The 70,392-nt window shown below is 46.5% G+C and overlaps 4 protein-coding genes and 1 pseudogene across 4 annotated transcripts; 3 read left to right on the plus strand and 2 right to left on the minus strand.

The window, feature by feature from the left end:
• The first annotated feature begins 26,180 nt into the window (after positions 1-26,180).
• Positions 26,181-28,359, plus strand: LOC133068422 (mast cell protease 1A-like). The gene is made up of 5 exons (XM_061159657.1): positions 26,181-26,374; positions 26,579-26,726; positions 27,193-27,328; positions 27,510-27,767; positions 28,087-28,359. The coding sequence occupies exons 1-5, from the start codon at positions 26,320-26,322 to the stop codon at positions 28,246-28,248; spliced, it is 759 nt and encodes a 252-aa protein (XP_061015640.1). The 5' UTR covers positions 26,181-26,319; the 3' UTR covers positions 28,249-28,359.
• Positions 28,360-30,318: 1,959 nt separating this feature from the next.
• On the plus strand, positions 30,319-34,876 carry LOC133068026 (granzyme H-like; annotated as a pseudogene).
• A 2,672-nt stretch (positions 34,877-37,548) lies between these two features.
• LOC133068027 (cathepsin G-like) lies at positions 37,549-53,138 on the plus strand. Its single transcript, XM_061159111.1, has 7 exons — positions 37,549-37,627; positions 49,424-49,434; positions 50,129-50,288; positions 50,721-50,860; positions 51,019-51,273; positions 51,715-51,754; positions 53,128-53,138. Exons 1-7 carry the CDS (start codon positions 37,549-37,551, stop codon positions 53,136-53,138), a joined length of 696 nt encoding a protein of 231 aa, XP_061015094.1.
• Positions 53,139-56,981: 3,843 nt separating this feature from the next.
• On the minus strand, positions 56,982-59,047 carry LOC133067950 (mast cell protease 1A-like). Its single transcript, XM_061159034.1, has 5 exons — positions 58,959-59,047; positions 58,597-58,744; positions 58,027-58,162; positions 57,581-57,838; positions 56,982-57,245 (listed from the first exon to the last, which is right to left on the minus strand). Exons 1-5 carry the CDS (start codon positions 59,011-59,013, stop codon positions 57,084-57,086), a joined length of 759 nt encoding a protein of 252 aa, XP_061015017.1. The 5' UTR covers positions 59,014-59,047; the 3' UTR covers positions 56,982-57,083.
• A 7,388-nt stretch (positions 59,048-66,435) lies between these two features.
• LOC133067954 (mast cell protease 1A-like) lies at positions 66,436-68,562 on the minus strand. Its single transcript, XM_061159040.1, has 5 exons — positions 68,460-68,562; positions 68,118-68,265; positions 67,492-67,627; positions 67,044-67,301; positions 66,436-66,708 (listed from the first exon to the last, which is right to left on the minus strand). Exons 1-5 carry the CDS (start codon positions 68,512-68,514, stop codon positions 66,547-66,549), a joined length of 759 nt encoding a protein of 252 aa, XP_061015023.1. The 5' UTR covers positions 68,515-68,562; the 3' UTR covers positions 66,436-66,546.
• Positions 68,563-70,392: the final 1,830 nt, after the last annotated feature.

Raw genomic sequence — 70,392 nt, forward strand, 5'->3', positions numbered from 1 at the left:
GGGCATCCTCAGTGTTGTCCACAGGCTGTGTTGGGAGGACCACCTGTGGGAGAATTTTAAGGATGCTCTGAAGCCAGTGACTGTGACTCCACAGCATTTCGGCAGCCTGCTCTGCCCATCTCTGCTTCCTTCACCCTACAGGTGAGGGGCACTCCTCACTCAAACCCCTACATGCAAAACTTTATTGCCACGTCTGCTTCCCAGGCATATTCATTTCCTCTAGCTGCTGAAACAGATCAGCACAAACTGGCTTCAAACACCCATTTATTCTCTTACAGCTCGGGAGGCCAGAAGTCCAGATTCAGCCTCTCTGAGCTACAGTGAAGGTGCAGGCAGGCTGGTCTCTCCTGGAGGCTCCAGGGGAGAGTTTGATTCCTGTCTTCTCTTCCTCCTGGAGGCCGCCAGAACTCCTTGGCTGGTGGCCCCTTTCTCTCATCACTCCAATCTCTGCTTCCTACTTCCTCCTTGGACTTTCTTACCTCCCTTTCATAAAGACCCTTGGGATGACAATTGAAGTCCATTTGATAATCCAGCATAATCTCTCCCTCTCAAGAACCCTAATTTAATCACATCTGCAAAGTCCCTTTTGCCATGTAAGGCAACATCCCGGTTATGGGGATTGGGATGTTGATATCTTTAGGTGGGGGCTTCCCAAGTGGCTCAGAGGGTAATGAATCTGCCTGCAATGCAGGAGATGCATGTTCAATCCCTGGGTCGGAAAGATCCCCTGGAGAAGGCATGGCAACCCACAACATAATTCTTGCCTGGAGAATCCATGAACAGAGGAGTCTGGTGGGCTCGCTCACTCGTGTCTGACTCTTTGCAACCCCACGGACTGACTATAACCTACCAGGCTCCTCCGTCCATGGGATTTTCCAGGCAAGACTACTGGAGGGGGTTGCCATTTCCTTTTCCAAGAGATCTTCCTGACCCAGGGATTGAACCCGGGTCTCCTGCATTGTGGGCAGATGCTTTACCATCTGCGCCATCAGGGAAGTCAGTTGCAAAGAGTAGGATATAACTGAAGCGAGTGAGCACACAGCACACCCATCTTCGGGTGGGAGCTGCTATTCAGCCTTCACACCAGGAAACTGAACCTAAAAAAGCAGCCTCTTCCTTTAAGCTGGGGGCCCAGTGCGACAAGCTTTAACTTCTCCCAACATCCTGTGTCAATCCCCAGCAAAGGCAGTCTGATCCATTGAAGGATGGTGACTGGGGTCTGGCTACGAAAGGATGGCCTCTGTAGGCAGTGGGTCCCTAATCTGAAGGTATGTGATACTCAGTTACCAGGAAGGGGAAACAGGCTAGAAGTCTTTGAGGTCCAGGAATGCCTGACCCCTCTTTCCTCTACGTCTAAATATCCCTCATCACTCAAGGCTTGGCTGCCCCAGCCCAGGCAGAGCAGCCATCTCCTCTCTGACTTACACGCTCCCTGACACCTCCGTTAGTACCTGCCCCAGTCCACTGCTTATATCTGTCATTGCACAGATGTGACTTTCCCAGACTAGCGGACAGGAAGGTCCTTCTCCTTTCCTCTCCCCCTTGATGCCTAATGTGGGGTCTGCTCCCCCTGGAGAGGACAGGCCTGTCTGCTTCCCATCAATCTAATAAATGCTCGCAGAACCAGTCATGCTGAGCCAATCCGTGACACCCAGGGAGAAATATGGAAGTGAAAGTTGCCAGCTAGTTCCCGGGCCAAGTCTGGAGGACTCAATCTGAGTCTGCAGGACTCGGTGGAGGCCCCATGCAGACTTCCATCAGCCCAGGTCTGGCAGCAGGTAGAGTGGCCAGGCCACTTGCTTGCTCCCCCAGGGCTCTGAGCAGCTCCACTGTCCACGTGCAGCTCACCTTTGCCCCAGCCCCACAGGCCTTGGAACAGTTCCCCCATTATCTGTGCTTTTTGGAGTAGTCTGTGTCCTCTGTACCAACTCTCATTCTCCCCGTATGTCAGCCCTCTCTGGCTGCTGCCCCTTTATCCCTCTGAAATACCCTCCCCAGGGTCACTAACAACCATGCTGCCTCCCGACGCAGAGGCAGCCGTCCAAAGGCTCTGGCCAGAACAGTCTTCTCTGCTGCTCCTGGCCTGGGACCCAGACCCGCAGCATCTTGTCTCTTCATAAGGGCATTGTCTGACCCTGGGGTGAACTCGGCCCCCACGTGGGTCAGACTGGAAGGCTGGGGCGTTGACACCCCAAGAGAAATCTTCCACCAACAAGGGATGAGTCACAGCAGATTAATACCCCTGCTTTTCACACTCCATTAGACAATTCTGGGCATGTTCACAGGGACCCCACACGGCTGGGGTCCCGATTGCTCACAGCAGTAGCCTGCTCATTAACGCACGCTTTCTCCACTTATCTCCATCCTGTCTACTTCCCTACCCCTCACCTGCTTCCTGGGATCACCTGAAAAACAAATGACTTCACCCAAATCCTTGTGTAAAGGTCTGGAAACCAAACTAAGACAACAGATCACCTGACTCTCCTCACTGCCTTCCGGGAAAGCCCGGGTTCTTTCACTCAGTCTTCAGAGTCCTCAGGACCCTCACCCACGTCTGCCTCTCCTGCACCACTTCTCCCCTCCAGCCTCAAACGTCATGCTCTGGCCACACTGAACTGCTCGTGATCACCAATACCACCCAGAGCAGCCATGTCCCTGCCCCCTACACACACATACACTAACATACACACACAGACAGACACACACACAGACACACACACACAGTCAGACAGAACACATACATACACTAACATACACACACACACACACACACACACACACACAGACGCACAGAGACAGACAGACAGAACACACACACATACACACACAGACATACACACATACACATACACCCACCCGCACACACACACATAAACACACACATAAACATACACACACAGACACACACACACCTACACACACACATAAACACACACACACAGACACACACACATACGCACACACACATAAACATACACAGACACACACACAGACAGACACACACATACACACACACAGACACACACTGACACACACACAGACACACATACATAAACACACACACACACACATAAACACACACAGACACACACACACACAGTCTGGCTCACGCCCTCTGGCCGTAATGCCATTCCGTACGCCCTTGTCCCTCTGCCTGAAGCTCAGTGCAGGCATTTCACCTGGAAGCTTTCCTTGGTGACTGTGAAGGTCAGTCCTCGGGCGCCCTGCCCCATCCTAAGGTGAGCGGACTGTGAAGCCAGCTTCAAGGAAGCAGTGGCCTGGGTGGAGTCAGCTGTCAGCCCAGAGCAGAGACCGTCAGGCCCCATGAGCCCTCGCCCTGGAAAGGTTGCGGGGGGCTGCTCTGCGGTCAGCCCTGTGAGCAGCCCCCCGCCAGGTCCTGTCGAATCTCCTTCCACCCCATCGCCTGCTGGTATGCTGAAATCAGCTCACACTGGCTCAGAGGAACCAACGTGTGCATCTCTTCCAATGCATCATCATTGCATCGGTAGCTTGGAACCAGCCACGATGAGAGTATTTACACCAAGGAAATCGGAAATGCTACCAAGCAAGGATTTCATCTTCTTCAGAGAGCCTCCACTGCATGTGCCCCATCCCCACCCCAGCCATCTGCGGCTCCCAGGTGTAATGAAATCTTGAGTGTGTGGAGGGGTTCATTGCACAGGTTCTGGCTCTGATCTTCCCTCAAGAGGCAGGCAGATCAGCCAGTAGGAGGGAGGTCAATCAGGCCTCAGAGTGCCAGGGTGGATGTGGACAGGACCAGCATGCAGCTGGAGAACCAAAAGGAGGAGGAACTGGGGCTCGAAGACAGGGCCAGGTGTGTGTGTGTGTGTGTCTGTGTGTGTGTGTGTGTGTATGCGTGTGTGTGTGTGTGTAAGAGAGAGAGGCCAAGGAAAACAGACAGCAGAGACCAGAAGGGAAGAGACATTGATGTATAAAGCAAACACAAATAGAAAGCACAAAGAAGTGAGGAAGACAGAGGGGGGTAAGGTGAGTGGAGACAGAGACAGATATGAGGAGAGGACAGCCCAGAATGGAGAAAGTCAGGGGCAGAAATGGGAGAATCTAGGGACAGAGGTGAAAACTGGGGAATCAGGAGCACAGACAGCAGCACCAGAGGGCTGCGGAAATCGCAGGCTCAGCCCTAGCTGACCATGAAACCTGCTCCAGGCATTGGGCTCCAGGGGAGTGAAGGCAGCTCAGTAGAGAACCAGGTCCCCCTGCCCCTACCCCAGCCAAGTGTGAATCAGCGACTCAATTTAAAGATGCAAACGTTTGATTGCTTCTTCAGTTTAGGCATTGCTGCTGCTGCTTAGTCATGCACTCAGTCGTGTCTGAGAATTCAGCAAGAATACTAGAGTGGGTTACTGTGCCCTTCTCCAGGGGATCTTCATGACCCAGGGATGGAACCCAGTTCTCCTGCATTGCAGGCAGGTTCATTACCACTGAGCCACCAGGAAAGCCCCCAATTTAGGGACTAAATCCCTCTAATTCAATAACATGTGGTCCAATTACTTCTAGGATGAGCAATTGTTAAATTAGGTAAAAAATATTTAGGCGATTAAATTGCCTAGTGGTCCGATTGTTTTGGAAAGAGATTCACTCTCAAACGCACTCTTGAGCTTTTATTCTCCCTTGTTAAATCACCTGTGGGGGGGAACTCAATGATTTAGGGGTCTGTTCGCTGGCTCCTCCCTGGTGGAAGCCAGCACATCCTTGAGGTTAGGGTCCCTGAATTCATGCCCTTCCCATGGCCGGATGGAGTACGGAAATGGGCTGGTGCTGGCTCGAAAAAAATCATTTCCACATCTCTTCCCAATTCTGCACTCTGCACTTCATGTCGGGAGCCTGACATTGGTCATGGGGGGTGGGGGCAGTATTTGTTACATGGAAGTTGGCAAGTGCTACAGACCAGAGCTTCTTTTCTTTCTCAGAAAGCCACCAGTGCTTTCACTTACTGGCTCTGCCCCCAGCAAACTACGGCTCCCAGGTGAGCTGAAATCGGAGCACTCGCTGGATTTATAGCACGTGCTCCAGGTCCTGGCTGTGAGCGCCCCAGGGGAAACCCAGAGTAGAATCCACGGGGGTGGTCAAGCGGGCAGCACGGGGTCTGTGTGGACTTGCTGGGGCCTGGCCCGGGGGTCCCTGGGCCTCTCCTCAAGGCAGCGTGGTCTGCAGGGAAGAGAACTCAGGCAAGGGAATCCAGGCCCACGAGGGAAGTAACTGGCCATGGGTCACCTGCAGTGTGGCCAGGGTGGGGGTCAGGCTCAGGCAGGTGTCCTGCGCTCTGGCTTTGGGGCCTCTCTTGTTCAGGTGCTCAGACTCAGAGTCCCAGAAGGTTTGTGGCCCTACTTCTTTTTATTTGTTTTTAATTGGAGTATAATTGCTTTACAGTGTTGTGATAGTTTCTGTTTTACAACAGCGTGAGTCAGCTGTGCAGGCATGCGTGCTAAGTTGCTTCCATCATGTCCAACTCTCTGTGACCCTATGGACCGTAGCCTGCCAGGCTTCTCTGTTCATGGGATTATCTAGGCAAGAATACTGGAGTGGATTGCCGTTTCCTCCTCCAGGGGATCATCCTGGCCAAGGGATCGAATCCCGTCTCTTACGTCTGCTGCATTGGCAGGTGAGTTCCTTACCACGAGCGCCACCTGGGAATCAGCTGTGAGCACATGCACGTCCTCTCCCTCTTAAGCCTCCCCCCCGCCCCTGTCATCACAGATCCGGGCTCCCTGCGCTCAGCAGCTCCCCCTGCTCCCTGATTCACATGGGGTCATGCATCTACGTCAAACCTACTTTCCCCATTTGTCCCGCCTTCCCCTCCCCAGCCCTGGTGCTTCTTCTACATAGAACAGCGTCATTGTTATTTATAACTCTGCACGGCCTTCTCGGGAAGCTGCGCCCCGGTGCCTGGTGGCCCTCTGTGCTGCCCACCTTGAAGGATCTGGGTAGGCAAACGGGGACCTAAGTGGGGAGAAGGGTGGAAAGAAGTGCATCTCAAGCACGGGTATGAGACCCTCTTCGAGGTCTACCACTCAAATCATTAGTACACTGGGCCTTGCTCTTTGAGTGAAATCGGAGGGCGGAGTCGGGGGCAGAGCGCTTTGAGGAGACGCGTGGGGCCCAGCCCCACCAGTTACACTAGGAGGGGACAAAGCGGGTTGAGGAGGAGGGCAGAGGGGGACAGAACCACAGACAGGTGAGGAGAAGGCAGGAACTTCTCTCTGTTCCTCTGGGAAGCAGAGTGTTTGGGGAAACCAAACCCAAGGCACACCAGAGCAAGTGCCTTGATGTCCCCTCATGAGAAAGGAGAGGGATGTCCTGGCCCGTGAGGGGCACCTGAGGTCACATGACTCTAAGGGACAGACCGAACCCCAGCCCATCCAGGGGGTTGTTGCAGTGCTTTGGAGCTGAGCTGCGCCGATGTTAGTCTGTGGGCCCCCACACCCCCTAGCCAGAAAGGCTCATGGACCAATATCACATACGTGGAGAAGACAATCTGAAAGGCCTGGCAGATCCTCCTCGGCAAGCCCTATTCTCTGCCCCACCAGCCCTGATAAAGTTGGGACTTCCCTTCATGAAGAGACCCCAGCCAGCTATGGTTCCATACAAAGCTGTCCAGAGAGACCCAACTCTGAGGGTGAGGAGCCAGGCCAGGGAGCTGGCACCTCATTCCCATTCATTCTCTCTCTCTCTCTCTCCTCCAAGTCGACTTGTTTCAAACTCCCCAACAGCTAACTTGCCCACAGTTAACAGCTAAATATAGCCCCTTATTCCTTGAATCCCAGAAGCCACCACTCTATCTATCAACATTCATTTCTCAGTCATTCCAGCGGCAAGCCAGCTGCTGCTCCTGGAATTGCACTGACTGCTCTCAAGAGCACTTTTTTTTTGCTGGGGTAGGGGGGATGTGGAGGCCAGGGGGTTGTCTGCATGTAAAGAAACCACAGGTTTGAGAGAGCAGCTTTAGGTGTGAAACTGACATGGACTTTGGAATCAGAGAGACAAGGGTTCAAATCTTACCTTCTCCACTTCCTAGCTGTGTGACCTCAGGCAAGTTACTTAACCTCCCCGAGCCGCCACATCCTCATCTGTCTCATGAGAGTAATATCGCCTGGCTCACATGACTGTTGGGACTGGCCAACCAGGATAATAGGTGCAAAGCTTCTCGCCAAGACCTGGTACAGACGGAGAGCTGGATAACTGTTCTTTCCCCTTCCTGCATGCAGTCATTCTTGGCCTGTCCCATGATAGGACAGAAACAGGAATTATAACGACTGCCCAGAAAATGATGTTACTGAAGTCTATAAAATCAGTGGCTTGCTATGCACAGAGTATCTGTCCCATGCCCTGACCTTGGACTTCCTCTTGGACACAGGGAGACCAGGTGTGCACACACGCGCACATACACACACACACGCACAGGAAGGCGTGTGCACATTCATCAGCTCTGCGTAGAGGCATACAGAGGACAGGCTGACTGAGGCAAGAGGAACAGGCGGGGAGCATGCCATAACCACCCCCTGCCAACCTGCCTCTCTGCTCTCCCCTCCTGGGCCAGGCCTGGGCCTTGGGTGTGGGAAGAGGCTTTGGCGCCCTCTGCTGACATCAGCGATGCCTGCAGCCTACGTCTACCTCAGTTCAGGTCAGTCGCTCAGTCATTTCGGACTCTTTGCGACCCCATGGACTGCAGCACACCAGGCTTCCCTGTCCATCACCAATTCCGGGAGCTTACTCAAATTCATGTCCATCGAGTAGGTGATGCCATCCAACCGTCTCATCCTCTGTCACCCCCTTCACTCCCGCCTTCAATCTTTCCCAGCAAGAGGGTATTTTCCAGTGAGTCAGTGACTAGAGCCTGACTAATAAGCCCTGGGTGCCTGGGGAAACTCCCCTCCCTCTAGAGTAGGAACAGGGAAAAATGGAAGGGAAGAGAAAGGAGATGAGGGACAAAATAAGAAGGGAGGAGGGGAGCCTGGACCCGTTCTGTCCTCCAAACCATCAGGCTGGAGGATCCGGCTCTGTAGCCCCTTTATCTGTCACAGATGCTGCTCACAGCCGTCACCTCTTCCGATGCTCGTCACGACCTCCTGGAGACCTCGTGGGGACACAGCCAGTCCCCAGGAAGCTTCTCACGCTCTGCTTGTGCCGCCTGAAGGTCTACACGACAGAACTATATCCCAGGCCTGGAAGATTTTTCTACTTTCTCTGGAAATGCTACGTCCCAGACCTTTCGTCTCAGAGGCAGGAGAGCTGAATGGTAAAAACTTGTGGACTTGGAAGCCAGACAGACCTGGGCGGAGGGCCAGGCCTGGCTTCCACTAGCCACAGGGCCTTGGGTTCCTAATCTTTCCAACTTAACCTCTGCCTCCTCGACCTTGATATGGATGGAAATAATACAGCTGCCCTGAGGATTCAATGAAAATCCATACAAAGCACAGCCCAGGGCCTGGCACATAGTAAGTGAAGTGAAGTCGCTCAGTCGTGTCCTGTACTCTTTGCAACCCCATGGACTGTAGCCTACCAAGCTCCTCCGTCCATAGGATTCTCCAGGCAAGAATGCTGGAGTTGGTTGCCATTTCCTTCTCCAGGGGATATTTCCGGCCCAGGGATCAAACCCGAGTTTCCCGCTTTGGAGGCAGACGCTTTAACCTCTGAGCCACCAGGGAAGCCATAAATGCCAGCTATTATGATTTCTGAGGTTGCTTCCCTTGCCATGGGTTTCATGAGAGCTGAAGGCCACAGCACCATCAGAACCTCTGCAGCTTGCAAGGCACCCGAGCTCGTGGTGGGATGGTGGGGTCGTCAGAACCCCCTCCTTACAGAGGTCATGGTATCAGTCTGATTTCCACCAGGAACACCAGTTGTGACTGCCTGACGGCACCGATCCTCTTTCCCTGGGAGGGGCCTTCCCTGCTCCTCTGTGGAGCTGCCCTCCCAGCCAGCCTGACTGTCCACTGTCCTGACCTGGCCAGTGAGGTCATCCTCTGGGATTTTAGACTTGGGGCCATTGAGAGTCAATTCTCGGGATAGAATCTCCATGTTACAATGTTTAGAAGCTGTGAGTGCCCATATTTTCTGCCTTTTGGACCAAACCTGTGTACAGTGAGAGGAAAGATTGGGGCTGACCTACAGCAGCAAGCGAAACATGAGGACTGGGAGGGGGCTGATTTTTGCCATCACTCATGCCCACCTGTGTCACCTCCCCTCCCCCAGTTCAACTATTGGACTCCATGAGATGCTCCAGGATCCCCCCCTATAAAACCCCACTTCTGCAGAAGTGAGCATGAGTTGGACTTCTGTCCCCTGAAAGCAAAAGGACAAAGACCTGCTCCTTGACGCCCTCGGTCCCCCGCTGATGGCCCTCCCTCTTCATCTGCACTCACAGAAGCTCCCATGCCCTACTTCTACATTCCCTACTCCCAAAATGTTCCAAAGCTGTTTTATCCCCCTTTTGCTTTTAAGAAAGGGTTTTTCACGTGTAGCACATTCATTGCAGAGTCTCAATCTGTTGGAGTATAAACATGAAATGGTTTTCTACCAACCAACCCCGCCCCACCCCACCCCCACCCAGCTGTGTCCTGCTGAAAGCCCATGTCCACTGGGTGGCAGCGCTCTGAATGGCATCTTGGCTGCACCGCCCTGCTCCCCGGCCGTGTTCATCTGTTGGAACAGTCTCGTTTCCGCAGTCAACACTCAGACCTCTTCGCCTCCTCCAGCAGAGGTGAGACCCCAGCTGCATGGCCCAGGGTGAAGGGGAATCTGGCCCTACACCCATCCTCCTCCTCCCTCTTCCGGGGATCTCTGAGACAGGGGGGCCAGGAGAGGGCTGTGGAAGCAAGTCTCACAAGCCTGTCCTCTCCTGGCTGGATCGTCACTGCCTTTCTGGCTACTCGACCCATCCTCTGTTCGCAGACAGCCGAGCCCCTCTGGAAGGCCTGTGCATTCCTTGCAGCCTGTGAGCGGCCCTGGGGCGAGGCAGCAGCAGCAGCACTCAGTCTGAGCCTCTCTGCCTCCCTCTGAGCTCTCTCCCCACCCGCCATCTGCCTCCATTTCCCCTTCCCCTCCTCAGGCGGCCTGGAGGTTCATCACAGAGCCCACAGACAGAGCGGACACCCACCTGGGGGGTGACATGCTGGTATCGCCTCAGAAGAGATCCCCTGTGGCCCCGGGGAGGGAAAGCGCCCGTCCCCATCTCCCCCACGAGAGGGAAGGGCGGACCCTCTGCCACCTGCGCTGGACTCCCCACGTGGCCAATGACTCGCCCCCGTGCCAGCTCCTCTCCCAGTCGCTGTGAGCAGCCGTGGTGCTGATGAGAGAAGGGCCAGTCCAGCCCCTGTGCAAGCCCTGCAGAGGGGAGATGCTGTGAGCTCCTGGCCCTCACTGGAGGCCCTGTGAGTGTAGGCACATGGGTTCCTGGCGTCTTTCATACGCAGTTTTGGGTCTCAGCTGCATCCAGGACAGGACGAGTCCCACAAGCACCCAGGTGTGCCGGCGCAGGGCTCTGCTTCCTCCCAGAGCCCAGGTGATCAAAAGGACGTAGAAGGGAAAGCTCAACAAGTAAACATATTCAAAATTTTTTAGCATTGTATTTATTTACTTTTATTTTCGGTTGTGTGTGGTCTCAGCTGTGGCCTGGGGGATCCTTGCTTAAATGCCTGGGCCTCTCTCTACTTGTGGTGCGTGGGCTGAGCTGCCTCACGGCGTGTGATATTTCAGTTCCCTTAGCAAGGATCGAACCCGTGTTCCCCGCACTGGAAGGCAGCTTCTTCTTCTTCTTTTTTTTTTAATGGAAGGATAATTGCTTTACAGAATGTTGTTGTTTTCTGTCAAACCTCAATATGGATCAGCTATGGTGGCAGTTTAGTCGCTAAGTTGTGTTCAACTCTTGTGAGCCCATGGACTGCAGCCTGCCAGGCTCCTCTGTCCATGGGGTTCTCCAGGCAAGAATACTGGAGTGGGTTGCCATTTCCTTGTCCAGAGGATCTTCCCGACCCAGGGATTGAACCTGGTTCTCCTGCATTGCAGGCAGACTCTTTACCAGCTGAGCGACAAGGGAAGCCCTGAATCAGCTGTAGGTGCACATATATCCCCTTCCTCCTGAACCTCCTCCCATCTCCCTCCCCATCCCACCCCTCTAGGTTGATCCAGAGCCCCTGTCTGAGTTCCCTGAGACACACAACAAATTCCTGTCGGCCATCGATTTTACACATGGTGATGCCAGTTTCCGTGTTAGTCTCTCCATACATCTCACCCTCTCCTCCCCTCTCCCTGTGTCCGTAAGTCTATTCTTTATGTCTGTTTCTCCACTGCTGCCCTGCAAATAAATTCTTCAGTACCATCTTCTAGATTTCATATATATGCATTAGTATACAATTTTTATCCTTCTCTTTCTGACTTCCTTCACTCTGTACAATAGACCATAGGTTCATCCACCTCATTAGAACTGACTCAAATGCATTCCTTTTTATGGCTGAGTAGTATTCCATTGTATATATGTACCACAACTTCTTTATCTATTTATCTGTCGATGGACATCTAGGTTGCTTCCATGTTCTAACTATTGTAAAGAGTGCTAAAATGAACATTGGGGTGTATGTGTCTTTTTCAATTTTGGTTTCCTCAGGGTATATACCTAGGAGTGAAATTGCTGGGTCATATAGTGGCTTTATTCCTCGTTTTAAAGGAATCTCCACACCATCTGGAAGGCAGATTCTTAACCACTGGACCACCAGGCAAGTCCCCTTAAATTTTTTTTTTTTTATTAAAAAAAATAAAATAAGGGTAAGCCCTGAGTCAGCCTGGAAGCCAGGGGAAGCACTTTTCCATGGCAGGAATGCTGGGGATCTGTGGAAAACACCCATCATCCAGATTGAACGGAGACCCCCCCCCCCCCAAGGGCTGTTCACAACACCAGTTTCTTAGAAAGGTAAACTTCCTTCAAGAGAAATAAGTAGATGAGATCCTGGCAGTGTTTGTCAACTGCCCCTGAATTGGAGAGCAGGTGGTGGGACATGGGGCTTGCAGAGAATATGTCATTCAGAAGCTCTTTCAGGGCTCTGGATCAATAGCATTTGGGAAGAGCTGACTGAAAGGCTTTGGGGTGCCTGTGGTTGCTAGGCCAAGTGTATAACTGGGAGGGAGCTCCTCCCTGAATCGGTTTCTCCCTGATACCACATTTCCTCTTCCTTGACAGGGTGAGCTCAAGTCTTATCATGACTGCATCAATTACCTAGTGGAGGAGCCTGGCGTATCGCTGGCCCCTGGTGCATACAGAAGAGTCCCCACTGGGTCACGGCCAGTTCCCACTCCTTCCCCCTAACTAGATCCCTGAGCTGGTAATAGCCTTTGGAAGGCTCTACTTGAGCAGAGAAAGAACAGGACAAACACACAGATACACACACACACACACACACACACACACAAGCCCTACAGCCAGTGAGACCTGCAAGTCAACTCTGGAGATGAGCGGGGGCACATAATGACAAAGATAATTTGTGTTCACAGCAAGTTGGTGACATGAGTTGGCATTAACCAGTCCTTCAAACTAAAAGATGACAGGACCTGGAAAAATATCCAGGTGAATGGTGAGCTAAAAAGAATCCAATTCCTCCTGTCTTGTTTGCGGGAAAATAATAAGATTTAACAAAACACTGATTTTTTAAGGTGGAGTAAAAGCAAACACACACCCACATGCACATACATACGCTTGCAAACACACGGAATCTTTGAAAGATTCTGTATCATGAAGGGAAAGAACAAGTCCTTCAAAGGGCAGAGAAAAACCATTCCTTTGAAGATGATTTATCACAGATACACAAATAATTTTCAGACCAGATCTACTTTGAAAACACAAACTCTAAGAAAGGACAGCTGAAATACAAATGGGAAGAATGAAATGAGATGGCTGCTGGCTGAGAGGAAGGTGGAAGTCACAGGCAAACCATATAGGAGAGAGACAGAAAGAAAAGGATGTAAAGAAACTACAAAGGCAGCAGTAGGTTTAAAATTGCATTATGATGGTAATGGACAGAATCGAAACTACAGAAGACTGAATCTATAAATGCGGAGACAGACCTAAGTCCTCTGAGAAGGCTGAGGAAAAGTCCAAGGGAATAAACACAAATGGGGAGACCACAGTAGACATAGAGGCCCAAAGAAGAAACTGAGCAAATGAAACAAAAGCAAGAATCAAAAAAGGAGATGATACTCCTGATGGGAAGCCTGCGCTTAAACACGTAAAAGGTTCCTTTTGGTCTAAGTCAAATAATTAAAAACAAACAATCAAACAGAAATACCATTCAGGATTTTGTCCATTTTAAGGGTAAAAAAATAACTCTATGGGGCTTCCCTGGTGGCTCAGCAGTAAAGAATCTGCCTGTCAATGCAGGCGATGCGGTTGGACACAGATTCGATCCCTGGGTCAAGAAGATCCCCCAGGGAAGGAAATGGCAACCAACTCCAGTATTCTTGCCTGGAGAATGTCTTGGAGCCTGTTGGACACAACTTAGCAACTGAACAACAACAACAAAGTAATCTTATAAGCACCTGGACCTGGACCTGTTCTCCCAGGGGTCAGCTCTAGGCACCTCCCTCGTCCCTGCAGCCCTGGGACTGCTGGTGTCTCCCCATCAGTACTAGTCTCTGGGTGCCTCACTGTCCCTCGTTTGTCCCCTTCACCTTATCCACACTTCTGTAGGGACTCCCTTCATTAAAGTCTCGCTATTTAGGGACTTCTCTGGTAGACCAGTAGCTCAGACTCTGCATTCCTGATGCAGGGGGCCCAGGTTTGACCCCTGGTTGGGGGAACTAGATCTCACAAGCTGCAACTAACGCATCCTGCAACGAGGGTCAAAGATCCCGAGTGTCACAACTAAGACCTGGGGCAGCCAAATAAATAAATATTTTAAAAGTAAAAAAAATAAAAAATAAAAATAAGGACTCTCTGTTTAAACCATTTGTCAGTGGGGAGAATGTTTCTTGCCAGGACCCTGACTCACACACTTCCTAACTCTTTTTAGAAAGCTGGAATAACCCAAACACTAAAATCTGACCAATGGCACAAGGAAAAACACAACGAACAAAGGAGTCATTCACTAGTCTCTTTCTTTCTTTTTTTTTATGTTAACTCAGTTTTATTGCTTTTTATTTTATTTTCCATTTATTTTTATTAGTTGGAGGCTAATTACTTTACAATATTGTAGTGGTTTTTGCCATACATTGACATGAATCAGCCATGGATTTACATGTGTTCCCCATCCTGATCCCCCCTCCCGCCTCCCTCTTCATCCCATCCCTCTGGATCTTCCCAGTGCATCAGCCCTGAGCACTTGTCTCATGCATCCAACCTGGGCTGGTGATCTGCTTCACCCTTGATAGTATACTTGTTTAAATGCTGTTCTCTCAGAACATCCCACCCTCGCCTTCTCCCACAGAGTCTAAAAGTCTGTCTGTACTAGTTTCTTTCATATAGATGTAAAGTCCTAATAAAAATTTAATCAGATTAAAGTCCAAACCCAGTCCAACAACATATTAAAAGAACGTGTCCAGTGTTTTCACTGTAAGCATATTTGCCTCAGAAATCTTTGCCAGAAGCATTTTCTGCTGCAAACATTTTTGCCCTGTAACTAAAGGGCTGTGAGGCAATTTTGTGAGAAAGATCAAATAACTGGTTGACAGTTTGGGGTTTGACAGCTTGGTTTCCGCTGGTTGAAGTGTGTTAGCATTACTTAATTACTGTGGCCACCTGATGCGAAGAATTGACTCATTTGAAAAGAACTTGATGCTGGGAAAGATTGAAGGGGGGAGGAGAAGGGGACGACAGAGGATGAGATGGTTGGATGGCATTCAATGGACATAAGTTTGAGTAAACTCCGGGAGATGGACAGGAAGGCCTGTCATGCTGCAGTCCGTGGGGTCGCAAAAAATTGGACGTGACTGAGCAACTGAACTGAATTGAACTGAAGGCCCACTTGTCTTTGTACTCCAGGATGTCTGGCTCTAGGTGATTGATCACACCATCATGGTTATCTGGGTCATTAAGGTCTTTTTTGTAATGTTCTTCTGTGTATTCTTGCCACTTCTTCTTTATATCTTCTGCTTCTGTTAGGCCATTTATCTCCTTTACTGGGCCCATCATTGCATGATATGTTCCCTTGGTATCTCTAATTTTCTCGAAGAGATCTCTAGTCTTCCCATGCTATTGTTTTCCTCTATTTCTTTGCATTGATCTCTTTGGAAGGCTTTCTTATCTCTCCTTGCTATTCTTTGGAACTCTGCATTCAGATGGATGTATCTTTCCTTTTCTCCTTTGCCTTTTGCTTCTCTTCTTTCCTCAGCTATTTGTAAGGCCTCCTCAGACACCCATTTTGCCTTTTTGCATTTCTTCTTCTTGGCGTTGGTTTTGATCACCACCTCCTGTACAATGTTATGAACCTCCATCCATAGTTCTTCAGGCATTCTATCTATCATATCCAATCCCTTGAATCTACTTGTCACTTCCACTGTAAAATCTTAAGAGATTTGATTTAGATCATATGTGAATGACCTAGTGGTTTTCCCTACTTTGTTCAACTTAAGTCTGAATTTTGCAATAAGGAGTTCATGATCTGAGCCACAGTCAGCTCCTGGTCTTGTTTTTGCTGACTGTATAGAGCTTCTCATCTTCAGCTACAAAGAATATAATCAGTCTGATTTCATCATTGACCATCTGGTGATAGCAATGTGTAGAGCCATCTCTTGTGTTGTTGGAAGAGGATACTTGCTGGGACCACTGCGTTCTCTTGACAAAACTCTGCTAGCCTTTGCCCTGCTTCATTTTGTAATCCAAGGTCAAACTTGCCTGTTACTCCAAGTATCTCTTGACTTCCTACTTTGCATTCCTGTCCCCATGATAAAAAGAATATCTTTGTTTTTTGGTGTTAGTTCCAGAAGGTCTTGTAGGTCTTCGTAGAACCATTCAACTTCAGCTACTTTGGCATTAGTGGCTGGGGCATAGACTTGGATTTCTGTGATATTGAATGGTTTGCCTTGGAAACAAACAGAAATCATTCTGTTATTTTTGAGATTGAACTGAAGTACTGCATTTTGGACTCTTTTGTTGACTATGAGGACTACTCCATTTCTTCTAAGGGATTCTTGCCCACAGGAGTAGATTTAATGGTCATCTGAATTAAATTTACATATTTGGTCCATATTAGTTCACTGATTCCTAAAATGTCGATGTTCACTCTTGCCATCTCCTGTTTGACCACTTCCAATTTACCTTGATTCATGGGCCTAACATTCCAGGTTCCTATGCGATATTCTTTACAGCATCAGACTTTACTTCCATCACAAGTCACAGCCATACTGGGCATTGTTTTCACTTTGGCTCAACCTCTTCATTCTTTCTGGATCTGTTTCTCTACTCTTCTCCAGTAACATATTGGGCATCAGCTGATCTGGGGAGTTCATCTTTCAGTATCATATCTTTTTGCCGTTTCATACTGTTCATAGGGTTCTCATGGCAAGAATACTGAAATGGTTTGCCATTCCCTTCTCCAGTGGATCATGTTTTGTCAGAACTCTCCACCATGACCCACTCGTCTTGGGTGGCCCTACATGGCATGGCTCATAGTTTCATTGAGTTAAACAAGTCTGTGATCCAAGTGATTAGTTTGGTTAGTTTGAAAGGGTACCTTTCATCCTGTCCCTTTAGTCATAGTTGGTCTCTGGGCCAAGATTCCCTGCTGGTCAACTGGGGCCTTCTGAGTTAGAAAGGACTCCTGTCCTTAGTAGGACTGAAAAGCACATTTTTCATTTATCAATACAAATGCCGGTGGATCACCTACTAAGTGCTGGGCGTTGTGATTGTACAGTGGTAGAGTTGACACAACATGCGTTCTACTGTCTGAACCCATTCAGGATAAAAACTCTCAACAAAGTTGGTATAGATGAAACATATCTCAGCAAAATACAGGCTGTTTATGACAGATCCACACTGGGCTTCCCTTGTGGCTCAGACATTAAACATCTCCCTGCAGTACAGGAGACCCAGGTTCAATCCCTGGGTCAGGAAGATCCTCTGGAGAAGGGAATGGTTACCACTCCAGTAATCTTGCCTGGAGAATCCCATGGACAAAGGAGCCCAATGGGCTACAGTTCATGGGGTTCCAAAGAGTTGGACATGACTGAATGACTAACACTTTCACTTTCCATGACAGACCCACCACTTACATCACATTCATCAGTGAAAAGCTGAAAGCTTTTCCCCTAAGATTAGGAACAAAGCAGAAATGCCGCCACTCACCATTTCTATTAAACACAGTGTTGGAAGTCCTAGTCTCAACAATCAGACATGAAAAAGAAATAAAAGGCATCCATTTGGAATAAAAGAAAAAAAACAGTCACTATTTCCAGATGACACAATATTATATATAGAAAACTTGAATATCTCTACCAAAAAAATGATTAGAATAAATAAAGTCAATAGTTCCAAGATACAAGGTTAATATATGAAAATCTATTGTTTTAATTTGTATATACACTAGTAGTGAACTCTCAGAAAAAGAAAAAAATACCACTTACAATCCAATCAAAGTTTATAGAATAACTATGAATAAATTTACCCATGGAGGTATTATACTCTAAAATCTGTAAATCACTGATCGAAGGAATCTGAAGACAATACCAATAAATGGAAAGATATTGCACGTTCAGGGATTGAAAAAACTATTATTACTAAAATGAGTAAACTACTCAAAGCAGCCTACAGTTAAGGCAATCTGTATAAAAACACCCATGACATTTTTCAGAACTAGAACAAAAAGTCCCACAAATAATTCATCTGGAACAACAAAAGATCCCATATAGCCAAAGCAATGTTGAGGAAGAAGAATAAAGATGGGGATATCATGCTTTCTGAGGCTTCCCTGGTGGCTCAAATGGTAAAGATCTGCCTACAGTGCAAGAGTCAGGGGTTCTATCCTTAGGTCAAGAAGCTCCCCTGGAGAATGGAATGGCCATCCCTCCAGTATTCTTGCCTGGAAAACTACAGGGACAGAGAAGCCTGGCGGGCTACCATCCATGGGGTTGCAAAGAGGCAGACACAACTGACCAGCTAGCACTTTCACTTCTTTTCATCATGCTCCCTCAATTCAGACTACACTATAAAGCTACTGTAATCAAAATGGTATGAAACTGGCACAAAAACAGACACATAGATCAATGGAACAGGACAGAGGGCCGAGAAATGAACCCACATACATAAGGTCAATTTATATCACAAAGGAGGCAAGATACATACAATAGAGGAAAGACAGGCTCTTTGATAAGTCATTTTGGCAAAACAGGACAGCTATACATAAAGGAATAAAATTAGAACATTTTCTCACACCATACATGAAGATAAATTTATAAACAACCAGAAATGATTAAATTCGTAGAATGAAACACAAGCAGTACACTCTTTGGTCAGGACTTAGCAATAGTTTTTTGGCTATTTCTCCTCAGGCAAGGGAAACAAGCAAAAAGAAGCAAATGAGACCTAATCAAACTTAAAAGCTTTTGCACAGCAAAGGAAATCACTAACAAAACAAAAGAGAAACCTACTGAATAGGAGAAAGTATTTGCAAATGATATGTCTTGTAAGTGGCTAACATTTAAAATTTATAAAGAACTCATACAACTCAATATTAAAAAAGAAAATAACCCAACTGAAAAATAGTCAGAGCACAGGGAATTATATTCAGTACCCTGTGATAAACCATAATGGAAAAGGATATATATGAATAACTGAATCACTTTTCTGTACAGCAGAAATTAACACAGCATGTAAGTCACCTATATTTAAATAAAAGCAATTTTTTAAATGGGTAGATCATCTGAATAGACATTCTCCCAAAGAAGACATGAAGATGGCCAACAGGTACATGAAAACATGTTCAGTTCAGTTCAGCCACTAAGTCGTGTCCGAGTCTTTGTGACCCCATGAACCGAAGCATGCCAGGCCTCCCTGTCCATCACCAACTCCCAGAGTCCACCCAAACCCATGTCCATCGAGTCGGTGATGCCATCCAACTATCTCATCCTCTGTCGTCCCCATCTCCTCCTGCCCTCAATCTTTCCCAGCATCAGGGTCTTTTCCAAGGAGTCAGCTCTTCTCATCAGGTGGCCAAAGTATTGGAGTTTCAGCTTCAACATCAGTCCCTCCAAATAATACCCAAGACTGAATCTCCTTTAGGATGGACTGGTTGGATCTCCTTGTACTCCAAGGGACTCTCAAGAGTCTTCTCCAACACCACAGGTCAAAAGCATCAATTCTTCGGCACTCAGCTTTCTTTATAGTCCAACTCCCACATCCCTACATGACCACTGGAAAAACCACAGCCTTGACTAGATGGACCTTTGTTGGCAAAGTAATGTTTCTGCTTTTTAATATGCTGTCTAGGTTGGTCATAACTTTCCTCCCCAGGAGCAAGCGTCTTTTAATTTCATGGCTGCAATCACCATCTGCAGTGATTTTGGAGCCCAGGAAAATAAAGTCAGCCACTATGTCCATTGTTTCCCCATCTATTTCCCATGAAGTGATGGGACCAGAGGCCATGATCTTAGTTTTCTGAATGTTGAGCTTTAAGCCAACTTTTTCACTCTCCTCTTTTACTTTCATCAAGAGGCTCTTTAGTTCTTCCCCACTTTCTGCCATAAGGGTGGTGTCATCTGCATATCTGAGGTTGTTGATATTTCTCCTGGCAATCTTGATTTCAGCTTGTGCTTCCTCCAGCCCACCATTTCTCATGATGTACTCTGCATAGAAGTTAAATAAGCAGGGTGACAATATACAGCCTTGATGTATTCCTTTTCCTATTTGGAACCAGTCTGTTGTTCCATGTCCAGTTGTAACTGTTGCTTCCTGACCTGCATACAGGCTTCTCAAGAGGCAGGTCAGGTGGCCTGGTATTCCCATCTCTTTCAGAATTTTCCACAGTTTACTGTGATCCACACAGTCAAAGGCTTTGGCATAGTCAATAAAACAGAAATAGATGTTTTTCTGGAACTCTCTTGCTTTTTTGATGATCCAGTGATTGTTGCAATTTGATCTCTGGTTCCTCTGCCTTTTCTAAAACCAGCTTGTACATCTGGAAGTTCATGGTCCACGTATTGCTGAAGCGTGGCTTGGATAAGTTTAAGCATCACTTTACTAGTGTGTGAGATGAGTGCAATTGTGTGGTAGTTTGAGCCTTCTTTGGCATTGCCTTTCTTTGGGATTGGAATGAAAACTGACCTTTTCTAGTCCTGTGGCCACTGCTGAGTTTTCCAAATTTGTTGGCATATTGAGTACAGCACTTTCACAGCATCATCTTTCAGGATTTAAAATAGCTCAACTTGAATTCCATCACCTCCACTAGCTTTGTTTGTAGTGATGCTTCCTAAGGCCCACTTGACTTCACATTCCAGGATGTCTGGCTCTGGTGAGTGATCATACCACCATGATTATCTGGGTCATGAAGATCTTTTTTGTACAGTTCTTCTGTGTATTCTTGCCACCTCTTCTTAATATCTTCTGCATCTGTTAGGTCCCTACCAATTCTGTCCTTTATTGAGCCCATCTTTGCATGGAATGTTCACCAGCCCAGGTGGGATGCATGAGACAAGTGCTCGGGCCTGGTGCACTGGGAAGACCCAGAGGAATCGGGTGGAGAGGGAGGTGGGAGGGGGGATCGGGATGGGGAATACATGTAACTCCATGGCTGATTCATGTCAATGTATGACAAAACCCACTGAAATGTTGTGAAGCAATTAGCCTCCAACTAATAAAAAAAAAAAATAAAAATAAAAAAGAAATAAACTGGGGCAGCCCAAGGGAAAAAAAAAAAAGAAATGTTCCCTTGGTATCTCTAATTTTCTTGACGAGATCTCTAGTCTTTCCCATTCTATTGTTTTCCTCTATTTCTTTGCATTGATCACTGAGGAAGGCTTTCTTATTTCTCAAAGATATTCAACATCACCCATTATGAGGTATTAGGTTGGTGAAAAAATAATTGCAACTTCAAACTGAATTTTAAATCATTATAACTAGGCTCAAGCACTTCTTTACTAATCAAAATAGGAACCATTACTATCAACACATTTTTGCCAACAAGAAATAAGTTTATTTATTTCTGTAAAGTAAAAATCCATGTTCTAGATTGACCAACTCTCAGAAAGTATTTTCTACCTCCTGCTGGTTGTGGAAGTGCTTTCTCTGCAAAAAGTTGTCGAGATGCTTGAAGAACTGGTAATCGGTTAGCAAGAGGTCAGGTGAAAATATTGGATGAGGCAACACTTTGCAGCCCTATTCATTCAACATTGGAAGAGGTGGTTGTGCGATGTGTGATCGGGCATTGTCACGCAGAAGAATTGGGCACATTCTCTTGACCAGTGCTGGCTGCAGGCATCACAGTTTTTGGTGCAGCTCGTTATTTGCTGAACATACTTCTCAGACATAATGGTTTCACTTGGATTCAGAAAGCTATAGTGGATTAGATGGGCGGCAGACTACCAAACAGTGAGCATGACCCCTTTTTTGGTGCAAGTTTGGCTTTGGGAAGTGCTTTTGAGCTTCTTCTCGGTCCCACCACTGAGCTGGTGGTCACCACTGTCATATAAAACCCACATTTCGTCGCATGTCACAATCTTATCTAGAAATGGTTCATTGTTGTTGTGTAGAGTAAGAGAAGATGACAGTTCAAAATGATGATCTTTTTGATTTGAGATCAGCTCATGAGGCACCCACTCATCGAGCTTTTTCACCTTTCCACTTCGCTCCAAAGGCCGAACGACCATAGAATGGTCGATGCTGAGTTCACAGCGACTTCTCGTGTTGTTGTAAGAGGATCACCTTTGATGATGCTCTCACTTGGTATTTGTCAACTTCCAATGGCCATCCACTGCGCCCCTCATCCTCAAGGCTCTCATCTCCTTTGCAAGGCTTCTTGAACCACTACTGCACTGTATGTTCATTGGCAGTCTTGGGCCAAATGCGTGGTTGATGCTGCAAGTTGTCTTTGCTGCTTCACGATCCGTTTTGAACTGGAATAAGAAAATCGATCAATGTGCTTTTTGTGTAACATCATTTTCCTAGTCTGAAATAAAAATAAACCAACAGCAAGTAACAAGTCATTAGCAAAAAAACATAAAGCAAGCAATGTGCATTAAAATGACGTATGACATAACCATATTAAAGAATGCATTCCAATATCAAACAGCAAAATGCAAAACCCGCAATTACTTTTGCACCAACCTAATAAATGCACATCAAAATCACAATATTACCTCACACATCTTAGAAGAACTGCTGTCAAAAAGATAACAAATGACAAGTGTTAACAGGATGTGTTGAAAAGAAAAAGCCAGTATACTGTTAGGAATATAAATTAGTCCAGCCTCTAGAGAAAACAGTACCAAAGTTCCTCAAGTACTTAAAAATAGAATTACCATAAAGTAAAGCAAAGTCGCTCAGTCGTGTCTGACTCTTTGAGACCCCACGGACAGTAGCTGACCAGGCTCCGCTGTCCATGGGATTTTCCAGGCAAGAGTACTGGAGTGGGTTGCCATTTCCTTCTCCAGTATATCTTCCTGACCCAGGGATCAAACCCAGGTCTCCATCATTGCAGACAGATGCTTTACCGTCTGAGTTAGAATTACCATAGGTTCAACAATTCCACACCTGGGTATATATCCAAAGTAAACAAAAGCACTAATTCAATAAGTCATTAATATATGCACCCCAATGTTCAAAGAAGCATTATTTACAAAAGCCAAGCTATGGAATCAAGGTCAGCATCCATTAACATGAATGGATAGAGAAGGGGTGGCATATATATACACACAATAATATATACTCAGCCATAAGAAAATGAAATTTCTCCGTTTGCAATAACATGAATGGACCTGGAAAGTATTAAGTTTAGTGAAATCAGACAGAGAAGGCTAACTACTATACATTTTCACTTATATGTGGAATCTAAAATATAAAAGAGTTAAACAAATGTAACAAAATAGAAACAGACTCATAGATACAGAGAACAAATTAGTGGTTACCAGAGGGGGGTGGGTGGTGACAGAGGCAAGATAGTCGAAGAGGATTAAGAGGTACAAACCAGTAGGTATAAAATAAATAAGATACATGGATTTAATGTACAGCACTGGGAATGTAGTCAATACTATATAATAACTTCGTATGGAGTGTAAACTATAAAAATATGGAATACTATACTGTACACCAGAAACAAATACTGTGAGTTACTATACTTTAATTTTTCAAAAGTGACTAAATGGAAAAGAATTTATATCAATTTCTTACATCGATTATTGACTATTTAAGGCAAAATAGTATTTAAGGCATATAGCGGTGAAATGTATGACAAAGATAACTCAAAATGTGAGAAGGAAGACAAGTGAAAATATACCATTACGAGGTCCACATATGAGTGAAAAAAAAAAAGTGGAAGTATTAGTTGCTCAGTCCTGTCTGATTCTTTGCAGCCCCATAGACTGTTGCTGCCAGGCTCCTCTATCCATGGGATTTCCCAGGCAAGAATACTGGAGTGGGTAGCCATTCCCTTCTCCAGGGGATCTTCCCAACCCAGGGGTCAAACCTAGGTCTCCAGCATTACAGGCAGATTCTTTACCATATGAGCCACAGGGGAAGCTGAAGGCATATGCTTCAGTGTAACAGCTAAAATAATCATAGATGTATAACAGAAAGCCAATAAAGAAGCCAAAATGATATATAACACTATAGAGCAGAAAAGCAGGGCAGAAGAACAGAGAGTAAATCACACTGTGTTCCAGAAAGAACGTTCATAGTTTTTAGCTCTGATAGGCTAACCTTCTCCCTTATTATACATTTTTCATTTGGACAAAATTTCCCTAGTGATTCTTTCATGTTTATTTTCCACATAAATTTTAGAAATTGTCTAGAACTTGTGGAACACTAAGAGAAAAACTTCAATAGGTTTCTTAAAAAAATCACATTTATATGTTATTTTTATAATCATATTCATATATTAACTTGGGAGAATCAGTACATTTTTGGTGTAGATCCATTGTATTCGAGAACTAAGAATATCTTGCTGCTTCTGAAGACTCTTCTTGTGCTTTTCAGAAGCAGTTTAACATTTTGCCTGAATAGGTTTTTCACAATTCTGCTTAAGTTTTTCCTCAGCCTCATACCTATATTTGAGGTATGCCCACCTCACCCTATTTGTCCTGCTCTGATAAATCCCACCTGATTGCCCAGACCCCCGAGAACGCCCATACTGTAACAGATTTTCTTTTCAATTATATCTTAAAACAGGTTATTATTATATATGTGAAAGGTACAGATTTCCTTTTAAATTGGAAACAATCTCAAGCTCATAGACAAGTTGCAATTGCAATGCAAAAATTTTTCTTCTCCAGAACCGTTTGCTAGTATAAGTTACTGAAACAGCACTCCATTGCTTCTCAAATACTATAGAATGCAATTGCTATAAACAAGGACATATGCAGCCACCATCCAACCTTCAGACCCAGGAAATTAACACTGATGCCACAATTATCATCTAATCCTCAGTGAAAAACCTAGCTCAGTAGCCTTAATAAGTTGACTTATCTGATTAGCATCTGCAGAGATATATATAAGCGATCTCTCACTCATCATCCCCAAGTTCATCCCCTGATCCCCACACCCCAGGATCTGGTGACGCACATTAGGTGGCCCCTTCCTATCAATGCCCACCTCACCCTATTTGTCCTGCTCTGCTAAACCCCACCTGATTGCCCAGACCCCCGAGAAGGCCCATAAATCCCCCTTGATCAGAAACTACCCATCCCTTGTGTGAACACCCTCCTTACCTCACGTGGACATTGAATCTCTGCCTCACATGTATTCTGTTACCTGATCCAGGATGTCCAATGCAGGGTGTAGGGTGAGACGTGTGTCCACACAGGAGAGAGGCCAGGTGTGGACACATTCTCACCCCATGTGGGCTTGGCTTGGATACCATCCATGCCCTGGTTAACTGTGCTCCCTTGCCAGAATCCATATTAGCAGTGGGCTTTGTTTCTTAATCAAAGGTTTCATTGCTTTAGAAGAGACTTGAGATCAAGGTGTTTAGGCCCCATGATGTTTTCAATCATATGACTCTCTCCACCTTTTCCATTATTGGGACATGACCAGGATAGTTTGGTTAGCAAATTGTAAGGGACATCAGAAGGCCACTCTCTGGGTAGAGGTGGGGGAATTCTGCTTTGCCTCCCTGGCATCCATTCTCACTTCACGTGGAACTCCCATCCCACAGGCTCTTCTTCCTTGACTGCAAGACCCCTGCTGGGAGATGAAATCTAGGGCCCTTCCTTTTTAATCTGCTGGGAGCTCTTGATTGCCTCAAACAGAGGGATATGGTAGAATAGATGCCATGGGATATCAAAATTTAGGTAATTAAAAGAGCCCAGCTTGTACCTGGCTTATTTCTAGGCAGATGCTTATTTGGGAGAAAGACAACAACATGTTGTGTGTGAGGGAGAATGACAATCCCAGAAACAGAGGTGACTTGAGGTGCCTCGTGGAGAGAAACCAACACGCCCAGTGAGCAGCCAGCACCATCCACTGGGCATGTGTGAGCGAGACATCAAGTAATTCAGCATCCAGGCTTCAAACCTCCCTGATACCAAGAGGAGTAGAGGAGTGCTATCCACACTGTATCCTGAGCAACATGCAGGTTCATGGGGAAAACAATGTTGCTGTTTTTAAAAAAAAAAACTCAATCTTTAATAACTGTTTAATAACTCTTCAGCATCACTCTTACACACCATCCTGTATATCTCACACCATGGTTCTCACCATCCTTGTTTGACCCTGACGGTTTCGTCTCCTCCACCAGAAGTGAGAGATCTTATCTCCAAATTTCTCATACAAAGAGACCTCAATACACAATCACCCTGGTGATGAAAGAGAACCACAGAAATGAAGACTTCTATGTCATGAATCTCTCATCATGGGACCCAGAATGCTGGGGCTCAAAGATCTGGTATTTGTTGATACAACGTCTCACTGCTTCTACTTGTAGTGATTTTCTTGTTTCCTGCTGAGTGATGGAACTAAGCCAAGAGCTGACAGGAGCTTCTGTAGTTACCACAGAGTACACACTCCACTCAGACCCCAGGACCTAATCAGACAGAGGTGTGAGATTTCAGAGAAATCTCAAATGAGAAAAGCCACAACACAGGGAGGAGACACTGGTTAAAAGACCAGAGGGAAGTAGCAGCCACTCAGATCTGGGCAGCTTTCCTGCAGAGATGGTCCTGCTCCTGCTCCTGGCGGCCCTTCTTCTGTCCCCCACTGGGGAGGCAGGTAAGTAACGGTCCCACCCTCAGAGGCCCAGTCCCTCCCCACATGGACAGACCTGCTCAGATGCTACACTCATGCACACCCTCGTTCTGGCCCATCTTCAGCAACTTTTCTAACTCAGGTCAAAGACGAGCAAATATGGACCCATCTCCCCTCCCCAGCCTTGGCTCCATGAGCACAGCGGGCAGGCTGGTGTCTTTCTTTCAGGGAAAATCATCGGGGGCCATGAGGCCAAGCCTCACTCCCGTCCCTACATGGCATATCTTCAAATACACACTGCAGAGAACATTTTGATCTGTGGGGGTTTCCTCGTGCGTGGGGACTTCGTGTTGACAGCAGCTCACTGCCTGGGAAGGTAAGGAGCAATGCCTGGGTCCCCATCCCTCTGTTGAGCCCTCCCAGGGAACCCTCTTCTCAGGGGCTGCAGACCTAGGCCACCAGGTGAGGTAAGAAGCTCTTTGGAGGACAGGTGAGCTTTGGTAAGAGAGGGACAGGTCAATGCCACTGACGCATGGAGAGAGGGTCTGATCCAACATAATATGGAAGAAAGCCAATGTTGCACCCTGGAGCCCAGAGTGCACATGTGAAAAATTCACGTTTTCCTAGACACAGACAAACTTGTGAGGACTGCACACCCTCCGTGGACCCAGGAACTACTACCCTGCCCAGGCTGAAGGAAGCAGACAGCACAGAGATGCTCAGCTCCAGGGCCCATCACCTAGAATTCTCCCCTCCCTAAGTCCCGCCCTGTCCCAAGCATTCCTTCAGGTTCCTGGCCTGTGTCTCCTGTGACTCCCTTTCCCTCTCTGCTCTCTGTGCAGCTCAATCAACGTCACCCTGGGGGCACATAACATCAAGAAGCAGGAGAGGACCCAGCAGGTCATCGCAGTGAGAAGAGCCATCCCACACCCACGCTATAATGACAAGACTTGGACCAACGACATCATGTTACTGCAGGTGGGACACTGACCCCAGGACACTTCCTTCCTGGGTTCTGCATCCCCCATGACCACATTCCAGACCCTCCTCTTGTATGACCCCTTCTGTGGTCCCAGGGCTGTGAAGAAGGCAAGCCCACGACTGTCCTGCAGTCTCTGTGGGCCATCAGTAGGTAAGAATGCCTTTCCTCTGCTTTCAGCTGAAAAGGAAAGCGAAAGTGACCACCGCTGTGAGCCCCATCAGTCTACCCAGGGACTGGGATACGGTGAATCCAGGGATGCTATGCAGTGTGGCTGGCTGGGGGCGACTTGACGTGGATATGTCCCACCCAAATAAACTACAGGAGGTAGAGCTTGAAGTCCAAAGTGCCGAGAAATGCACCTCTCGCTACAAATATTACAGAACCACCACCCAGATATGTGCAGGGGACCCAGGAAAGAGGAAGAGTTCCTTTAAGGTGAGATCCCCCGTACTATCCATGGAAAGCCTCAGTCTTTGGGTCCGGGGCCGTGGGAACGAGCTCTGTCCTCTGTCCCCAGCCTGTCCTCCGGTCCTGTCTCTGTCTGCTGTCCCTGGGGGATGGACATTGCCTCAAAGTCCCACATGGACAGAGGCTTCCTGTGGGAGGAGGCGGATTGTCAGGGCCAGATTGAAACCTCAGGACCAACAAGAGCCTTATATCAACCAGGGCCCCTAACAGAGACCACCCACCCCAGGGTGGCAGGGAGAACAGACCTGAAGAAGGTGAGCTCAGTCCTTGCCCTCTCTGCCCACAGGGTGACTCCGGGGGCCCACTTGTGTGTAATGGTGTGGCCCAAGGCATTGTGTCCTATGGAACAAAGGATGGGACACCTCCAAGGGTCTTCACCAGAATCTCAAGCTTTCTGCCTTGGATCCAAACAACAATGAAACAGTACGAACTTCAGGGACCAGACTGAGGTTTCTCCAAGGACTGATCTGTCCATTTTCCCTGGGATGGAGGCACTGGGCAAAGTGGTTAGAAGCTAGGCTGCCTGAAACTTAATAAACTTCCATCTCTTGAGCAGAAATCATGGATTCCTCCTTTACTTACCTAAACACATTCATTCAGCACCTGCCGTGTCTGACCTGTTTATAGTTCTGATCTGTTACTGGCTTCCGCCTCCAAGACACCACCCTATTCCAACTCTGGAATTAAAACTCCTGCTGCACTGACAGCCAGCTCCCTCCGGTCACATGTCCCCAGTGGCAGCTGCCCTCCATACTGCCCGTGAGCTCCATCAGAGAAGGAAACCCCTCTCAGGAACACACGACCCTAATCTTGACAACCCTCGTGTCTCATCCATATGCCTTCTTCCTCGTCCACACCTACTCCCCTCCCCCCATCCCAGTGCCCTGGGGGAAAACAAGAGGATCCAGATTTGGAAGGAAGGCCACATGAGGTTGAGGGTTGAGGCAGGGGGGCACTTGTCCACCCTAACAGAAATGGGGGAGTTTACAAAGGTGTAGCTCACCCCATGCAGTGTTCCCTCCCTGTGTCAGAGAGGCAGAGCTCAGAAGCCTGAGAAAGTTTCAGCAGGCCCTCAGTACTCCTAGGCCCAGCTTGAGTGCCTCTCACAGCCCTGCCTTGGAGTCCTGGGCCCAGGGCTCTGTGCAGCCTCTGGTGTCCTGAGGGCACATCCTCCTTCAGCCCCAAGTGACCTTTAGGGAGCTCTTCCACCTTGGACTGAGCCAGCGGCTCCCCACCTTCATCATTCCCACCTGTGTTTGTGTATAAATCTATTTATCTCCAAAGGAAACTCACTATAAAGAAAATTATTGGTTTCAAGGTATCCAAAAGTTTCAGAGTATCTATAGCCTATAGTTATTGGGTACATTTCTTCCTGTATTTTTTTTTTTTTTTTTTTACCAGTTTCTGAAGTTTTGATACAAGGTTCAGAAAAGCAACCTCAGTTTTAAGACATGCAGCTTAGAGAGGGCTTAAGAGAAGTGGTTTGCTGAACATTTGAATGGAGAGTGGGCTTCAACTATTGCACAATGGGTTCTGGGTAGAAAGTAACACGTATTCATCAAAAAATATTCCTCATAAATGGAACATATTCAACATGGTATGTGCAAGTGTGCTAAGTTACTTCAGTTGTGTCCGATTCTTTGTGACCCTATGGACTGTCGCCCTCCAGGCTCCTCTGCCCATTCATCACAGAAACACAACTAAATACAGAACATACGAGTAGGAAAAGTAAACTAAGCGCAGTTCCACCACCCCCAGGTCATCAGCATTAATGCTTAAGCATATTTCCTTCCACTGTTTTTCTATTTATTCATAAGATGCTCTTGCTTCAACTCACATGGGACTGGGTTGTTTAGAGCTCCTCATGCCATCCTTTCCATTCCTCTTTCTTCTGTCCTCATATTGGTGAGAGTGTTGGGGTCATCTGCTTGTTTAGGATGACCTGGCCCAGAGACATCTGAGAGGTGGCTCTCTGGACTCGGGACAGAGAATATTAGTGGGGAGTAAGTATTAGATGACTGGCATTTGTTTTCCCTTCACCAGTCACCAGCACTTCTGGAGAGGAAGCCCCTCCTGAAAATAAAAAACACACTGATTCGGGTGGGACAGCCCCCAAGTGTGCTTGAGGGGTGCTGGATACCTCAGCACAATTCAATCATGACCCTCATTGCCGAAGGACACAGTGATGTTTTTTTTCTGGTTCAGTGAATATCAAGTTCAGGACTTTCGTTCAGAATTTTGGCATAAGAAAGGCTCTCTTTTTTATAGAAAACTTATATTTAAACAGGAGATTCTAAATCCTCCAAAAGTGTGAGGCTAGAACCCTGACACAATAGGAGATGGGGTTGATGTTTGGGGCACTTGGATGAGTCCAGGTCTCTCTGCTCCTAAAGCAAGTCCAGTCTCTGCCTCACACTCAGCCCCAAGTAGAGCCCCACACCACAGTCCTCACCCACGTGATCTCTACTCACAGACTCTAGCTCTCCTCCGGCCCCCGAGCTTCTCAAGTACAGGAGCCATGTCTCTGTTATCCCTGCAGCTCACCTATTGGGTAATTCTTCATGCTTTCCCTAGAATCAAAGAAGACCCAAGAGGGGAGAAATGAAGACACTCTTGCTTCAGTCACTGAGGGCCTCTGGGGACCCAGCTCCTCCCCTGGCTGCACCCCAGCCTCCACTTTCCTGTTCTTCCTCTTGCTTTGTGACTCTGCGGTGGGAGTGCAAGTGTGGTGACTGCCGTTCTCACCTCTCCCACAGCAGAGAACATGGGCACACGTGGCATGCTCACACCTGGCTGGGGGTGCACAGCTCAGGGAGGTCTGGGGGTCACTGAACCTCCCCTCCTTCCTTCCTCTATGCTTTGTGTCTGGAAGGGAGAAACCCCAGCAGCTGTGACCTGGGCAGACCTTCTGGAAGAAGCAGCTACTCCTGCTTCTGATGGCCTTTCTTCTGCCTCCTGGGCTGGACAGTTGAGTGACCATCCCCATTCCTGACAGGGTCGCCCATCTCACTAAACCTCCCTCAGTCCTGGCCCTTCTGCTCAGCTCCAATCTCTGAATCAGCTCCCATCCCAACCAAGACTACACGTTCGATGCTGCATAGAACTCAGCAAGGATGGATGGTAGGAAGCAAGCTTTCACTAAAAGCTTTGTAGCGCTCAGCCTCTCTCTCACCACCGGTAAAGTGGGTTGTGCATTTGGTGGAGGATGTGAAGTTACAAAACACAAGTAAGAAAATTCCTCACTCCAGCCAGGAAAGGACAACTCACACCAACCATCCACAGTACAGGAGTTGTCTGCGGACCCAGCTTAAAAACCAGAGAAACTTGTCCGTTTCCCCCACCCTTCACTCCTGCCCAGGAGAGGGGCCCAGGGTGTGATTGGTCAGAAATGGCTAGATGACAGAACCCAAAGCTCTCTGGGTGTCGTTACTCTTCCCCAGGCCCCAGGCAGTTTTATTTTCTGTACCAGTGTCTTTGGCAGGGTCCTCCCCCATCCCTGTGGTCTTAAATCCCACCAGTACTATCCCCACCAAACCTTAGCCAAAAGCTAATTGGAGGCCATTGACGTGTGCAGTCAACAGATGTTTAGTGAGATCCTAGGATGCATTATGCCCTAGGACATAAGGATTTTAGAAAACCCAACTCCATAATCTCATAGGTGGATTATTAGAAAATGACACCAATCAGGATGTTAGCAGAGGCTCAGAGGGTCCAGGAGACACCATGAGAATGAGGGCTCATCAGGGGTCCCATCCATGATCTTCTGGGCTCCACCCTCTGGAAGGCAGTCTCAGGACTTTCAATATGTGTGTGTGAATCAGGGCACGGAGAACAATACTGAGGTTTGGGGTTCAGAAAAGCTTATCCCACTGCAGTGAGACACTGCAGGACTCTCCCCTAGTGTCTATTGGGCACCGTTCACCCACCTTGACTGCCACCTTCCCGAACCTCCCTTCTAGACCATAGCCTCTCCCATCTCCCCATCTTTCAGCCTTTGCTTTCAGAGGAGATCACTGGGGGCCACGAGGCCAAGCCCCACTCCCGCCCCTACATGGCTTTCATTCAGTTTCTGGGTGAGAAGAGTTGGAAGAGGTGTGACGGTGTCCTCACACAAAAGGACTTTGTTCTGACGGCTTCTCACTGCAGAGGGAGGTGAGGGGCAGTAGCCAGCCTACCCTTCCTGACACCTGGACAGGGCCCCGTCCTCTCCCCAGGAGCTGAGCCCAGGGGTATCCCTCCTTCACCCAAGGATCCTGGAAATCAGGACCACAAGAGCTCATCAAATAAGCCATCTTATGAGCAGGACTAGGGTGATGAAAGGCTGAGAAACAGGACAGGTAAGTTTTGAGGTCACTGGGTTGGAGGTGAGAACAAGAGACAGGGTTGAGAAGGGTTGACCCACAATGGCCAAATAAAGCATCAGAGAAGGATGAGGGTGTGCATGAGAGCCAAACCCAAGCTCAGAGTCACTTCACAATATCGCTGAGAAAGCTCCCGGGAGCCCTGCCCTCATGTCACCGAGAAGCACAGGGCCCAGAGTCACTCAGCCCCAGGACCCTCTGTCACCTCAATTCCCCCTCAGCTGCTGCCCTGCCCTGGTGTCAGCTGCCTGTCACAGCTCCTGGGCTGTATCTCCTGTGACCCCATGATCCCCACACCCCTGCTCTGCCCTCCGTGCAGCTCCATGAACGTCACCCTGGGGGCCCACAACATCAAACAGCAGGAGAGGACAGGACCCAGCAGGTCATCTAGGTGAGGAGAGCCATCCGCCACCCAGACTATAATCCTATGAACTTCTCCAATGACATCATGTTACTGCAGACAAGGAAAACGCCCCACTGGCCCTGCCCTCCTGAGATCAGATCATTGCCCTCCCAGGATCTCCTGCCCCTTTCCTTCTTCCCATCCTGGCTGCCTGACCAGTCTCAGGGGGAGAGGTGAGAGATGGGGTCCATGCAGCCTCATCATGGCATCCAGGCCAGAGGACCACTGGCTGAGCCAGAGTCTTCTCTCTTCCCACCAGCTGGAGAGAAAGGCCAAGCAGACGTCAGCTGTGAAGCCCCTTAGTCTGCCCAGGGCCAAGGCCCAGGTGAGGCCAGGACAGTGTGCAGTCTGGCCGGCTGGGGCAGGTGGCCCTGGGCACTCCAGCCACCTCCCTGCAGGAGGCAGAGCTGACGGTGCAGGAGGACCGGGTGTGCGAAACCCTCTGCCCCAGCCACTGCAGCCGGGCCAGCCAGATTTGTGTCGGGGACCCAAGGAAGGCGAAGACCGGCTTCAAGGTCAGTTTTCCCGTCTTTAAGCACACAGACCCGGGAGGTATGTGTAGGGCAGAGGCCGTATCTTCATCGTCAGCTGAGAGCTTTGGCAGCCTGGTCCTTGAATCCAGTGTTTGCTTTATTTCCCTTGAGTGGGTCAGGAAGCATCAGTCATCCCACAGCTGTCTTATCACCAGAGTTTCCAGGAGAAAATTGACAGAAAGGTAGACTTGAGTCCAGCTGCTAAGAACAGTCAGAGTCAGGCTGCAGCCCCAGGACCGGGAGGTGACCAGGCCTCCCTGGGCCTGGGTCTTCCCCACAGTCTCTGACTGAGACCACCCAGCCGGGCGGCAGGGAAGACAAAACCCCAAGGAGGCCTGCTCAGCCCTTATCTCTCTGCCCACAGGGTGACTCCGGTGGACCCCGCGTGTGTAAAAAAGTGGTCCATGGTACTTTTTCATATGGAACAATGAATGGGATACCTCCAGGAGTCTTCACCCAGAGAACAATGAAACACCTCTAACAGCAGCTTGAGACTGACCTTTGTCTGCACTGACCATTGTCTTGGGGAAGCAGCAAGAATCCCATAGGGATTGGCAGTGGGATCACAGGGCCACAATAAATGGGATCTCTAAAGCGATGGGGACTGAATTCCTATTTATTCATGGAATCACCTCAGTACATAACCACGCTGCTCCAAGACACCCTCTGCTGTCAGTTCTGGGTTTTACTTCCTCCTTCCTCCCTCGCCCTCTGCTGCTAAGCCACTAAGTCATGTCCACTCTTTGCGACCCCAAAACTGTGGCCTGTCAGGCTCTTCTGTCCACGGAATTTTCCAGGCACAAACACTGGAGTGGGTTGCCATTTCCATCTCCAGGGGATCTTCCCGACCCAGGGATCGAATCCGCGTCTCTTGCGTCTCCTGTTTGGCAGGCGAATTCTTTCCCACTAAGCCACCCTCGCCCTCGCGCCTCCTCAAGTCCCACGCTGTCTGTATAGAATCTCATTGATTCCTCAACTACGTCTCTTTGGTGCTTAGCCTTCCGCAAGGATGAATCTAAAGGGCAATTCAAACTCTCCCCCAAAATGGTCCTCTCTGGGTGTTAGAAATTTCTTACCTTCTCTAAGCCAAACACTGTCACCAACCCCTCAACAATTTAGCAAAGCAAAGGTCAGAGGAAGGAGAATAACTCCAGGGACCCAGCAGGTCGGGGGCCATCCACGGGCACTCGGGTTCCTGTTTCCAGGGCGTCTCTCTCTCCTGTGAGGGCGGGCTGCTCCCACACTGGGACTGCCTAGAGCTCAGGAGGCTGAGATGTTCCCATGACGGCCCTCAGCCTCACCCAGGCCCCATCTCCACACCCTGCCCCAGGCCCAACACGAGACACAGTCAACCTTGCTCCCTGCCTGCCATCCCACACCAGCCCCTGTTCTCTGCCCGAGCGCCCCAGACACTGGCTCCTTTCCCTTCCAGCTCACCTGGCTTTGAGTCACCCTTCCTCTCATCTCCCTAACAGAATTCTCCTCCTCATGTGTCCCTGCCATCCCTAACCTCCCAACCAGTACCTTCTGCTTATCAGAGGAGCCAGGACCCACCTCCCACCTGGGATGGGCCACCTCAGGCCCTGGGTCCAGCCCAACATCCCCCAGGGGCTCAACCAACACCAAGGCCTGTTGAGGTACTGCGGCCTCAGCCCTCTCAGCCTGGCCTGGCTTTGGGCCTCTGCCTCCCCCTGCTGGCAACCGGGTTATGGCAGCCTTGTGAGCCCCAGGGATCCAGGGCCACTGGGCGGGAAATACCACATTGCCATCCATCAGTAGAGCAAATACTGATCTTTCTCTTTGTGCCAGAACATAGCAAGCTCTGTCTCTGCCATCAAGAAACGTTTAGTGGTGAGAAATTTCCTTTAACTTTCCGTGGTGCCTCTCCTTCCACAAGGAAGTTCAGTTTGGCACAGATAGACCTGTATTTGGAATCTGGAAGAAATCTTGTCTTGAAAATAATTATTTTCTCTGTATTTTAGCTGGATGGTACATCTGAGTTTCACAGGCATAATCTTGTTTGATTCCATAAAGGCAATGTGAAATTGGAAGAGGCTTGGAGACCCACAGGTCCTGGGGTTTCCAGTCTGTGCTCCATAGAGTCCTTGTCTGGAGGGGAGGGAGGGAAGAAACCCCTGAAACAGCCTCTTTTGTTATCTTACATGTGGAAGCATGAACCTCAGTTTGCAAATCTACAAGATGCCACATTTAAACAGGAAGACAGTTCATTGTGACCCAGATGTCTTGAATCCTTTAAATAGCACCGCCAGTGAATTGAGGATGATAGAACACATCACAGTCATGGTAACTGGGCAAACACTGAATTGAGTGAGATCAACATTGAGAAGAGAAGAAACTTCAAGACAACAAAAAGAAACACAGCAAAGAGAAGGAACTTCACTCAAAATAACAAATCACATGAATATGAGAATTAAAATCCAGCATATCGAAAACTAAGGTGAAAAACAAATAAACACTTATTTTTCACACAAGACCATCACGACATTCACCTGCCAAGTCTTCCCTGGAGCTCACAGTATCAGCAAGGGCACAGGTGAGCAATGAGCTGAACATATGCATGAAGGTAAACAAGAAAATGGTAAGGAGTGCATGAGCCAGGGGACAACTTCGGGTCCCCGCAGTAAATGATGACACTCTTCAGAGATGCCTTCACAAAAGGAATGTAGAGAGCCCAGAAAGCCAGCCATGAAGAGCTCCACAGAAGCCCAGAGAGTAAGGCAGAATGGCCAGGGATATCCACTACCCCAGGCAAGGATATGTGCCCTCAAGAGGCACTGCCTGGTGAGTTAGCCTTCCCCCTTACACCTGATGGAATCATTTAACATAATATGAGATATATTAGGAAGAAAAACGATTACCTTATGATGCTGTAGCGTCATGATCATGGGACTGCTTGAGGCTATATATTGCCTAAAAGTGATTTCCAAATATTTTTACATTATTTCTTTCTTTGATCTAGTGATTTTTATTTCTAGGACTTTAACCTACATAAGATCTAAAATGTGTGTGTGTGTGCGTATTTATAGAGGGGTTACTCACATAAATGTTCACATTACCATTATTTAATAATAGACCTCAAATTAGAATCAGTATTAAAGTAAAAAATAGCTACATGGTAAAATACGGCATGCTTGCATTATAATGCAGTCGTTATTATCTACATTTTCCACTACTCTAGAAAACCAGGCTAAGAAAACACAAGAACAAAAACTAGGCAGAGAAAACAAAAGAAAGTAAACTAGGCTAAGAATATTAATAGGAAAATCATTTAAATAACTGAATAAACATTTGGGGAAAAGTGAAAGCTCACTAATTAATTAATGCAAATTGAAATATTGATAATCTTTACTTGTATGATTGGAAAGGATTGACACAAATGATACTAGTGAGATTTAGAATAGACACTGAGAAAATCTAGCTTAACATCTTGTAGGCAAATATCCTTTAAAAAAAAAAAAGAAGAATCTGATGTCACCATCAACTCTACCAGGAAAAAATGTAGAAGGTAATGCCCCCAAAATTTACACAGGTCAAATCTTAAGAAATACTAATTAACCCAGAATTAAATGGTGATTTGCTTTTTAAAATTTTTCATCACTTTGAGCACAGTGGAAATTTTAAAGTCATGATATAGAATTACAATTGCCACATGAAAGAATGGACACTAGATTTAAGTCAAAAGCAGATTAAGAGCTGTACATACTAAAGTCAACTTTTGCTTATACATACATTTTCCTTTTAGGCTGTTTTCCTTCCTACACAACCATTTATCTAATTTTTCTACAACACATATGTATGATTTAGATAACTTAAGTGTCTTTTTAAAAATATGAATGAGATTCTAAAATGATCTTCACTAACAGTTTCTTTAATCAAATGAGGAAAATGTTTGTTGAATGAACTATAGGATTCAAAACTGAACATATTGTAACCACACATATAAAAAATAAACATATAAAAAACCTGGATGGAAATAGATCTGTTAACAGTAGTCAGTTAAAGGGTGCAGTTAAAGCTAACATTTTTCTTATTTTTCCTCTTAATTTATTCACTAGTTTAAAATGTATCATTCATAAAATAATTGTATTTTTAAAAATTCCATGTTAGAAAAGGCAGGGTTAAGTAAGCTGGCAGATGTGTTAGTTAAGATAACTGAGCACTCTAACAGGTCACGTTTAGCACATCACAGCTGGCGCAATAGAATTCTCTCTCTGCTCAGTGACCGTCCCAAGTGAATATTCCTGGTGAGCAGTGCCCACGTTCACTCTCAAGTGTCCTGGTCTGGGCAATAAATTACATGGTCAGCCCAAAGTTAAGGGATCCAGACTCGGTCCCCTAAAGATGCTTTCAAGCTCCCCACATTCATCTGTGCCAAACCCTGGAAAGGGAAGACACTAGATGGTCAAGCGTGGGAGCTGCTCCAGCTCTGCATGGGGCTCACGGCATTTCATTCACCCCCCGTTTGCTGTGACAGTGACCGAGGCACAGCTGCACTCACGGAGATGAACGGTACAGGTCACCTGCGTCCCCGGAACACAGGGACACACGGTCTGGTTTTGCTAAACTGCCAGGTCTTCTCTACCACAGCACTTAATACTGTTTGCTGTTTAGAAGGATCACGGCTCTCCATTTTTTTCTGCTTATTTTTATAGAAAAATCAGATTTAATTAGATAAATTTTCATTTGTTTTTGCTTTTAGATTTTTATGTCTTTTTATTGAAGTGCCGTTGATTTACATTATTTGTTGTAGGTGTATAGCATAAGGATTCAGTATTTTGCAGATTATACCCCATTTAAACTTATTACAAGATAATGGCTGTAACTTCCTGTGCTGTACAATATATCCTTGTTGCATATCTATTTTGTATACAGTGGTTTGTGGCTCTTAGTCACATACCCCTACATGCCTCTCCCCTTCCCTCTCTCCTCTGCTAACCACTAGGTTGATTTTCATATCTGTGAGTCTGTTTCAACTTTGCATATACATGTACTTGGAATATTTTTTAGATTCCTCATATAAGTGATACACAGAATTTTTCTTCTAAATTATTTCACTAACCTTCATATTCTCTAGGTTCATCCACATTGCTGCAAATGGTGGAATTGCATTCTTTTTATGGCCAAGTAATATTCCATTGTATAGGTATACCATGTTTTCTTTATCCATTCATTTGTTAATCAGCACTTGGGTTTCTTCCAAATATCGGCTATTGTAAGTTGTGCAGGGGTACATGTCCCTCTTCGATTAGTGTTTTGTTTTTTCTGGGTATAGACCCAAGATTAGAATTGTTGGGTCCTATGGAAGTTCTGTTTTTATCTTGGTGAGGAACTTTCATACTGCTTTCCACAGCGGCTGTACCAGCTTACATCCCCACTTACAGTGGAGGAGGGTTCGCTTCTCTCCATGTCCTCTCCAGCATTTGTTATTTGTGTACTTTTCTATGAGAGCCATTTCTGCAGGTATGAGGTGACATGTTATTGCTGTTTTGATTTGCATTTCTGTCATAATTAGTGATGTTGAGTATCTTTTCATGTGACAATTATTCATTTGTATGTCTTCTTTGGGGGGAAAAATGTCTATTTGGGTCTTCTGCCCATTTCTTGATTTCGTTAGTTGTTTTTTCGCTATGAGTTGTTTGTATATTTTGGATACTAATCCCATGTCAATTATCATTGGCAAATATTTTTTCCCATTTCATAGGTTGCCTTTTCTTTTGTTTAGTTTGTTTTGTTTCCTATGCAGAAGTTTTTTTGTTTAATTAGGTCCCATTTGTTTATTTTTGCTTATATTTCTTTTGCTTTAGAAGATAAATCAAAAAAAAATATTGTTACAATAGGCAGTGTTCTGCCTATGTTCTCTTCTACTAGTTTTATGGTTTTAGTTCTTCCATTTGGGTCTGTAAACCATTTTGAGTTTATTTCTATATATGATATGAGGAAGTATCTCATCTCGCCTTTTTCTTTTACACGTAGTTGTCCAATTTTCCCAGCAACACTTGTTGAAAAGCTTGTCTTTCTCCATTGCAGAGTCTTGCCTCTCTTGTTGTAGATTAATGGACCACAGGTACATGGGCTCTATGTCCTTCATTGATCTGTATGTCTGTTTTTACACCAGTAGCATGCTGCTTCCCAGGTGGCAGAGTGGTAAAGAACCCACTTGCCAGTTCAGGAGACGCAGGAGACCTGTGTTTGATCCCTGGGTTGGGAAGATTCCCTGGAGGAGGAAATGGCAACCCGCATTGTATTCTTGCCTGGGAAATCCCATGGACAGAGGAGCCTGGCGGCCTACCATCCATAGAGTCACAAAGAATCAGACACGACTGACTAAGCACGAAACACCAGGCTATTTGGATTGCTGTAGTTTTGTAGAGCAGTCTGAAGTCAGAGAGGATGGTAACTCCCAACTTTGCTATTCTTTCCTCAAGTTTGCCTTGGCAATTTGGGGTCTTTTGTGGTTCCATGTAAATTTTAAGGTTATTTTTTCTGGTTCTATGGAAAATGTCATGGGTATTTTGATAAGGATTGCATTAAGTCTGTAGATTCCTTTGGGTAGTAAGGTCATTTTAACAATATTAATTCTTCTGCTCTAAGAGCACCAGATATTTTTCCATTTTTTTATCATCTCCAATTTCCTTCATCAATGTTTTATAGTTTTCTTTACTTCCTTGGATAAGTTTATTCCTTAATTTTATTCTTTTTGATGCTATGGAATTGCATCTATTCTAAATAGACTAAAATTGCTTCCTATTTTAAATGGGATGGTTTTATTTTCTCTTCATGATAGTTAATCACTGGTGTGTAGAAAAGCAACAGATTTCTGTGTATTAATCTTGTATCCTGCAACTATGCCAAATTCATTTATTAATTCTAATAGTTTGGGGATGGAGACTTTAGGGTTTCTATATAAAGTATCTTCTCATCTGCAGTTTTACTTCTTTACTTCCAATTTAGAAGCTTTTTTTCCCCTTGTCTTATGCTGTGACTGATACTGCCAATACTATGTTAAATAGTAATGGGCATTCTCAGCTGAGTTTGTCATAAATGACCTTTATTGTGTTGAGCTACGTTCCTTGTATGCCCACTTTGCTAAGAGTTTGTATCATCAATGGGTGTTGAATTTTGTCAAGTGATTCTTCATCTACTGAGATGATCATGTGATTTTTCTGTACTTTTGATAACATGGTGTATCACATCCATTGGTTTGTGAATGATGAATTGTGTCCCTGAAATAAACCCGACTTGATCACATTGTTGTCAGATATGGTTTGTTAATATTTTGTTAAGGATTTTCAAATCTATATTCATCAAAGCTACTGGTCTAAGATTTCTTTTCTTTTCTGTAGCTCCTTTGTCTGGTTTTGGTAATAAGGTAATGGTGCTCTCAGGCTTCCCTGCTGGCTCAGACAGTGAAGAATCTGTCTGCAATGCAGCAGACCCAGGTTCAATCCCTGGGTCAGGGAGATCCTCTGGAAAAGGGAATGGCAACCCACTCCAGTATTTTTGCCTGGAGAATTCCATGGACAAAGGAGGCTGGTGAGCTACAGTCCGTGGGGTCGCAAAGAATCAGAAAGGCCTGAGCAACTAACACTTTCACTTCACTTTCAGTGATGCCCTCATGCAATGAGTTTGGGAGTTTATCTTCCTCTTTAAACTTTTGGAATAGCTTTAGAAGGATAGGTATTAACTCCTAATTATATGTTTGTTATAATACTCTTGTGAAGTTGTCTGGTCCCGGGCTTTTGATTGCTAGGAGTGCTTTTATTTAGAAATTTGATTTCACTACTAGTAATCAGTCTGTTCAAATTATCCATCTCTTCTTGACTCAACCTTGGCAAGTTGTATCTTTCCAGAAATTTGTCCATTTCTTCTAGGTTGACCAATTTGTTGGCATATAGCTGTTTGTAGTATTCTCTTATGATTTTTTGTATCTCTGTGATGCCAGTTGTTATTTCTCCTCTTTCATTTCTTTCTTATTTTGTTTACTTGGGTCCTCTCTCTTTTCTTCTTGGTGAGTCTGGCTAAAAGTTTATTAATTTTGTTTGTCCCTTCAAAAAAATCAGCTGTTGGTTACATTGATTTTATTTCCATTATTTGTTTTCACTGCTTTATTTCCTCTCTGGTCTTTATTATTTCCTTCCTTCTCCTGACTTTGGACTTTGTTCTTCTTTTTCAAACGCCTTTTGATGATAGATGTTTCTTATCTTTTGAGGAAAGCCTGTGTTGCACTGAAATTCCCTCTTAGAATTGCTTTTGCTGCATCTCATAGATTTTGGAATGTTGTGTTTCCATTTCATTTGTCTTTCATTTCACCTGTGGTGGGAAGACAGTCATGGGGCAACACAAGCTGATCAATAAAAATATCCCCAAGGAGCTTCCAAAACATCCTTCTAAGTGATTTTAAGGCAGCCCTGAGGATTTCCAGAATGCTTCAGGAGTACATGGGTCTCCTACAAAGTCAAGACTAACTACGTTGGTTTCTGAACAAAGCTGCAGCAAAAAGAGGGAAGGGGAGGTGACCCAGCACCACCTGACAACTGTCTGCCCAGAAGACTTGGACTGTTGGTGGCGTTTGGAGCCAGGAAGGACATGGGAAACACCCGATCTAGTGTCCCAACATCCCAGAGAAGAAAAATAAATTGTAACTGACGGAAATGTAATAAAACAGCCCAAAGTAGATGTAACCAGCTATGGATATTGTGAAACATATCACCATCCTATTTACTCAAACAACACTTTCAGTCCAGTTCAGTCACGTGTCATTAAAATACAAAATAAAAGCCTACGTACCTCTCTCTACCATCATATATACCCTCTCTACCCAAATGGTCTCTCTAATCCCTAAACTCTGGCTTTTGTTTCTCTCTACTTGGATGTCTAAGTCACCATTCATTAATGATTGTATTTAATAATACTTCTGTATACAGCATTGAAAATATTTACCTATCATAAAGTTATTATTACATTTTCAAATACACATTTGGATCCATAATCCACATAAAACAGACTATGAACATGGTGTGAAATAAGGGTCAAGTAGAAATATATGTTCTTATAGGACATCATAGAGGCATTTATTGTCCTAGAACCACTTATTGAAGAGTAAAAAGAAAAAAATCTTTTCCCCACTCTCTGCCATAAACCCTCCATCATAAACCACATGTTCAGTGTGTATCAGTGTCTAAATGTGCGTGGGATCTCTATTTCTTGTCCATTAATATATGTGTCTATGTCCCTATCAGTACCACACTATCTTTATTACTGTGACTTCATTTGCTAGAATAAAACCTCTCATCTTATTCTCATTCTTCAAGACTGTCTTGACTAATGTTGGCCATTGGTTTTTCCATATCTGTTTAGAATCAATAGAGTCTATCGAACACTTTCTGGAGAATTAACTTTAAAAAAAATTTTCTCTTTCAAACACCACCATGGAATATCTCTATGTTTAGGTCCTATTGAGTGTCTCTTCTTATAATTTTATACATATTTTCACCAAAGAGATGTTGCATATCTTTTTATAGATTTATATTTAGTTATTTGATAATTTTCATGATTTAAATGTTAACTTCCTCAACATTTCCAACAGTATTATAGTATTTATCAAAATATAATTAATGTTTAAGTTGGTTTTATGGCGCAGCAAATTTGTCAAACTGCCTTATTAACTGTAATAGTTGAACTGCAAGTTCTTGGACATTTTCTACATATACAATAGCATCTCAAATATTCAGTTTTATTCCCACTTTTCATGACCTTATGCCTTTCACTTCTATTCCTGCTTATGTGCACTATGTAAAATGTCTAGTATAATACTAAAGAGAAATGGTGATTATGGCTATCCACATGCCGTTTTTTGTTTTGCTCTCAAGCAAAAACACTGTGTGTTTCAACATTAGTATAATGATTGCTGGGGCTTTTTATGGAGACATTTTATCAGGTTAAAAACATAATTTTTTATTTATACTTTGCTAGAATTTTCATTAATGAACTTCAGCAAATGCTTATTTATTCAATTGAATAATCATATGGCATTTCTCCCTTTTTCAATCAATCTGTTGTTTTACAGCAACTGGGTTTGAATAAAAAGTCACCCACTCCTAGGATAAACCCAAATTAGTCCTGATATATTACTTTTCCTTGTTGAATTATTCAACATACCTCAATATTCAAGTGATAATAGCCTGTAATATTCCTTTCCCATATTGCCTTTATTGGGTTTGGCACTGAGGCTTTGCTAGTCTCATAAAGGAGATAGGTAGCACCTCCTCTCCAGAAAATATCATGTAGTGTTCCTTGAATATTTTGTTGAGATGTTCAGTGAAGCTTTATGAGCATGGGGCTGTCCTTGATAGAATGCTTTTGAAAACAGAATCAATTAATTTAATATTTAAAGGAAAATTAAAACTTCTTGGGTATATTTCACTAAGTTATATTTTTTAGGGATTTGTCAATTTCATGTAGATTTTCAAAATTATTGGCTTCCCAGTGACATATAAGATAACATAATATGACATACACACACACACACACACACACACACACATCTCCCACATACAAACCCCTTCTCAGTTAATGCAAGTATCTTCTCCCACCCCATGGCTTTACTTTTCACTGTCTTAATAATATTTTGGATAATCAGAATTTCACTTTTATTCATCCTATGCTGTACTTAGTCACTCAGTCATGCCCAACTCTTTGTGACCCCATAGACTGTAGCCCACCAGACTCCTCTGTCCATAGGGATTCTCCAGGCAAGAATACTGCAGTGGGCTGCCATGCCCTTCTCCAGGGGATCTTCCTAACCCAGGGACTAAACCTAGGTCTCCCACATTGTAGGTGGATTCTTTACCATCTCAGCCACCAGGGAAGCCCAAGAAAACTGAAGTGGGTAGCCTATCCCTTCTCCAGGGGATCTTCCTGACTCAGGAAATAAACCGGGGTCTCCTGCATTGCAGGTAGATTGTTTACCAGCTGAGCTATCAGGGGAGCCACACCTCTATTCATATATACCCAATACATTTTTATGCAGATTAATTTATCCATTTTTACTTTGTAATTATTATTGGTTAGCACTTTCTAGATCTTAAAAATTTTCCCTCTGTTAAGTTTAATAAAGAAATTATTCTTTTAAAAGTGTTTTCCTTTATTTTAAATAATCAAGTTTTATCTTTATTCATAATAAATTTTACTGTAAATTATTTTTGCCATTATTAATCATTTTAAACTCATTTTTTGTCTCCATTCTTTTCAAATTTTGACTCTTTATTTAGAGCAGCTCTTTGAACAGTGCAGGGGTTAAGGGCATTGACCCTCCACCCAGTGGAATATCCAAGTAAAACTTATAGTTGGCCCTCCCATTCTGTGGTTTCACAATCACTTATATAATCAACCATGGATAGTGTAGCATGGTAGCATTTACAACTGAAAAATAAAAACCTTGTATAGAATGAAAAATGAGATGGTGGAGTAGAAGGACTTGAGCATACCTCCTCTAATGAAAACACCAAAATCACAACTGCTGAACAACCATTTATGAAAAAGGATTTGACATACTAGAAAAGATATTCTACACACAAAGACAAAGAAGAAGCTACAATGAGATGTCAAGAGGAGCTCTTTCACAATAAAATCAAACCCCATACCACCAAGTGAGCAACCGACCACCCGGAAAATAATTATTTCTCAGAAATTCTCTCACAAGAGTGAGACTCCCTAGCCCCACATCAGGCTTCCCAGCCTGGAGATCTGGCACTGGGGCAAAGAACCCCAAGAGCATTTCTTTTGAAGGCCAGCAGGACTTGAATGCAGGAGCTCTACAGGACTGGGGAAAATGGAGACTCCACTCTTGGGGTGCATATACAAGGCTTCATGTGCCCTGAGACCCAGAGCAAAGCCGTGACTCCATAAAGGCCTGGGCCAGACCTTCCTGGGGGGCCTGGAGGGTACACTAGGAAGGTGGGATATCCTATCCTAGGAAGGTGTGGCTCACTGTGAGGGCAAGGACACTGGTGGCAGACACCCCAGGGAATGTTCATTAGTGTGAGGTCTCCTGGAGGTTGCCATTTGGGCACCAAGACCTGGCCTTACTCAATAGCCTGCAGGCTCCAGTGCTAGAATGCCTGTTTCACAATAAAATCAAATAACCCCATACCCACAAGGTGGGCTACAAACAAACTGGAAAACAATTGGAAAAAGTCCCACTCATCAGCAAACATATTGCCTAAAGTCATCCTGAGCCAACAACCGCCTAGAAACACACCCCTTGACATGGCCCTGCCAACAGCAGGACAAAACACAGCCCCTCCCACCAGGAGCAAGTACTAGTCCTTCCCACCAGGAAGCCTGCACAAGCCCCTGAACCAACTTCACCCACCAGGGGACAGACACCAGAAACAAGAAAAATTACAATTCTGCAACCTGAGGAACAGAGACCACAGACATAGCAAGTTAGAGAAAATGAGATGGCAGGAAAATATGTTCCAGATGAAGAACAAGATAAAACCCCAGAGAAACTAAGTAAAGTGAATATAGGCAATCAACCTTGAAAGGAATTCAAAGCAATGATGGTAAAGATGATCCACAATCTCAGAAAATGAATGGAGGCACCGAGTGAGAGGATACAAGATCGTTTAATAAAGATCTAGAAGATTTAAAGAACAGAGATGAACAATATAGTAAAATGTAATTGTTGAACAACACAATACAGTGACTGAAATGAAACATACACTAGAAGGAATCAATAGAATAAATGAGGCAGGAGAATGAATACATGAACTGAAAGACAGATTGCTGGACATCACTGTTGCAGAACAGAATCAAGAAAGAAGGATGGAAAGAAATGAGGACAGTCTGAGGGATCAAAATTCACATTATAAGGAGAAGAGAGAGAGAAGAGACCTAAGAAAATATTTGAAGAGTTAAGAGCTAAAAACTTCCCTAACATGGGAAAGGAAACACTCACTCAACTACAGGCAGCACAGAGCGTCCCATACAGGATAAGCCCAAGGAGGAACACAGAGAGACACATGTTCACCAAAGTGACAACAATGAAAGACAAAGAGACAATATTCAAAGCAACAAGGGAAAAGCAACAAATAACACACAAAGGAACCCCATACCATTATCAGCTGATTTTTCAGTAGAAGCTCTGCAGGCCGGAAGGGAGTGGCACAGTATATTTAAAGTGATGATATAAAAGATTTTCACAAATGCTGGTCGGGGTCCTTGGCTAAGAGGAGACTCTGCCTTGGGCCCGCCAGTGTAATAAACTGCCCTCCGCTAATAAAAAAATAAAATAAAATAAAATAAAGTGATGAAAGGCGAAAATCTGTAACCAAGAATACTCTACTCAGCAAGGTTTTTGTTCAGATTTGATGGAGAAATCAAAAGCTTTACAGACAAGGAAAAGCTGTGAGAATTCAATGCCACCAATCCATCTTTACAACAAATGCTAAAGGAATTTCTCTAGGTGGAATAAAAGGCCACAGCTAGAAACAAGAAAAGTACGAATGGGAAAGCTCACCAGTTAAGACAAACATTCAGCAAAGAAAGGAAATCATCCACACACAAATATGATATCCAAACCAGCAACAATGAAGAGAGGAGAGTACGCAAATACAGGATATTGGAAATGCATTTGAAATTAAGAGATCAGCAACTTAAAACAATATTGTATTTCAAAACCTCATGGGAACCAAACCTACAGTAGACACACACACACACACACACATAAATCCAAACATGATACTAAACATAATCATCAAATCAAAAGAAGAGAGAACCAAATAGGGAGGGAAGGAAACAGATCTACCAGAACAAACCAAAACAATTAACAAGATGTCAATAACATATATATCAATAATTACCTTAACTATAAAAGCATTAAATGCTCCAACAAAGACACAGACTTGCTGAATGGGTACAAAAATAAGGCCCACATATATGCTGTCTACAGAGGACCCACATCAGATATAGGCACACATAAAGACTGAAAGTGAGGGGATGGAAAAAGGTGTTTCATGCAAATGGAGATCAGAAGAAAGCTGGAGTAGCAATACTCATATCCAACAAAATAACTTTAAAATAGAGACTGTTACAAGAGACAAACAAGGACATTGCATAATGATCAAGAGATCAATCTAAGAAGAAAATATAACAATTATAAATATATATCCACCCAACATAGGAGTACCTCAACATATGAGGGAAATGCTAATAGCTGTAAAAGGAGACATCTATATTTTATTATACTGATAATATTATCTTAAAAACTAACGGGTTTTTTTCCTCTTTTGCTATTTACTATTTCTTAGTCATGATGTCTCTTTTTCTTATTGTTTGCTGAGCTATTTGTATTTGGCTATATGCTCGTCACTATACTTGAAAAATAACTTTTTAGATGTAATTTGAATTTTGAATAAGTGAATTACTTCTAGATTTGCCATAGATTCTGCCAGGTACTTTGCCAGTTACTAACTCAATACCTCTTTTTTGTTAATTTGAGCACGTAGACTTTTAAGTTCACAGCTTATTGTGGGGAGGGTTTGACTAGACCTGTCTGTCTAGTCTAGACCTCATGATCTTTGATTTCTACACCATCATTTTAGGTGCTCTTCAAACAGAAGCTCCAATTCTGTGGATTTAGCAAATTCTCTCAGAGAAATAGAGGTACCTGTCTTGATTCCCATTATTCCTTCTGTTTTAACTTAATAATAACTCTTGCATTGGGAATTCTTCAAGGCTTTTAAGGTTTCCATACATTTTAAACAAGTTTGTTTGGGGTTGGTTTTGGTGGGAAGATTGGCATGAAATCCTAGCCACTGTTAATGAAATCCTCTGAACGTCTCTCCACCCAGATCATTAGGAGCATATTTTACTTCCCTTTTTGCACATGGACACTCTGTTCTTCATACTTTCCCCTTAGTTTAGATTAGAGCAGCATTTTAAAGACAAAATAAACAGTTAGAAAGCTTACATAACAATAAATTAAAATTACCCAAAGACACTAAGTAAAATAGTTTACCATTTTTGCTTGTTTTCCTGTTTTCTGCCTATATCTTTTTGAGATGCATAAGGATATTTCACGAGGTTGCAATCATTTACAATGGGATAGAAAAGGAATTAAGTTCTTGCAGCTTTACAAAAAGTGCCAAGCTGTGTATATTTGTATATGGGGAGAGGAGCCTTAACTTTCATAAGATTTTTCAAGCGGGCTAATCACAATCCATAAAAGGTTGAGAATTGTATTGGTTTTCAATTCTAACATTTTTGCAAACATTTACTGTATTGTAGGGCTTTCTGAGCCAACACAGAGTCTTCCAAGTATTTTACGTGTGTCTGCCAACCCCCTGTGTTACTCTACAGAACTCTCCCATCCTTTCCTCTCAATGGTGAGTGTCCCCTTCTTCATGTCTCACAGGGAGCACAGCAGTGAGGCGCCTCCTTCTTAGGAGCTAGCTCCCATGGAGCAGAGATGGGTTTAGGCTGACGGGTCTATCCCGGATGAATAGGAGCTGAGATGCTTTTCCACAGGGTCTGAGGGCTGTCAACAAAATCAAGTCATGGGGCTTTTTCTTTAGGCAGGGAAGCTTCTGGGACACAAAACATTCACCTCAGGAGGAGGCAGGAGAATAGAAGCCGTCCCCAGTGTCGTGATTCACTGAGAGCTTGTTGGGGGCTCCAGTGACCTGAGAGAGAAATGGTCAGTGGCAGAGCCTCACTCTTCCTTTTCTTTCTCTGGCCATGCCCTCCACCCCCCCAGGAGCAGAGCTCCTCAGGGCGCTTGAGAGCTTCTAGAAAGAAGTGGGAGCAGCAAGGGCCTGGGTGGGGCTCAGGACCAGGGGGTGAAGACACGCAGGTTCCATTCCCCGAGGGAGGAGGAGGAAGTAGACAGGTCCCAGCCTTGGTGCCTGTGAGGACATCGTTGAATGTGGTGGGTTTGGGGTTCTGGGGCACAGTGCCCAGCACCTCCCCCCCACCCCCGGTGCCCTGGGCTCCCATTTCTGTGGCCGGCCCTGACTCAGCAGCTGTGCGGGCTATTGCACTGAAGGCTTCGGTTACTGCCTTCCCCCAGGTCCCTGGCAGTTGGTGGGCAAGCCTCTTGGGCAGCTCTGGGTGATGAAACTTATCCCAGCAGCAGGAGATGGGACTGTGAATTCTCGAGCCCCCGCCCCCCACCCTCCCCTTTCCTTCCTCTCCCGGGGCTCAAAGTCGGGCAGGAGGAAGTAGGGGCAGCTACTGACTGGGCAGCCTCGCCGGGAAGATGCGGCCACTCCTGCTCCTGGTGGCCTTTCTCCTGTTCCCCAGGGCTCGGGAAGGTGAGTGCCCATTCCCACCCTCAGGGAATGGGCCCAACTCCACCCCATACACTCTGAAGCCAGACTGCCCAGATAGTTGCTAGCCCTGTTCACTGGGCAGCTTGCATGAGTCCACAGTTTCTCAGCTTCAGATTCTGAGGGCAGAAATTATATCAAGCCTACCTGGAGAGTCGCTATGAGAGTTAAGAGACGGAGTGTACATAAAGCTCTCAGAACCACCCTTGTACATACTACCTGCTGTATAAATGTGCTCTCTGAACTGAGTTTGCAGCCCCTGTGTCAGAGCCTAGGGGATCAAAATACAGCGATAGCGGGCCCATCAGCTCATCTCTAGATCCTTAAATTCATGAGCTGGACTCACAGGCATCTGGAAAGTTCCCTGAGGAAGAAAGTGCCACAGAACTTCAGGGACAGGCCCCTCCAGAGGGCTCTGGGTTTGCCATCCCCACAGCAGAGAAACCCTCCTGTGAGGGAGGCCACACCTGGCCCTGCCTTCCGGGCAGATGGGAGGGCGCCGAGGCTGGATGGAGAGCCAGCAGCACTTCCTGAAGGGTCCTGGAGCCGCCCCCAATTCTGCACCCTGCAAACCCCATTCTCACCAACCCCCAGCTCACCCTGCCCCCGCATCATCTCTCCTGCTCCCCAACTTCCAATCTTTCTGGAGCCACCACGCTGATGCCCACACACCTGCCAGTGCGGAGATAATCCTAGTGCTTCCTTCCAGGGCCGAGAGGCCAGGCCCCATTCCCACCCCTACATGGCATTTATTCAGACCCTGACACCAGCGGGTCTGACCATCTGTGGGGGGTTCCTGGTGCATGAAGACTTTGTGATGAAGGCAGCTCTCTGCTTGGGAAGTTGAGAAATGAAAGAACTTCTAGGCACCTGCAAAGCAGGTCCAGAAGAGTTCATGAGAGGAGCCATTGAAGGCAGCGTTCTAGCAATGAACAGGTGAAAAAAGACCAGGAGAAGGCCTGTGTGAATGGATAGAAAGGAGGATCTGATCAGAAAGAATAAGAGGGGGAGATAGTAGGTATACCATGGGGTTCAAATTGTGAATTCAAGCTCTTTCTCAATTTCTTGTAGGGGAGGCAAATTTAAGGTCACTGAATTTCCCACCACCCCCATCTCAAGGCTGGGGAGACCTAAGGCACAGAGTTCAGCCCCAGAGCCCTCCTGTCTCCTGGTTCCCTTGGCTGAGGTCTCGTTACCCTGGGCAGTCACTTGACCTGTACTGGGGACCACGGTTCCTGCAGCTCAAATCAACTCTAGGCTCCCTTTCCTTTGCAGCCAAATAAATGTCATCTTGGGGATCCACAGTGTCACTGCTTCTGAATGGACGCAGCTGCTCATCCCTGTTCCCAGACCCATCCCCCACCCCAGATACAATCAGCGGAACAACCGGAACGACATCATGTTACTGCAGGTAACGACCCTCTGGTTCTTCAGCTGGGTGACTTTCTCCCAGCCTGGGGGGCTTCATGTGTCCTGGGACCATGGAGGGGCAATCAGGGCTGGCTCCCAGGGTGGTGGTGGGCATGGGGTGAGCATACAGTCCCTGAGTGCCTGCACACTTCCTGCCAGCTGGCGTCCAGAGTCAGACAGAATGAAGCCATGAAGCTGGTAGCTCTGCCTCAGACAGAGGAAATGCTGGACCCTGGGACCCAGTGCACTGTGGCCGGCTGGGGCCTCACCGGGCTGAACAGGAGAGCAGTCACATTCCAGGAGGTGCAGCTGACAATTCAGAGGGATGGAGAGTGTCACAGTCTCTTTGATTTCTACACTGGCCAAAAGCAGATCTGTGTGGGGGACCCAAGAGAGGGGAAGTCCACCTTCCTGGTAAGACAATGTAGGGTCTGCTGACAGTGCCCGAGACAGGGGGCCCTGGGCAGAATGGGCAGGGGGACAGATTCCATCTCTGTGGCTGCCACCTGGGGTCCACACCAAAGTGACATCGGGCGGGGAGGGGGGCTTTTCCCCATCCATCTGGTCTCTGGGGGAATTGGAGAAGTACCAGCCACGCAGGATGTTCATGTGCAGTGTTTTCTTGGGGCCAGTGAAGGGGTGTTGACCTGGGTTGGGCAACCACAGTCAGGGCTGAAGCCCAGTGATGGGAAAATTCAGAAGCTTTTCTTCTGCACCCCACCACCCTCCCATCTCACACACAGCCAGCACTGGAAGGAGCTCTCCTCAACCCCCGTCTTCTCTGAGGGTGGGGAGAGGGCAACAGGAGTGGGGAGTTCTGGAAAACTGAGTGTCTCTTCCCTCCTCTGCCTGTAGGGGGACTCCGGGGGCCCCCTCGTGTGTAACAATTTCCAATGTTTTTTATTTGAGAGCCAAACAATACTAGGTCACACAGATAGCCATAATCATCATTTCTCTTCAATAATATACTGGAGATTTAGCCACTACAGTTAAGCAGGCATTAGAAGTAAAAGGTATAAGACAGGGAAGGAGGAAATAAAACTGAATATTCAAGACCTAATATACAACAAGAATAGCCAGGAACCTGCAGGTCAATTATTGCAATTAGTAATTGTCAAATTTTCTGGGCACAAAATCAACTCAAACATTAATCATATCTCTCTATATATGATAATAGTTATGTCACGCGAGTGTATGCTCCTCGGTTCTTTGTCTCGTCACAACAAAAATTTGGAGTGACGGACATTAAAGCCCCCTGGCGGGTCACAACTCTCGGAGGACAGACAGTGTTATAGCTCTCAGGTCTCAAACAGACCATGTTATAGCTCTTAAATAAATCAGTGTTACAGCTCAGTGTTACAGCTCTATTTATTTAGATAATAGCAGGAAAATCCATCTTTGAGGCGTGAGGGCACGTTGATCCAAAGATGCAAGATGCGAAGAGAAGATCACCCCATCACGCGGGGGAGAGGGAGGGAGCAAAAAAAAAAGGGGAGAAGAGGACTTTGGCTCCTCTTTTTATATGTTTCTCTGTCCCTGGGCCTGTCTTATGTAAATTGAGCTTAGGCAGGAGCTTTGTTTATCTTACCTGAGGTCCTCACTCCGCCTCGGACCTTTCTTTGTTCTATTCTTTGTTCTATTTTCTCGGGCTTTCCCTTCCAGGTCTTTTAGCCACGGCCATTTTGGACTCTTTTTCCCTATTCTAACTACCTAACAGTTAGAAAATGAAATTTGAATAAAACATTAAAATCATGGAAATGGTGAAATAACTAAGTATGAATCATGAAGATATCGCACATTCATGTTTGGAAGAGACAATATTTTTAAGGTATTCATTCCCCAAAAGTGATCTACAGATTCATTGTACTCAGGAAGTATTTCACAGAACTTTATTGGTTCTAAATAGACGTGGGAAACCAGTAGCCAGCATTGGAGAAGACAGGCTGAAAGGATGAGAATAAGATGGGAGCTCTTGCTTTAGCAAATGAAGTCATAATAATGAAGATAGTGTGGTACTGATGGCGCCATAGAAACAGCGATGGCAAGACAGAGACCCCGCACACATTGAGACATTCTACACAAATATAGAACACTTGGTTTATGTTGGTTTTATGGCAGAGTGGTGAGAGACTATTTTTTTCCTCCTAAATAAGTGGTGCTTAGGAAAGCAAATGTCTCTATGGTGTCTGTAAGGACACATCTTTCTCCATGGAAAAAATCACTTGGGCCTGCGGCACCCTCTCCTGCTCCTTGACGCTGTGGCCCCAGGGTGCCGCTGACTGAGCTGCAGAGAGCAGAGCAGGGGTGTGAGGAGCGTGGGGTCACAGGAGATGCGGCCCAGGAGCCGGGACAGGCGGTGATATCAGGGCAGGGCTGCAGCTGAGGGGACACTGGGGTGACAGACAGCCCTGGGGGCGTGACACTGTGTCTTGTGCTTTTCAATGACATGAGTGCAGGGCTTCTGGGAGCTTTCTCAGGAATATTGTGAAATTAACGTGCATTTGCACGAGGAACTTATAGAGGTGAGTTTTCTAAAATCCTCATGTCCTAGGGCATAACGAATCCCAGGATCTCAGAAAGTGTTCTTTGACCGCACAAGTGGCCTCCCGTTAGCTTTTGGCTGAGGTTGTTGGGGATAGTACTGTTGGGATTTCAGGTCACGGGGTGGGAGGAGACAGTGGTGTAGCTAAGGGCCTGAGAGGTCGGCGAGGTGGGGCAGAAAGTGAGCTGCTCGGGGCCTGGGAAAGAGCCAAGACACCTGGAGAGCTCTGGGTGCTGTCATCTATCACTTTCAATCAATCGCACACATGCCTCCTATTCCTGAACAGGAGTGAGGGGTGGAAGGCACTGGTGCATAAGCTGGGTCCACTGACAACTCCCATACTGTGGTTGGTTTGTCTGAGTTGTCTCTTCCTGGATGGTGTGAGGGATTTTACTTACGTGTGTTTTGTAGCTTCACATCCTCTACCAAATGTACAACCCATTCTTCTGGTGGTGAGGGAGAGGCTGAGACCCATGAAAGATCTTAGTGACAATCTTCCTGCTTGCCTGCCACCTGTCCTTGCTGAGTGTCTATGTGGCATCAAACTTGTGTTCTTTGTTGGAATGGGACCTGGTTCAGAAATTAGAGCTGCACAGAGGGGTCAGGACTCGGGATGTTTAGTGAGATGGGCTACACCCTCAGGAATGGGCATTCACTCACTGGTCCCTGCCTAGGAGGCAGAAAAACAGCCATCAGGAGCAGGAGTAGCTGCATCTTTCCAAAGGTTTGTCCAGGTCACACCTGCTGGGGTGTCTTCTTTCTAGACAAAAGCACAGGGGAAGGAAGCAGGGGAGGCTCAGTGCCCCCACAGACCTTGAGAGCTGTGCTTCCCCCTAGCCAGGTGTCAGCATGCCACAGATGACCACCTTCTCGGCCCTGGATTAGGAGAAAATGACACCGTCACCCCACTGGCACACAAAGACTCAGCAGAAGGAATAAGAAAGTGACGCCTGTGGTGCAGCCAATGTTACCTAGTGCAAGCTTGTACTAGTTCCTAAGCAACAGGCCGATAAATCATGAGATGAGTTGCTGAAACAAGGAATAGCAACTTTATTCAGAAAGCTAGCAGACCAAGAAGATGGTGGATTCATGTTTCAAAGAACCACATAGCCTGAGTTAGAATTCAGGCTACTGTTATACTAAAAGGGACCCGAGTAAAGTCAAACATTTCCTGGTTCCAGTAGCCTCAGGATGGTTGTGTTAATTTCTTCTGTCCTGCTTTCTTTCATCAGTGGGCTTGTTTCCTGTGAGCTAAACAAAGGTATTTTAGCTTAAAGTTCATTACCTGGGAGCCAGCGTTCCCAGAGATGTGCCATCAGGTATAATCAATGTTATAGGGAATATACCATTAGTGACTAATGAACAGAATACCAAAGTTCTTCCCTATCACACCAAGAGGAGCTGGATCCCCAGGAGCCCCTCAGTAATTGAATCTCCATTTCTCCACTCTTGGTCCTTTTATGATACTGATAATATCATCAACAATTACTCAATAGGGGAGGTCCAGGGATATGGGAGATTCAGCTGCTGCCCCTGTGAAGCCGACAGGAGGCAGAGGAGGGCCTAGACTAGGTGGCCAGAGGACAAGTGGTGAGGACCACGATGAGGGTCTGCTTGTTGCCAAGGGTGAGGAGGTGGCTGAGCTTGGTTTGGGAGCAGACAGACCTGGGCTCACCAAGGGAACCAAACAGAGACCCCATTTCCTATCTTGCCAGGGTTCCGGCCTCACATTTTTGTGGTGTTTACAATCAGCTCTTCAAATGTAAATGTTCTGTGACAGAAATTTTTTTATTCCACTATGCTGAACAAAAGTCTTGGACTTGATACTCATTGGACAAAAACCACCATCACCGGGTCCTTCAGCATTCGGTGACCTGACTGGCTTGGCTTGTGCTGAGGTATCCAGCATCCCTTGAGCTGAGTTGGGTGCTCTCCCATCCAAATCAGGGTTCCTGTGAGGGGAAGGGCCTTCCTGTCCAGAAATGCTGGTTACTGGTGTGCGGTGATGAGATAAGTGATGGTGATCACCCTAATAATTATTCTCCGCTAATTTTCTCAGTCCAGAGACGAGTGAACCACGTCTCTGTTGTCTCTGGGCTTTGCCATGCTGAACATGTGCAGATGATTCCAGCACTGTCACCAGTATGAGACAGAAGAAAGAGGAATGGAAAGGATGGAATGAGGAGTTCTAAACAAGCCAAGTCCCAGTGAGTTGTGGCAAGAGCATCTTATGAATAAACAGACCAGAAGGAAACATGCTTAACCATTGATGATGATGATCTGAGGGTGGTGAAATTGTAGGCAATTTTAAATTTCTTACTTACATGTCCTGTATTTAGCTATCTTTCCCCTTGTAGCTCAGTTGATAAAGAATCTGCCTGCAGTGCAAGAGACCCGGGTTCGATCCCTGGGTTGGGAAGATATCCTGGAGAAGGAAATGGCAACCCATTCCAGTATCCTTGCCTGGAAAATGTTATGGACAGAGGAGCCTGGTGGGCTGCAGTCCATGGGGTCACAAAGAGTCGGGCATGACTGAGCAAACTAACACTTACTTACTATATGATTATATGTGTTGCTTTTACATGCAAAATACATTTTGCCATGGTCGAAGTTCACTCACCATGCAAACGTCCAGCAAATCACTTCACTTTAGCCCAGCCTTCTCTAAGCTGCATGTTTTTAAAATGAGATTACTTTCTTGAATAGATTCTTACATGAAAATTGAAAGATTATTGAAAAATAGAAGAGAAAAAATTATTCAATAAGCTATTGGGTATGGGCCACCTTTGAAATTTTAGGATACCTTGAATCTAAAAAATTTTGTTACTATGACTTTCCTTTATAAAAACATGCATACAGGTGGGAATGATGGAAATGGGAGAGGCTGGCTCAGCCCAAGGTGGAAAAACTCCCTCAAAGTCATTTGGGGCTGAAGGAGGATGTGCCCTCAGGACACCAGAGGCTGCACAGAGCTCTGGGTCCAGGATTCCAAGACAGCGCTGTGACAGGCACTGAAGCAGGCCCTCGGCATCCTGAAGCCCTCCTGAAACTTTCTCAGGCTTCTGACCTCTGTCTCCTCTGACACAGGGAGGGAACACTCATGGGGTGAGCCACACCTTGGTAAATCTCCCCATTTCTGTTAGGGTGGACGAGTGCCCCCTCAACCCCAGAGCTTCTCAGGTGGTCCCCTTTCCAAATCTGGACTCTCTTCTGTTGCCCCCTGGGTACTGGGATGGGGGATAGGGGAGTAGGTGTGGACGAGGAGGAGGGCATATGGATCAGACACAAGGGTCGTGGACAAGGGGGTCCAGTGTTCCTGAGGAGGGGTCTCCCTTCTCTGATGGAGCTCACAGGCAGCCTGAGGGGGGTTGGCACTAGGGACATGTGACTGGAGGGAGCTGGCTGTCGGTACAGCAGGTGTTTTTATTCCAGAGATGGAAGGTGGGGGTGGGAGGCGTGGTGTATGTGCTGGTGGGAGGTGGGGGAAGCCACTGACAGATCAGAACTGTGAACAGATGTTTCCCTGACAGAGAAGGTGCCTAACGAATATGTGAATAAAGGAGGAATCAGTGATCTCTGCTCAAGAGATGAATGTTTATTAAATTCCAGGCAACCTTCCTCCACACATTTTGACCAATGCTTCCAATCCCAGGGAAGATGGAGGGTCAATATCGGGGGCACCTCAGGCTGATCCCTGGCATTTGTACTGTCTCATTGTTGTCTGGATCCAGGGCAGAAAGCTGGAGATTCTGGTGTAGACATCTGGAGTTGTCCCATCATCTCTTCCATAGGACACAATGCCCTGGGCCACACCATCACACACGAGCGGGCCCCCAGAGTCACCCTGTGGGCAGAGAGAGCAAGGGCTGAGCTCACTTTCTTCAGGTCTAGTCTCCCTGCCACCCTGGGATGGGTGGTCTTTGTTAGGGGTCCTGGCTGATATCAGGGTCTTGTTGTTCCTGAGGTTTCATCCTGGGTTTGACAACCCCGCTGGTCTTTCTGCAGGAAGTCACTGCCCATATGTGACTGTGGGGCTGTGTTCACCCCCTAGGGACACAGGACAGAGACCAAATAGGAGGACAGGCTGCGGACACAGGGTCGAGCTTTGTTCCTGCAGCCCCCCATCCTCACAGCTCAGCTGGGCCCAGGGTTTTGCATGGACAACACTGGGGATCTCACCGAGTAAGAATTCTTCCTCTTGTTTGGATCTCCAGCACATATCTGCGTGATGGGGTTGTAGTTTCTGAAGCGAGCGATACATTTCTCCTCACTTTGGACTTCAAGGTCCACCTCCTGTAGTTTGTCTGCAGAGGGCATATCTACCTCCAGTCGCCCCCAGCCGGCCACACTGCACATCATCCCTGGATTCACCTTCTGCCAGCACCTGGGCAGATTGATGGGGCTCACTGCATCCGTCATGTCAGCCTTCCAAGCCAGCTGAAGGTAGAGGACAAGCATTCTCACCTACTGATGGCCCACAGAGGCTGCACGACAGTCATGGGGTTGCCTCCTCACAGCCCTGGGACCACGGAGGGTGGCACAGGAGGAGGGTCAGGAATGAGGTCATGGGGGATGCAGGGCCCTGGATGGAAGGGTCCCGGAGTCAGTGCAGCCACGGGTCCCACCTGCAGTAACATGATGTCGTTGGCCCAAGTCTTATCATTATACCATGGATGCAGCATGGCTCTTCTCACTGGGATGACCTGCTGGGTCCTCTCTTGTTCCCTGATGTTGTGGGCCCCCAGGGTAACATTGATTGAGCTGCACAGAGAGCAGAGAGGGAGCATATGTCACAGGAGAAATGGTTCAGAGGCCAGTAGGAAAGAGCACAGCTTAAGACAGGGCGGGACTGGAGGGGAGAGAATTCTAGGCGATGGGCCTGGGGCTGAGCATCTTTGAGCTGTCTGCTTGCTGGCAGCTGAAACAGGATGGCAGTTCCTGGAGTCTGCAGAGGGTGTTCAGTCTTATACAAGCTTGACTGTCTCTAGGGAAACATGAATTTCTCACACGTGCACCCTGGGCTGCAAAGCACAACTTTAGCTTCCTTCCATTCCAGGTCTGGTCAGTTGCTTCTCCTCATGTGCCACTGGCATGCCCTTGGCCCTCTCCCCTAAAGCTCACCTGGCCTTTGAAAAGCTTCCTACATTCTCTGGGAGGGGTCAACAGAGGGTGGGGGCCCAGGCATTGCTCCTCACCTTCCCAAGCAGTGAGCTGCTGTCAGCACAAAGTCCTCACACACGAGGAAACCCCCACAGAAGAAAATGTCTTCTGAAACCTGGTATTCAACAAATGCCATGTAGGGATGGGAGTGTGGCTTGGCCTCATGGCCCCCGATGATTTTCCCTGAAAGAAAGATAACAGACTGCCCGCTGTGCTCATGGAGGCAAAAGCTGAAGAGGGGAGATGAGACCAAGGTTGCTGGTCTCTGAGAAAATTCAACCTGAGTTCAGAAATTTCCTTAGATGGACCAGGGCCAGAATGTGCACGAGTGTAGCATCTAAGCAGGTCTGTCCATGTGGGGTGGGTCTGGGAATCTGAGGGTGGGACCATCACTCACCTGCCTCCCCAATGGGGAACAGAAGAAGGGCTGCCAGGAGTAAAAATAGGACCATCTCTCCAGGAAGGCTGATCAGATCTGAACAGCTGCTGCTTCCTTCTGGTCTTTTAACCCTGAGTATTTCCTCTGCTGTGGTGGCCGTTATCACAGTAGGCTTCTCAGAAAGTGTCCCTCCACTGTTTGATCAAGTCTTGGGGTTCCAGTGGAGTAAGAAGTTAACGAAAGCCTCTGATAAGTTCTTATCTGTGGGGTGGTGGGGATACTGCATCAGCAGATCTCCGGTCCCTGAGTCCCAGAAACCTGGGCTTCATGATGATAGATCAAAGAATGTCTTCATTTCTGTGGTTCTCCTTAGATCATCACAGTGATTGTGTCTTGGGCCTCTTTGTGTGAGAGACTGTGGGAAACACTGAAGATAAGCTCTATTGCTTCTGGTGGAGGAGAGCTTGCCATCATGATCAGATAAGAACAGTGAGATTAAGGGTGTGGTATGGCCAGAATGGTGTGAAAGTGCTGCTGAAGAGGGCTTATTCCAGTTACTAAATGACTAGTGGTTTAAAATAACGCCAACATTGCTTGACCCATGAATCTGCAATTTGCTCATGGTACAATGTGGACAGTACCCCTCTGCTCCCATTGGAGTCAGGGAAGCTTGAAGCCCAGAAGCTAAATCACTTGAAGGCTCCCTCACACTTGCCCAGTGGTTGCTGCTGGCTGTCCTTTGGGCACATTGGTTTCTTGCCACGGGGTCCCCTCATGTCATCTCACTTCATGGAATTTTTTGGCTCCATCCAAACACAGTGTCTGCCTCCCCCAGAGTGAGCATCTCCTAAAAAGTGAACCATCTAGAACCTGTGTTCTTTTCATTACCTAGACTTCGATTCTAACATCCATTCTACCATGTCTACTGCTTGGGACAATTAAGAGCAAGAACTTTCACCAGATTAAAAAGGAAGGGCCCTAGACCCCACCTCCCAGCAGGAGGTGAAATATTGCAGTCATGGAAGAAGAGCCTGTGGGATGGAGAACACAATGGAGGTCATATCTGCACCATGCAGATGCGGAAAGGCATGGAATTGAAAAAATTGTTGTTTCTAAACATCTTGATCCCAAGCCTCTTGAAAAGTAACAACATCTTAGTTAAAAAAAAGTTGATGGTCAGTAGATATTTGCCATCACTTCATGGGCAAATAGATGGGGAAACAGTGGAAACAGTGGCTGACTTTATTTTTCTGGGCTCCAAAATCACTGCAGATGGTGAGTGCAGCCATGAATTTAAAAGACCCTTACTCCTTGGAAGGAAAGTTATGACCAACCTAGACAGCATATTAAAAAGCAGAGACATTACTGTGCCAACAAAGGCCCATCTAGTCAAGGCTGTGGTTTCTCCAGTGGTCATGTCTGGATGTGAGAGTTGGACTATAAAGAAAGCTGAGCACAGAAGAATTGATGTTTTTGAACTGTGGTGTTGGAGAAGACTCTTGAGAGTCCCTTGGACTGCAAGGAGATTCCACCAGTCCATCCTAAAGGAGATCTGTCCTTGGTGTTCATTGGAAGGAGTGATGTTGAAGCTGAAACTCCAATACTTTGGCCACCTGATGCGAAGAGCTGACTCACTGGAAAAGGCCCTGATACTGGGAAAGATTGAGGGTAGGAGGAGAAGGGGACGATGGAGGATGAGATGGTTAGATGGCATCACTGATTCAATGGTCATGGGTTTGGGTGAACTCTGGGTGTTGTTGATGGACAGGGTGACCTGGTATGCTGCGGTTCATGGGGTCGCAAAGAGTCAGACATGACTGAGCAACTGAACTGAACTGAACTGAACTGGTGGTCAATAATGATTCGGGCTGGAAAGTCACAGTGAGCCAAGGGGTCTCCTCAGACCACATGTGCTCAGAACCATGCACTGGGTGGCCTGGATATCAGATTACATGTGCTGTGAGGAAGGTTCAAGGATCAACTGTAAATCATAAGCAAAATCAGAATGGAAACCAAATGAATAGGAATTCAAAATGGTAAGTAATGATGAAAATATGGTAAAATCTGTTGGCTATGTGTGAATAAAAACAAACTTGACCACTTAACTAATTCTCTAATTTCTCTAACTAATTGAAAGGTAAAACATGAAAACTTTGAATATAGGAGAATTTCTTTATACATTTAGCCTTGGAAAAACAAATTAATACAAGATATAAAAAGGACTATCGATAATGATGGACAAATTGATCCACATTAAAAATTTGTTGGGTATGTAAGAATCAAGATAATTCTATTCCTAAAGACATTATTGAGATAGTGAAAATTATAGACACAGGATGGGTGAACTAAGGAAGAGTTTTATCTGAAAGATATATATATGTATATATACATTCATAAATCTTATCTATGCTAACCTCTAGGTCACAGAGAAGTGAACAATTTTGAAAATCTACATGGAATTACAAATCCCTAGAAAATATAACTTAAGGAACATAATCAGGAAGTTTGAATTTTCCTATAAACTTTACATGAATTGATTCTGTTTTCAAAGATAGTCCATCAAGGACAGCCACAGGCTCACAAGAATTCTCTGGAAATCTTTGAAAACAATTTAAAGAATGGTATACAATTTTGGCTGGCAACTATATCCCACTCATCTCCCTTATGAGACTTCAAAACCTAGATGACAAACCCAGTGATGACAATATGGGAGGAGAACTTTACAGGTTAATGTTATTCCGGTGTTGATGCAATCCTATCAGTCCATAAGCAAAAGTATTAGATCATTTCTAATTTGGGTTTCTCTGAGGATGAGTGGCTTTCATTCAAAACACAACTGCTGTAATACAACACATTGGTGAAAGAAGAAACACCATATGATAATTCAACTGAAGGGGGAAAAGCATCTATTAAAACTCACCATCATTCATTTAAAAAAATATTTACAAAATAGGAGCAGAAATGAGGGTCTTCATTCTGATAAATGATCGCCGCAAAAATCCCACACCAATCAATATACTTAATGATGAAATGCTGGATGTTTTTCATTCGAGAGCAAAACAATACAAGGTCACACAGAGAGCCATAATCATCATTTCTCTTCAATAATATACTAGAGATTTTAGCCACTGCAGTTAAGCAAGCAGTAGAAGTAAAAGGTATAAGACAGGGAAAGAGGAAATAAAACTGGATATTCAAGTTATAATATACAAAAAGAATAGCCAGGAACCTGCAGATCAATTATTACAATTAGGAATTGTCAAATTTTCTGGGCACAAAATCAACTGAAACATGAATCATCTGTCTATCTACATGGTAATAGAAAATGAAATTTAAAAAAACATTAAAATCATGGAAATGGTGAAATAACTAAGTATGAATCGTAAAGATATTGCACATTCCTGTTTGGAAGAGACAATATTTTTAAGGTATTCATTCTCCAAAAAGTGATCTACAGATTCATTGTACTCAGGAAGTATTTCACAGAACTTTATTGGTTCTAAATAGACATGGAAAACCAGTAGCCAACATTGGAGAAGACAGGCTTAAAGAATGAGAGTAAGATGGGAGCTCTTGCTTTAACAAATGTAGTCATAGTAGTGAAGATAGTGTGGTACTGATGGGGCCATAGAGACAGCGATGACAAGATAGGGATCCCGCACACATTGAGACATTCTACACAAACATAGAGCACTTGGTTTATGATGGTTTTATGGCAGAGTGGTGAGAAACTATTTTCTTCCTCCTAAATAAGTGGTGCTTAGGAAAGCAAATGTCTCTATGGTGTCTGTAAGGACACATCTTTCTCCATGGAAAAAATCACTTGGGCCTGCGGCACCCTCTCCTGCTCCTTGACGCTGTGGCCCCAGGGTGCCGCTGACTGAGCTGCAGAGAGCAGAGCAGGGGTGTGAGGAGCGTGGGGTCACAGGAGATGCGGCCCAGGAGCCGGGACGGGCGGTGATATCAGGGCAGGGCTGCAGCTGAGGGGACACTGGGGTGACAGACAGCCCTGGGGGAGTGACACTGTGTCTTGTGCCTTTCAATGACATGAGTGCAGGGCTTCTGGGAGCTTTCCCAGGAATATTGTGAAATTAATGTGCATTTGCATGAGGAACTTATAGAGGTGAGTTTTCTAAAATCCTCATGTCCTAGGGTATAACGCATGCAGGATCTCAGAAAATTTTCTTTGGCTGCGCTAGTGGCCTTTTGTTAGCTTTTCGCTGAGGTTGTTGGGGATAGTGCTGTTGGGATTTCAGGTCACGGGGTGGGTGGAGACAATGGTGTAGCTAAGGGCCTGAGAGGTGGAGGAGGTGGGGCAGAAAGTGAGCTGCTCGGGGCCTGGGAAAGAGCCAAGACACCTGGAGAGCTCTGGATACTGTCATCTATCACCTTTGATCAATTGCACACCTGCCTCCTATCCTGGACAGGAGTGAGGGGTGGAAGGCACTGATTCATAAGCTGGGTCCACTGACAACTCCCATACTGTGGTTGGTTTGTCTGAGTTGTTTTCCTGGCTGGTGTGAGGAATTGTACTTATGTGTGTTTTGTAGCTTCACATCCTCTACCAAATGCACAGCCCATTTTTCTGGTGGTGAGAGGGGCTGAGACCCATGGAAGATCTTAGTGACAATCTTCCTGCTTGCTTGCCACCTCTCCTTGCTGAGCATCTATGTGGCATCAAATTTGTGTTCTTCGTTGGGATGGGACCTGGTTCAGAAACTGGAGGGGTGCAGAAGGGTCAGGACTGCGGGCGGCTTAGTGAAATGGGCTACACCATCAGGAATGGGCAGTCACTCACGAGTCCCTGCCCAGGAAGCAGAAAGGCCATCAGTAGCAGGAGTAGCTGCATCTTCCCAAAGGTCTGTCCAGGTCACAGCTGCTGGGGTTTCTTCCTTCCAGACAAAAGCACAGGGGAAGGAAGCAGGGGAGGCTCAGGGCCCCCACAGACCTCCCAGAGGTGTGCTCCCCTCAGCCGGGTGTCAGCATGCTACAGATATCCACCTTTTCTGCCCTGGATTGGGAGAGAATGACACCGTCACCCCACTCGCACACAAAGTCTCACCAGAAGGAATAAGAAAGTGACGCCTGTGGGGCAGCCAGTGTTATCTAGTGCAAGCTGGTACTACTTGCTAAGCAACAGGCCAATAAATCACGAGATGAGTTGTTAAAAGAAGGAATAGCAACTTTATTCAGAAAGATATCAGGCCAAGAAGATGGTGGATTCATGTTTTAAAGACCACCTAGCCTGGGCTGGAATTCAGGCTACTTTTATAGTAGAAGGGAGCAGAATAAAGTTAAACATTTCCTGATTCCAGTCAGCCTCAGGACGGTTGTGTTAATTTCTTCTGTTCTGCAGTCTTTCATCAGTGGGCTTGTTTCCTGTGAGCTAAACAAAGGTATTTTAGCTTAAAGTTCATTACCTGGGAGCCAGTGTTCCCAGAGATGTGCTATCATGTATAATTAATGTTATAGGCAATATACCACTAGTGACTAATGAACAGAATACCAAAGTTCTTCCCTATCACACCAAGAGGAGCTAGATCCCCAGGAGCCCCTCAATAACTGAATCTCCATTTCTCCACTCTTGGTGCTTTTATGATTCTGATAATATCATGAATAATTACTCAATAGGGGAGGTCCAGGGATATGGGAGATTCGGCTGCTGCCCCTGTGAAGCCGACAGGAGGCAGAGGAGGGCCTAGACTAGGTGGCCAGAGGACAAGTGGTGAGGACCACGATGAGGGTCTGCTTGTTGCCAAGGGTGAGGAGGTGGCTGAGCTTGGTTTGGGAGCAGACAGACCTGGGCTCACCAAGGGAACCAAACAGAGACCCCATTTCCTATCTTGCCAGGGCTCCAGCCTCACATTTTTGTGGTGTTTACAATCAGCTCTTCAAATGTAAATATTTATGACAGAAATTTTCATATCCCACTATGTTGAACTAAAGTCTTGGACTTGATACTCATTGGACCAAAAGCACCATCACCGGGTCCTTCAGCATTCAGTGACCTGACTGGCTTCTGTGCTGAGGTATCCAGCACCCCTTGAGCTGAGTTGGGGGCTGTCCCATCCAACACAGGGTTCCTATGAGTGGGAGACCTTCCTCTCCAAAAATCTGGTTAGTGGTGTGTGGCGATGAGATAAGTGATGCTGATCACCCTAATAATTCATCCCTACTAATATTCTCTGTCCAGAGTCCAGAGAATCACATCTCTGATGTCTCTGGGCCAGGCCATCCTGAACATGTGCAGATGATTCCAACACTGTCACCAGTATGAGAAAGAAGAAAGAGGAATGGAAAAGGTCACATGAGGAGTTCTAAACAAGCCAGTCCCCAGTGAGTTCTGGCAAGAGCATCTTACAAATAAACAACAGAGCAGAAGGACACAGGCTTAACCATTGATGGTGATGATCTGCGGGTGGTGAAATTATAGGCAATTTTCAATTTCTTACTTAGATGTACTGTGTTTAGCTATCTTCATATGATTATCTGTGTTGCTTTTACATGCAAAATACATTTTGCCATGGTCTAAGTTCACTCACCATGCGAACTTCCAGCAAACCACTTCTCTTTAGCTCAGTCATCTCTAAGCTGCATGTTTTAAAAATGAAATAACTTTCCTGAATAGATTCTTACATGAAATTCAGAGATTATTGAAAAATAGAAGAGAAAAAATTATTCAATAAGCTATTAGGTATGGGGCACCTTTGAAATAAATATTAGGATACCTTGAATCGAAAAAAATTCAACAATGACTTTCCTTTAGAGATAAATATACACACATGTAAGTATGATGGAGGTGGGAGAGGCTGGCTCAGCCCAAGGTGGAAGAGCTCCCTTAGGGTCATTTGGGGCTGAAGGAGGATGTGCCCTCAGGACACCAGAGGCTGCACAGAACCCTGTACCCAGGACTCCAAGACAGCGCTGTGACAGGCACTGAAGTAGGCCCTCGGCATCCTGAAGCCCTCCTGAAACTTTCTCAGGCTTCTGATCTCTGTCTCCTCTGATGCAGGGAGGGAACACTCATGGGGTGAGCCACATCTTTGGAAACCTCCCCCACTTCTGTTAGGGTGGACAAGTGCCCCCCTCAACCCCAGAGCTTCTCAGGTGGCCCTCTTTCCAAATCTGGATTCTCTTCTGTTGCCCCCTGGGCACTGGGATGTGGGGGAGGGGAGTCGGTGTGGATGAGGAGGAGGGCGTATGGATGAGACACGAGGGTCAGAATCAAGAGGGCCCTGTACTCGTGAGAGGGGTCTCCCTTCTCTGCTGGAGCTCACGGGCAGCCTGGAGGGGAGCTGGCCCTGGGGACACATGACTGAGGGAGCGGGCTGTCAGTAAAGCAGGTGTTTTTATTCCAGAGATGGAAGGTGGGGCTGGGAGGCGCGGTGTATGGGCTGGGGTGGGGGGCAGCTGGTGACAGATCAGAAATGGGAAGAGATGGTTCCCTGACATAGTAGGTACCTAATGAATATGTGAATAAAGGAGGAATCAGTGATTTCTGCTCAAGAGATGAAAGTTTATTAAGTTCCATACAGCCTTCCTCCACACACTTTGACCAACGCCTCCATTCCCAGAGAAGATGGACGGGTCCATCCCAGGGTGCACCTCAGGCTGATCCCTGCTGTTTGTACTGTCTCATTGTTTTTTGGATCCAGTACAGAAAGCTGGAGATTCTGGTGTAGACATTTGGAGCCGTACCATACACGTCTCCATAGGACACAATGCCCTGGGCCACACCGTCACACACGAGCGGGCCCCCGGAGTCACCCTGCGGGCAGAGAGAGCAAGGGCTGAGCCCTGCTTCTTCAGGCCTAGTCTCCCTCCCACCCTGGGGTGGGTGGTCTTTGTTAGGGGTCCTGGCTGACATCAGGGTCCTGTTGGTCCCGAGGTTTCATCCTTGCATTGACAATCCTGCTGCTCCACCTGCAGGAAGCCCCTGCCCATTTGTGACTGTGAAGCAGTGCTCACCCCCCAGGGACACAGGACTGAGACCAGATAGGAGGACAGGCTGCGGACACAGGGACGGGGTTCATTCCCACAGCCCCCCGTCCTCACAGCTCAGCTGGGCCCAGGGTTTTGCATGGACAACACTGGGGATCTCACCGAGAAAGAATTCTTCCTCTTGTTTGGATCTCCAGCACATATCTGCGTGACGGGGATGTAGTTTCTGAAGCGAGCGATACATCTCTCCTCACTTTGGACTTCAAGGTCGACCTCCTGTAGTTTGTCTGCAGAGGGCATATTTACCTCCAGTCGCCCCCAGCCGGCCACACTGCACATCATCCCTGGATTCACCTTCTCGAAGCTCCTGGGCAGACTGATGGGGCTCACTGCATCCGTCATGTCAGCCTTCCTAGTCAGCTGAAGGTAGAGGACAAGCATTCTCACCTACTGATGGCCCACAGAAGCCGCAGGACAGTCATGGGGTTGCCTCCTCACAGCCCTGGGACCACAGAAGGGGTCATACAGGAGGAGGGTCAGGAATGAGGTCATGGGGGATGCAGGGCCCTGGATGGAAGGGTCCCGGAGTCAGTGCAGCCACGGGTCCCACCTGCAGTAACATGATGTCGTTTTCAAATGTTTTATCATTATAATGTGGGTGCGGGAAGGCTCTCCTCACGGGGATGACCTGCTGGGTCCGCTCTCGTTCCATGATGCTGTGGGCCCCCAGGGTGACATCAATTGAGCTGCACAGAGAGCAGAGAGAGGGCGGGTGTCACAGGAGAAACGACCCAGGAGCCAGGGGGAAAGAGCTCAGCTTGGGACAGGGCAAAACTTGGGGCGGGGCAGGGGGAGGGTGTGGCGAAATTCTAGGTGATGGGCCCTGGGGCTGAGCGTCTCTAAACTGTCTGCTCCCTGGCAGCCTGGGCAGGGTGGCAGTTCCTGGAGTCCACGGAGGGTGTTCAGTCCTGCACAAGCTTGACTGTCTCGAAGGAAAACAGGAATTTCTCACATTTGCACTGTGGGCTCCAGGCCACAACCTTGGTTTCCTTATGTTCCAGGTTTGATCAGTCCCTTCCCTCCATGCGCGACTGGCATTGACCTGTCCCTCTCTCCCCAGTGCTCACCTGTCCTCTGAATAGCTTCCTCTGTTACCTGGGTGCACAGGTCTACAGCTCTAAGAGGGTTCCCTGGGAGGCTCAACAGAGGCATGGAGGCCCAGGCCCTGCTCCTCACCTTCCCAGGCAGTGAGCTGCTGTCAGCACGAAGTCCTCACGCACAAGGAAACCCCCACATATGTGAGGTTTCCCTGAAATCTTGAACCGAAGAAATGCCATGTAGGGACGGGAGTGTGGCTTGGCCTCATGGCCCCCGATGATCTTCCCTGAAAGAAAGATTCCAGCCTGCCCGCTGTGCTCAGGGAGCCAAAATTTGAAGAGGGGAGATGGGATCACGGTTTTCCTGAGTTCAGATAATTTCTTAGATGGACCAGACCCAGGCTGTGCATGAGTGTATTGTCTGAGCAGGTCCATCCTTGTGGGGTGGGACTGGGCCTCTGAGGGTGGGACCGTCACTCACCTGCCTCCCCAGTAGGGGACAGAAGAAGGGCCACCAGGAGCAAGAACAAGACCATCTCTCCAGGAAGACTGCCCAGCTCTGAGCAGCTGCTGCTTCCTTCTGGTCTTTTAACCCTGAGTTGTCCCCTCCCATACTCTGGCCTTATCATGTGAACCTTCTCTGAAAGCCTCAAACCACTTTTTTGGAGTCAGAGTGGACTGTGAATTTGGATTTAATTAAAGCGTCTGCTGAGTTTTCATCCATTGGGTGGGGCAGGGGTCGGGGTTGGGGGGGCGGTGGTTCCATCAGCCAGTCCTTAAGCCCTCAGGTGCCTGAGCCCCAGAAACCTGGGCCTCATGATGAGAGATCAAAGAATGTTTTCGTGTGGTTCATTTGAGATCACCAAGGTGATTGTGCATTGAGACCCCTTCTTCAGCAAGAATGTGAGAAATATTGGAAATGAGATTCCTTGCTTCATGTAGAGGAGATAAACCATCATGATCAAACTATAAAGGCAAGATCCATGGTGTGAAATAGACATAATGCTGTGAAAGTGATGCTGAAGAGGGCTTATTCCCCTTACTAAAGGACTCAGTGGTTTAAAATAACAGCAACATTGCTTTACCCATCTGCATTTTGGTCCGGGTACAGTGTGGATGGCATCCCTCTACTCACCTTGGCATCAGGGTTGCTTGAAGCCTGGAGGCTAAATCACTTGCAGGATTGCTCACACATACCCAATGGTTGGTGCTGGCTATCCACTCGGCACGTTGGTTTTTCTCCACAAGAGTCCCTCAAGTAGTCTCACTTCATGGGATTCTTTGGCTCCCTCATAACACAGCGGTTGGTTTCCCCAGAGTGAGCATCTCCTAAAAACTGAGCCAACTAGAAGCTGTGCTTTTTTCATTACCTAGATTTTGATGTCATATGGCACCTATTCTACCATATCCCACTGCTTAAAGCAATCAAGAGCTCCCCTCACCCAGGTTAAAGAAGGAGGGCCCTCGACCTCCTTTGCTGCAGTCACATCCCATATCTCCATGTGGGATGGAGACAGGCAAAGGCAGTCGTGTCCCCATCATGAAAATGGGGGAAGTCATGGCATCAAAGAAATTGTTGTTTCTAAACATCTTGATCCCAAGCCTCTTAAAAAGAAACAGGACCTTAGTTAAAGAAACAAATCGCATGGTCAATAGTGATTCTGGCAAGAGAGTCACAGTGAACCAAGGGGTGTCCTCATCCCACACGGACTCGGACACCCCGCACTGGACAACCTGGATGAGATATCAGAATACAAGTGAGGTGAGGAATGTTGCCTTCCACAGGGAATGCAGAAGGGCATGGCAGCCCACTCCAGTATTCCTGCCTGGAGAATCCCATGGACAGGGGAGCCTGGCGGGCTACAGTGCATGGGGTCACAGAGACTCAGACACAACTGAGCGACTGTTAGTACTACTACTACGTAGGGAGTGAACATCCAAGGGCTGTGAGGAGGGTGTTTGCACAAGGGTTGACCAGTAGGTGGTAAAGGAGCCCAAGGAGGATTCAGGGACTCCAACAGAAAAGGGCATCTGGTGGGATGTGTCAGAGCAGGACAAATAGGGCGAGGTGGGCTTTGCTTTGAAGTGGCTGCCTGACATGGATCACCAGGGCCTGGGTGGGGAGAGCAGGGGATGCACTTGGAGAAGATGAGTAAGAGAAGTGTTTTATAAATCTCTGTGGGGACTAATCAAATAATTAAGCATATTAAGGCAAGTGCCCCGATTTCTTACTGTCTGAAGATTAGATGGTATTGGTGGCATCAATGTTAATTTCCTGGCTTTGATGGTTGAATTGTGGTCGCATAAGCAGTCCCTTGTTTGTAGAAATTGCACTCTGAAGTTTTTGAGAACTGATGGAACACCATGTCAGTAACTTTACTCTCAAATGGTTCAGGAAAATAAAAGCTTTTGTA

The sequence above is a fragment of the Dama dama genome, chromosome 13 (genome assembly GCF_033118175.1).
Source record: "Dama dama isolate Ldn47 chromosome 13, ASM3311817v1, whole genome shotgun sequence".
NCBI lineage: Eukaryota > Metazoa > Chordata > Mammalia > Artiodactyla > Cervidae > Dama > Dama dama.

Excerpts from the sequence above, each read along its gene's own strand:
- LOC133068422 (XM_061159657.1), top strand. The coding sequence starts at position 26,320 with ATGGTCCTGCTCCTGCTCCTGGCGGCCCTTCTTCTGTCCCCCACTGGG. Across the intron at positions 26,727-27,192 it reads GCAGCTCACTGCCTGGGAAG|CTCAATCAACGTCACCCTGG; the intron begins GTAAGGAGCAAT and ends CTCTCTGTGCAG. Across the intron at positions 27,768-28,086 it reads AGAGGAAGAGTTCCTTTAAG|GGTGACTCCGGGGGCCCACT; the intron begins GTGAGATCCCCC and ends CTCTGCCCACAG.
- LOC133068027 (XM_061159111.1), top strand. The coding sequence starts at position 37,549 with ATGGGGCTCACGGCATTTCATTCACCCCCCGTTTGCTGTGACAGTGAC. Across the intron at positions 50,289-50,720 it reads GAAGGCAGCTCTCTGCTTGG|GCAGCCAAATAAATGTCATC; the intron begins GAAGTTGAGAAA and ends TCCCTTTCCTTT. Across the intron at positions 50,861-51,018 it reads ACGACATCATGTTACTGCAG|CTGGCGTCCAGAGTCAGACA; the intron begins GTAACGACCCTC and ends ACTTCCTGCCAG.
- LOC133067950 (XM_061159034.1), bottom strand. The coding sequence starts at position 59,013 with ATGGTCCTATTTTTACTCCTGGCAGCCCTTCTTCTGTTCCCCATTGGG. Across the intron at positions 58,745-58,958 it reads GTTCCCCATTGGGGAGGCAG|GGAAAATCATCGGGGGCCAT; the intron begins GTGAGTGATGGT and ends TCTTTCTTTCAG. Across the intron at positions 58,163-58,596 it reads GCAGCTCACTGCTTGGGAAG|CTCAATCAATGTTACCCTGG; the intron begins GTGAGGAGCAAT and ends CTCTCTGTGCAG.
- LOC133067954 (XM_061159040.1), bottom strand. The coding sequence starts at position 68,514 with ATGGTCTTGTTCTTGCTCCTGGTGGCCCTTCTTCTGTCCCCTACTGGG. Across the intron at positions 68,266-68,459 it reads GTCCCCTACTGGGGAGGCAG|GGAAGATCATCGGGGGCCAT; the intron begins GTGAGTGACGGT and ends TCTTTCTTTCAG. Across the intron at positions 66,709-67,043 it reads AGAGGAAGAATTCTTTCTCG|GGTGACTCCGGGGGCCCGCT; the intron begins GTGAGATCCCCA and ends CTCTGCCCGCAG.